The sequence below is a fragment of the Histomonas meleagridis genome (assembly GCF_020186115.1).
Source record: "Histomonas meleagridis strain 2922-C6/04-10x chromosome Unknown contig_11, whole genome shotgun sequence".
Taxonomy (NCBI): domain Eukaryota; phylum Parabasalia; order Tritrichomonadida; family Dientamoebidae; genus Histomonas; species Histomonas meleagridis.
In genome coordinates, this window is record NW_027150754.1 from 276,838 (window position 1) to 330,579 (window position 53,742).

Consider the following 53,742-nt stretch of genomic DNA (forward strand, 5'->3'; position numbering starts at 1 on the left):
TTCGACAGAGGATTAACGTCAAATTCTTACCGATATATCAACCTCCAACTTTTTGCGTTAAATCATTCAAAAAATGCTCATTTTCTCCGTTTCGTAAAGGGTTAAAAAAAGGGTTAAAAAAAAGGTTAAAGTTAACCCTCAAAATTTTAATGATACTTTTTACATTCAAAATCTCAGTTAATAACAACTTTCGACAGAGGATTAACGTCAAATTCTTACCGATATATCAACCTCCAACTTTTGCGTTAAATCATTCAAAAAATGCTCATTTTCTCCGTTTCGTAAAGGGTTAAAAAAAGGGTTAAAAAAAAGGTTAAAGTTAACCCTCAAAATTTTAATGATACTTTTTACATTCAAAATCTCAGTTAATAACAACTTTCGACAGAGGATTAACGTCAAATTCTTACCGATATATCAACCTCCAACTTTTGCGTTAAATCATTCAAAAAATGCTCATTTTCTCCGTTTCGTAAAGGGTTAAAAAAAGGGTTAAAAAAAAGGTTAAAGTTAACCCTCAAAATTTTAATGATACTTTTTACATTCAAAATCTCAGTTAATAACAACTTTAAGCTCCAAACACTAAAATCTACATAGGATTAACAACAAAACACTAAAATCCACATAGTATTAACAACAACTCAGCCGGATTCATGCCTCACACATTTTAAATATAAATGTCATCATGAATTTAAATATATTTTATTACTTTCAATCAAAACCAACCGATTTATGATAATTCAATCGATTTTAGCCGTTCATCCTTTAGTTTATGTAGCGCGAGTGGGAGCGAGTGCGTAGCACGAAGCTCACATAGCGCTGTGTGTGTGTGTGTATTTTTAGGAATTTGTAATGACTTCTATGCCATTTTCACATCATATTGGCCATTTTCCGTTTCAATATAACCATTATGTTTTTCATAAAAAGCTTCGCTATGTATTTGCAAATGCAAATGCACCAGAAATGATTTAACAGCGAGTAAAGAGGTTATGTATGTAGAATTTATTTAGATCAATTGACAAATTTATCAGAAAGTATTCAACAAATTTACATTGATGGATCAAATTGTACAATTTTGACAAGTAGAAATATGGGAAGATCTAAATTTGAAAGAAGAGCAGTTCAATCATCATTAATCGATGGATGTAGAAAAATCAATATTTTAGCAGCTGTTAGTTTAAATTATGGTTGGGTATACCATGAAACTGAAACAAATAATGTTGATGCAATTCGATTTGAAGAATGTTTTAAAAATTTAATTAATGATTTAAGAACAAAATATTAAAATCAAAAATTTGTTATGAATTCAAATAATTATTCAATTCATCGACAATATGAACTACTTAAATTATGCCAAGAAGCTCACTTTGTACTTTTATTTTCACCACCATATTCCCCATATCTTAATCCAATTGAAAGATGTTTCAGTCAAATCAAAGTATATGTAAAAAGATCCAGCAAAAAAAAATCAAATTCTTCTAGGTACAATTAATCTTTCTTTTGGGAAAAAAAGAGTTGTTCGGTTTCAGGTTTTTGAAGAAGCAATAAATGATGCAATTCAAATTCATATTTTTACAACGAAATCAGGGAACCATTCAAAATCAACTTTGGCGATTATTAACGAATTTGGTTGCTTTTTGGCGCGGAAAACAACCGTTCTTCGGCGACCGTTACATCCTTGATTTTATGTCCAAGGAAAAATCAGGAGACAAAGATCTATGGATCATAATCGACACAAATGAATCAGATAATGTTTCATCAGTTCTTAAATTCCTCAAGTCTCCAAAGCCAAAAAAGCAAGAAATACATGATAATTTTATTTGCTTATTATACGAATCACGAGAAGATACTGAAACAATTTACAAGAAAAACGGGATAAAATTTAAAGGGACCCCAATTTTTATTTCTAAAATGCCACACTCTATTATCAAACAAAACAAAATGGGTGAGCTCAAATCTTGTCTCCATTATTGTTATAATGAAGAAGAGCAATCACTTAATCTTTCTGACTTAAGTAACAAAGTATTTAATGGAGATATTAGATTTCCTTTGAACATGAACTACTTCCCTCATCTTGAATTTCTTTTGTTTTTTGTTGGTTCCATTTTTCGTAGAGAAAGCCTTAACGTCCGAAAATTGAATTTTGATAACAACCGCTTCAAACAAAGCTATCAAAACGGGTTTTCTAATCTCTTAAAATACCTCCCAAATTTAAAGGAACTTTCTCTAAGAGGCAATGATTTTACGGACAAAAAAGCATTTAGCAAACTAGGTGTTCATGTGATTCTTGATAATGATGATGAATCATATAATTCTGATTCTAATGAGTCATTAAGTGATGAATATCAAACAACAGAAAATGACTCTTATAGTCAAGAAGACACATATGACACATCAGAAACGTCAGAAGAAAGACCTAAAATGACATCAGATATGTGGGAGCCAAGATATTCTACTCCACCATCAACAGATCCAAGTTTAATATCAACTGTACGTTCAATGATTGAATCTTTTATTGAGGATAATACGCAACATAATGATTTAGCTATGTATTATTCATCAAGATCATTATTTTCTATTCTATTTGCGAATGCAAGTAGAGATTCACCGCTTGCAAAGTTTTTTAAATATAACAGAAACTTAACAATTCCATCAAATATGTCAATTAAAGTACCGTGCGGACCATCTGAGATAATAAAGTTTCAAAACGAATTATTTCCAAACGGGTTCAAAATGAATAACACTACAATTGAAATACAATTTGTGGAAAATTTGTTCTTCGCTGTAAATATAATTGGGAATACTGTTTTGGATGAAAAAGAATATAATTTCAATAGAACTTTAACAGTTGTAGGCGAAAATCAATGTTTGTATATTTCTAATGACATTGTGACATTTCGTTTTTAAGATAAATTTGCCTAATAAATACTTTATACAAATAACTGTTTTTTGTTATAATACATTCATCTTATCTGTAATGAAAATAATCATACATTATATGTACATCTTATTAAAGTTTCTTATGGAACAAATATATTAAATCTTTTTCAATACATAATACATATTTATCAATGATATCATTCCTTGAACTACATCAAATCTAACATTTGAATTTCTTATTAAAACATAAACAACAGTAGATAATGTAAAAATAATAGGAAATTTCGATTTTAATCAGTGATGATCAATAACACAATAAATTTAGTTGTTTTTAATAAAATATAATAATTTCATTAATTATTTATAAATACATTTATATATTTTGAAACAATGAAAATATTAAATAGATTTGAATTTATTTAACATCGTGCCCTGTAAAATCATAGAATTTGATATCAAGATTGAAAATGTACAATTAAATTTTTTTTATTCATACATTCCAACAAATTCATCACAAAATTCCGTATTCTCTTGCTTCATTAATCAGCATACGAATTTGTGAACTTTCCTCAGCGCATTCGAATAATATTTTTAATGTTTCTTTAATCATTTTTACTTCTTCAACAGAACCATTATCCGCATAAATCGATGCCAAATCAATCAATGCCTCAACAAAACACACAGATTGGAACACCTCAATGCAATCTCTAATTTTAGTTTTCATTAAAACAATACAAAAAAAGTGCAAAATCACTTCTTTTTCTCTAAAAATCGCATTTGGTAATATCTCGTTAATTAAATGGCTAATAATTCCAGTTGAATATATATAACCAATTAATTCTTCATTTATTTGAACAGCTTCAATTAATATCTCTATTAAGTTTATAATTGTTTTGTCCGTTGCTTCATTAAATAAGTTAATAAATGGTTCAATGTTTAATGATAATAAAATTTTCGCTTTTTCTTCAACTGAATAAAATTTAAGTAATTTCAAATAAAGAAATGTCGCAGAAGTAATAATAGATGGAGGTAAAATTGGTAATGATTCATATATTAATGAATCTAAATGAAGTTGGTGCAAAAGATTTAATCGAATTGGACTTGAACAAAATGATAGAAATATATTAACGGTCGTTTGAAAAAGCTGTAATTGTATTGTTTCATCTTCAATGCTTAAAATGTTGGAATAAATGGTTATAATTTTGGTTAACATGTCGGGAATAATTGGTAATGAAATATCATTATTTGTGAAATAAACAGATAAGAATTGGAGAATTAACACATGGAGAGTTGCGTCTTGTGAGCTTTCTAATATATTATTTATGAGGGTTAAAAAATCTGGATTATTGAAAAACTCTTTGAAATTATCTTGCTTTGTTATACATGTTGTAAATAACTTTAGAATATCGAAAACACCTTTGTTTGCCATGAAGAACTCTATGAGGATTTTAGGAAATTGCATTTCCAAAAAAAAACTAAGAATAACATTAGAAGATTGCACTAAGACATTTAATAAGATTATTGATGACTCTGAAATGGAGTCAATCCCTAGAGTTAATAAATATTTCATTTGTGGAAGTAAATTTGATTTAACGATTGATTCTTCAATTTCTTTTGGCATATCTTTGTTATATGATAAATGTGACGCAATCGATAACAATATATTATGTACATTGTCAGTATCTTTGGATTGAATTTCCATGTCAAGTGTTTTAAAATATTGATTCAAAGAATTGGAATCATAAAATAAATTTTCTTCATCATCAATATCAATCCAATTAGAATTTGTTATACTTCTATTTGTTAAGATTTGTTTAATTCTAAGATCTTTGTCGAATGCAAATTCTTCTTTGAGCTGTTTCTTCAAAATTCATATTGACAATCTCAGTTCGGATTACGAATCTCTTGTTAAAGGGGGAAAAAAATATTAAAAGTTATCTACAACAATTTTATTCAATAAACAAAACCCTAAAATACGAAGTTCTATAGTTATAAAAAGTTATATAAAAGTAAATAATATATTAATCATATAAATGTGTGTCATTGCCAGACTCTGCTTCACTGTCAGGTGTGTTACCTGCTTGTCTAGATAATTCATCTGTTAATTGTTTTAAAAAATTTTGATGGATTTCTTCTTCTTTTTTTTTTAGTTCATCTTCAATAATTTTTTTTACATCGGATAGTCTGAAAAATTTTTCTCCATTTATTACGATTGGTTCATGATTATGATTTATTTGGTCAAATTGCTGTTGAAAAAATTCTTTTGGAACGCAAGTTCTTAAACAAGGTTCAAAAAATGCGTTGCGGAATGGAGTTGAGATAGCATGATTCTTTTTATGCTCAAAATGTGGTCCATCAACCTGTTCGAGCATGATTCCTTGAAATGACAGAGGTTTGTTCGCTTCGAAAAGTTTTACATGAAGACCGTTAATTAAATGTCTCAAAAAGAAGAAGAAGTTGATTATATCTCATTATTATTGGAACAACAAAAACAAATGGAAGAAATGATGAGATCTATCACTACTGGTGTTGATAATATGCTTAAAAAAGTTGATGAAAGAATTAAAGAATTATCTGATAAAGTTGAACAACTTCAAGAAGAAAAGAAAAACACGGCTGAGTAAAAGGGTTTATGATTAGATAAGAAAATATTTTTAGAAAGATTTCCAGAATTTAAAAGAAAATTGATTTTTACCAAGTTTCACGGAATGGTGTGAAGCATACAGCTTTGATAACTTCTGGCTTCACAACATGTGCTTCCTTTGGTTGTGCTGGAAGGCGCTTAAGGGATGCCTTATCAAGTTTGATTCCTTTTTCTTTAGCTTCCTTTTTAAGCTTTTGTGTTTGTGCAACACGGTTCTTGAAGTCATCCCTGCACTTTGAGTGTTGGATGTGTTCAGTACGAACATAGATACGTTTTGGTGCAATGTGATTGTTAACACGGCGATAAATTAAAAGACCGACTGCGTGTGGTGAAACATTCCAAACTGTTCCAGTGCGGCCATTGTAAAGACGGTGTGGCATACCCTTCATAACTGCTGAGTTTACATGAACATCAACAATATCACCAATTCTGAAAGTACGAAGTTGTTGTGATGGAGCTGGCATTCCATGTTTCCTGAACTTACGTGCAAAAAGATAGCGTGTTCCCCAACGAAGACCTGCTGTGTGTCCCATTTGATAAAGGAACGGCCATAACCGCAAAAAATCAATCAAAGATTGTTAAATTTACTAAACAAGAAAATAACCGTTAATAACAAAGGATAAAAAAAACATTTATGGCTGATGTTTCTGATGATGCTATAAAAAGATCATACAATAAAATAATATTTGATAGAGATCAGACAAATTGGATGACAATAAGTTATGCTGATGGAAGTACAGACAAATTTATTTTAATTGATATTGGAAGCGGTGGATTACCAGAAATGATAAAGACTTTCACACCCACGTTTAAAGGATATGCTTTTGCTAGAATTCAAGATCAAGGAAAATCAACAAAATTTATTTTAATTCAATACGTTGGTGAACAATGTACCTCTTTTCAAAAAGCAAGGACAATTGTCCACGAGGAAGATGTTACAGCAGTTTTAAAAAAATTTGATGCTAAAATATATGTATCAAAACCAGAAGATTTATCAGAAGATAAAATTCTAGTTTTGTTCAAATAGTAGCACAACAATTTAAAGAAAATTTATAAAATATATGCATAAATAAAATTGTTTTTAGTTTAATATTTTTAACGTTCTATTCTGGGTAAACTTTTGAAATTTTATTCTATGAACAACAAAAGAAAATTATGGATCGATACTGATTGTGGTGTCGATGATTCAACTGCGATACTTATTGCTCTTGACTGTCCGGATGTTGAAGTTGTTGGGATTTCATGTGTTGGTGGAAATGTATCACTTGATAAAGTTATAAATAATGTAATTCGTACAATTTCAGTTTATGGTAAAGATGATATTCCTGTTTACCCAGGATGCCAAAAACCTTTAATAGTTGATGCAGTTCATATCCCAGAAATTCATGGTAATGATGGACTTGGTGATATTGATTTTTCAAAATTTAACACAGAAATCAAAGTTAAGCCACAAAGTGAGCACGCTGTTTTTGCTTTGATAAAAACATTTATGGAAAATGATGATATCTCTCTTCTTACACTTGGTCCTCTAACAAACATAGCATTAGCTATTCACATTGAACCTAAACTCATTACTAAGATTAAATCCGTAATCATAATGGGAGGTGCTGAAGATATGAAAGGAAACACCTCAAAAACCGCCGAATTCAACTTTTTCTGTGATCCCGAATCAGCACACATTGTTATGAATGCTCTTCCTCCAGAGAAAGTCACTCTTGTAACATGGACTCTTACATGTACTCATGCTTTTAATGATGACATTGTAAAGAATTATCTTCAACAAGATAAAACAACAATGGAAAGATGGTTGAAAGAAACTTGGAAAGTTGTTGTTGCATTTTGCTCAGGTTCTGCTTATTTAGCTGACCCAATTGCTTCTTTTGTAGCATGCTATGGCGAAAAAGCAATCAAAAGCTTTGTGAATATGAAAATTGAGGTTCCAACAAATGGTGAAAATAAGGGAGCTACAATTGCTGAAGAAAGCAATGGTGGTTTCTGCGTTGTGAAAGAAATCAATTTCCAATACTTCCTTGAAGTACTTCGTAAGTTGATGAATAAAAATTAATTACTTTTTTCTCAATTACATTCCAAAAATTATTTTAGATGACCAAGGAAACTAACATTAATAAACTGATTCAAGACGAAATTCTTCAAAACAATAAACTTGTAATGAGTAAAAATACATATTTATTGATTAATTCTCTTCAAGTTTGGACTTGATAAACTCAGCACATTTTGTAGCTTTAAGACGTAATAAACCAAGTGTTAATGGGTTTGGATCATTTTGTTGGAGACCAAATATCCAGCCACCACAATTCACCAATACAATGTATGAAGTTTCCCATTCGAAACCAATTCTTTTCCAGTGGGGTGGAAGCAAGGCTTGCCAAAATGTTGAAAGAGATTCGACAACCATTCTTGCTTTAAAATCATTTGAACAAATTATCCCACCATCCATAGTTGAGAGGAAGGCTAGTGAAGCATCGTTTTGTTTTACGAACTCAATTAGAAAATCCCTTGTAGCGACAACATCTAAAAGTTTTCCCATATGAAATATTTCAGGCTTTAGTAGGCTTATAAAAGAAGCCGTTTAAATATTCAAGAAATATAACCGTCAAATATAAACATGAAACACATAAATTAATGGAATGAATATATTATCATTATAAATTTGAATATCAAACAACAAATCTACAACACAATTAAAAGAGAAACAATTTTCATCAATTAAAAACTTTTTTTAATTATTCCAAAATTATCTCAAAGAAAACTTTTACAAAAAGTAATTAACTAGTAAATTCTTGTTGCTTATCTTGGTTTAATGTTCCATGTAACTTTCTAACATAAGTTCTTTTCTTTGGCTGTTTGACAGCTGATTTTGTAAGAGCTGTAGTTTGCTTAGGTGCTTCTGCTGCTTTCTTTTGAGCTTGTGCTATTAGAAATGCTTCCATATCATCATCATCTTCTTCAACAGCTTTCTTTACACCTCTTTTCTTTGGTTGTTGCTTCTTAGGTGGAGGTGGAGGAGGCGCAGCTACAACAGGTGGCGGGAGGGTCACTTCACCCTGATCCTCTTCTTCATCGTCATTCAGCACATCAAATGCCGATTTGACAACGATAACTTCTATCGGCTTTTCAATTGTGAGCGGTTGAACAGAATGGGACGAACGTGGCGAAGAAGTGAATGCACCAAAGATTTCCTTAGGGAATGGTGAAAGCATTGCATTAACAAATGGCTCAAGTAACTCTTTTTCGACTTTAGCAATCTTTTCTTGGTCTTCGAAATATTACGAGAATTTTTCACCTGACATTTCACCAGCAAATATGCCGCCATCAAAGATGAGCTTAGAGTTAGGTGACTTAATCCCAAGTAATTGTAGCAACCAGACAAGATGTTGGACAACTGATTGACACACTGCTGATACTTTAACTCGACGAAGTTTCGGTTTTAAGATTGGTCCATTAAATTTCGAGCCTAAGTTCAAACTTAATATGACACAAGTGACTGCTAATGAGCGTAATTCAAACATGTCTAATGGTGGCGCACCAACAACTTTAGCATCTTTAAGTGATTGTGGTGAATATTCTTTGATCAAACTATTTGGTACTTGGTTACTTGCGAAACATTGAGACACCAAAAAGCGTAACGCATATCCGCAGGTTTGAATTGGTTCTTCAAGTTTGAGTAATGGATCATCTTTTGGCAATTTGAAGTCAGGTGGGAAACTACAGTGTGTTATGTTATAAAATGTTGACTTAAGTCGGTTCATTCCGCATTTTTTCTTCTTAAGAGTTTGCAAAGTGTTATAATCTGGAAATCCTTCTTCAGATTTTACTTCTTGAGTGACCATTCCGTCGGATCGTGGCACATACTCTGTGACTGTGTCGCAATTTATCGACTGTAATTTGAAGGATATTCGACCTGCTTGTGGTTCGAACCATTGTTGTGATTGGCACTTTTTAACATGATAATCATTAAAATCAATCAAAAGAATGCAACAAATTGCAAGAAAACAAACGCATCATGATGCTTTTTAAAAGGAAATGATAAATCTTAGACTTATATATTAAATATTAATAATTCATATTTATTAATTTCATATCTAATTACATCTTATATTTAGAATTAACAGTTTTAGATAGTTGACATTAAGTACACCATTAAATAATTTGATATTATCAAGTAAACAAAAAAAATTCTCAAAACATTTTTTTTTCTAAAATTTTTTAACGGGCTACGCAAACGGTTGGAACGACCACAAACAAGAATTAATGGAGTCTGATAGTTCTTCTGATAATGATAATCCAATTGAGGACGAAGAAGAAAATGAAGACTGGCTTGGTTCTTCAGGTAGTGAAGATGAAGATGATTTAGCAAGACGCGAAAGACAGCTTAAGAAAAATCAAGATGAATTTTTACAAGAACTTAAAGGAGAACAAGAGCATACAACTCTTGTTGATTTGGATGCACCAGCTGTTGATTATGATCAAATCAGAGATCGTGCAACATCAATTATTTTAACACTTCAAGATCTTAAAAACACTGGTGATCCCACTCTTTCTCGTCAAGACTATGTAGATAAGCTTTATGAAGATCTTTGTCTTCTTTTCGGCTATAATGAATTTCTTATGAGGAAGATTGCTTCATTAGTTAAAATTGGTGAACTCATGGACTTCTGTGATGCCAACGAGCACAAGCGTCCCGTCACCATTAGGGTTAATACACTTCGAACCCGTCGAAAAGAATTAGAAAGATTACTTAATGAAAGAGGTGTACGTCTTGCGCCCATTGGTAAGTGGACCAGGATTGGTCTTGTTGTTTTAGATTCACAAGTCCCTGTTGGTGCCACTCCCGAGTATCTAGCCGGATATTATATGCTTCAATCACCATCATCATTTTTACCCGTTATGGCGCTTAATCCTCAGCCCAACACGCGTGTTCTTGATATGTGTGCAGCACCCGGAGGTAAGACCACACATATGGCCCAACTAATGAAGAACACCGGAGTCATTATTGCTAATGATATTCACCGCGCACGTACCGACGCCTTAATAGCTAACATACATAGGTTAGCAGTTACCAATACCATTGTTGTCAACTATGATGGAATTGCATTTCCTACATTGATGGGCGGCTTCGATAGTGTCTTATTAGATGCTCCATGTTCAGGCACAGGTGTTATCTCACGTGATCCCACAGTTAAGACTACCAAGACTGAAGCCGAATTAAAAGTATTAACGCAAAAACAAAAAGAGTTAATATTACACGCATACGACTCAGTCAAGAACAGTGGCGGAAGGTTGTGCTATTGTACATGTTCATTACTTGTCGAAGAGAATGAAGGTGTTGTTGATTATTTGATTAAGCATAGAGACGCATGTAGAGTAGTGCCACCAGACATCGATAAAGATTTCGATGAAGAACTTACGCCAGGTATCATTCGATACAATGGACATTCATATGATCCTTCGATTGCTAACACAAGAAGAGTTTACCCACATAGAATGAACATGGACGGATTTTATTTCGCAATAATCGAAGTGTTACCACATGTGCCACAAGAAATAACAGAAAATAATGCACAGATTCAACAACAACAACAGAAAAATAAACAAAATAAAAAGGATGATAAGAGAAAGGGAAGAAGAAGTGTTAAATTGGTGCCGAAAAAGGCCAAAAAGAAGAAGTTCTCTAAAAGATTTGGTGGAAAGTAAATTAATAATTATAAATAAAGTTAAATTTTATAAATTTTTTTTGTTGTTTTATGTTATATTAAAGAAAATAAACTGCGATGTTTGGTAATGAAAATGCTTTTTGGAGTGATTTTTATGTTATTTATAGTACGTATGTGATGACGTTTCATCCTGGTTTGCTTTGGATGAAATGCCTCAATAAATTATAAGAAAATAAGTTGGCATATTAATTAAATGATTAAATGCAATTCGTTCTGGCATAAAATAAAAAGTGGCATTCCGATGTTAAAGTCCGAACTGTTCAATAACATAAAGAATGACTTCATGTCAGGACTTCTTAGAGAAACTGTTTTCACTGTTGGTGGAATTGTTATTAACCAGGGAATTTTTATTAAACCAGAAGATGCAATAAGGACAATCGCAATTTCAACACTTAAATATGGAACAAATATTGTTGCTAGAAATACCTTTTCTTACGTTATGTTAAGGAGACATGAAGTTCCAACATATGAACAAAAATTAACAGCATGTTTCGTTTCAAGTGCATGTGGTGATTTAATAGCAAATTTAATTTTCTCAAGAAATAGAAGTATCATTTCATCCACAGTATCATCAATTTTTGTAGGTGTTGGATCATGTGCTGTATTTATGATCAGAAATTATCGTGAAACAGGACAATTCCTTCAACGAAAATTCCCAGATCAATATAACTATGTTATGGATGCAGTTCATGACAATCAATTCGTACAAACTCTTTTTCAAATATTAACAAATCAGCAAGATCACTAAACCATTTTAATCAAATCAAAACTATTTTTATTATTATTTTATGTTGTGGCATTTTTTGTATCATTATTTGTAAAAATGCATGAAGAAAATCTAAAAGTTACCTTTTGTATTATAATAATCAAATGATACAATTAATTTTATGAAATAATTTTTTTTTCATTTATTTTGGAAAAACATAAATTTAATGAATATCTTTTCTATCTAAAAAAATTTAAAGTCAAACTTTACGATTTACACGTAATCCTTAATTATTTGAGGTTACAATAAAAAATATAAAAATAAAAATAACTAAATTGAGATCACTTTTGGGGGTATTTTTTAATTATTAACAAAACGTATTCAATATTTAGAATTACTTTAAAAAATATAACATGAATGAGCATTCTTTTTGCGTTGTTTTCTTCGCTTTTCTCCGCAAACAAAAAAAATTCAAATGAACTTAATGAGGTAGAGGTATATAAAAATATAGTGTGTTAACATTTTTCCTACATGAATTTTCCATAACAAAGATAACGCAAATTATATTAAATAATAATAAACTTTTTAAAATAATGTTATTTATTAACCTTAAAAAATTTACGCATTAAAAATTCGATATAATTTTGGTTACAACTATTCTATCAGATTATCATTTAATATTGTTTTAGAATAATCAACTGTATTTATTTCTTCTTCATTTTCATCCTTTGGCCCACCAATATCATTTGGCTTCATATAAAGCGTTGCAACGAGCAAAACAGGTATATTTTGGAAAAAAGATGACACTCCTGATTAAAACCGAAATAAAGGATAATATTATCCCAATATGTGGGGATACAAGTTTTATGAGAAATATGGCTTGATTTGCAGCAACAACATATATGTAAAGCACTTAACCACTAAACTAAAAAATAAAATACGAAATAAACCAATATTATACGTGTAAAAACAAATATAAACGCTAAACGTTGAATAAAATACACCTGGATTCAAAGATACCATTGTTCGATTGGCTTTTGTTGGGTTAAGGAAATAATTACGACCAAGCCTGGCAAAATAGTAATATAAAATTAGAGAAGAAATTGTTTGAGCAATATAAATTATTTATTAAATTTCTTTTACATTTGTATTTTGCTGTATCACTTTCTTTTAGTCTTCTTTGATATTTATTCTAATTTTTTCCATTGATGTCTTCGTTCTTGTTGTGCCAATTACCTGAATTAAATGTCTTATTAATGCTTTGTTTAAATCCTCACAACTCTTTGGAATGAGTGCTTATCATTGTACTCATATATAAAATTCATATAATATTAAATACATAAATCAAATATATTATTCCCATAATAATTTGATTTTAATGAATCTTATCATCGTAAACAGAACGTTTTGAAATTAGAAAGTTTTCGATACTTTTAATCACATTATTCTTTTATATCTTGTTTTAGAATCCGAAATAAAGTCAGTTTCTAGTAAATCATCTAACAAAACCATCTAATTTAAAACCATCATGTTTAACATATAAATGGCATTGCAAAACTTTCAAACATTTCTGCTTTATATAAAAAATAATATATTTACATATAAAAATCATTTATTAGTTGCCATACCGTTTGTATTTATTACTGTTTGGTTGTTTCCTCTTTCAATAACTTTTACATTTGTAAGGACCAAAAATTTCATTTTCTTTTTCTCGCCAAATTGATTTTCGAAATTTTTACATTCTATTACACAATCAATGAAATCGATTTTGATTTGGTCGTTTCGTGTATAGAATGTTGCAAAGTTCGCTTTACCTAAGTCATTGTTCAAAAGTTTTGTATTTGTAACTTTGAGTTTTGTTCCGATCGTAAACGAGCTCAACGCAGAGCCCCGATAGTTACTAGTGCAGTTAACTATTGTGGAGGAGTCAATTGTCGCAGTGGCATATGAAGATGTGCAAATTGCGGCAAGTGATTTTGTAGATTGACAATTATCAACATAAATGTGCGACATGTGTTGCTCACCTCCCCAAAGCATAAGAGCACCATTGGTAACACCTACGTTTCGAGTAAAGTTGGTATTCGTGATATCAAGGATTTTGGGATCTTTAGAAATACAATCAATAAACATGCCTGCACAATTAACTGTGGCCTTGTTTTCAAGAAATAGGGTATTAGTGACTTTACCACCAACAAAATTTACCGAATATACACAAGCTCCGTACTTTGCAGTATTCTTAGTAAAAAGACAATCTGTTATATTAAACCTATAGCATTCGGAGTAGATAGCTCCACCTCGAAAATCATTACAATTTTGGAAACTTGAGGAAACTATATTTGCACATGGGGTTTCCCGGGTAAAAATTTTCCTTTCTTGTGGATTATAAGTGGAAAGATAAATTGGTGATGAAAGAAAATCTGTGAAGCTTGATTTTTTTACAAGAAATTGGTTTGGAAATCCAAGAAAGAAATTAGAAAAATGCTTCTTAAATCGTGAATTTGTAACTTTGATGTCCCACTGACCATTATAACTAAATACAGGTGAATTAGACACTGAGCTTATTAGGGATAAATATGATAAGCTCAGATTCATTTTTGGAAGATCGGTTAACGATAGATAATAACCAAAACCGTTTATTCATGAAACAGCCTTTTTTCTGGCATAATTCTAAATCTCCAAAGACAGTCATTTATCTAATCCACAAATGTAACGAAACAAAATACTTTTATTATGTGTTAAAGAAAAGTACTTTATTATTTCTGATATGACATATTCATATGATTATGTAATGAAATTTTTTACATTTTCACGATGAAATAACAATACAGCTTTGCGTTACTCATCAAAGTTGTTATTTTTGGTTAAATATTCAGAGTGAATAATTGAATCGAATTTCAGAATTCATCATAATCCCATAATAAAGTAAGGAGATTTTAAAATACTTCTATCAGCAAATCGGCTTCTCCAAAAAATACTAGAAAAGAAATTGAAGATTTTTGTAAAACCGAAATTTTGTGTAGGCAACTGTACGTTAAACATCAAAAAAAAATCATTTTCCACAAATGATTGTACGAAAGAACCCATCCAGCAATCCAAGGAGACAACAAATTCTTAGACAAAAGCAAATTCAAGCAAAAGAAAATATATTTTGTGATTCAAATAGAAATCATTCTATTTCAAAGAAATCCATAAAATCACCAAATAAACGCCAACCAATAATACATGGGAATAAAGGTGTATATTCCAATTGTTTATTAGATTATTATTATAAAAAGTATAATACAGATTATACCAAACATATAAAACAACAAATTGAAATTAGAAAAAGAAATCTAAAGTATTCAGAAAAGCCAACGTATGAGTTAGTATCAAGAGAAGCCAACATAATTTTGGAATCAATAAATTCAAAAAATGACAAAAATATCCAAAAACTTCAGCAACCCATCAATGCTAAAGGAAAGATTTTCCTACCCAAGACCAAATCCCCTCTTGTTCAGCCTGTTCGGTCATCATGTCCACCTCCCAAAAAGCCACAGAACCCATCAAAGCTAATTCTTTCTCCTTTAGAACCACAAAATCTCGAGCATCCACGACTTCAAACAATATCAGAGATGATTTTTCCAGACGGCGAGCGTGTTCCCATTCCACATTCATATAACTTATATTAGTTTAATAAATGTATTTTCGAAAACTCATAAATACCATATTTTCATTTTTTACTTTAAACAAGTATCTATGAAGTACAACGGTACTTAAAGTTGTTTTTAAGAATTCAAAGATGAAGCGAAATGAAGACAATGATAATTTTATATATTTTTATATAGAGATATATATTTTTTTAATATATTTGTATAATTATATAATTACAATATTATAATATTCTGAGATAACTTATTATATTCAATAATTATTTAAAATGTAAGATATTATTAATTACATATTTATACAAAAGTTTAGCTTTTCGCGTTACTCGAAACGATCAAAAACCGCCTATTGCCCAAATAAACATATTCAATTCATATGCCGATCAAATTACACAGAAGTATATCGTATAAGTAAAGCTCACAATCGATTGGCGAACCGAAAACTTCACATTATATGACATTCAAAGTCTCATTTTTGTCATTTAACAGTCATTTTCTCTGTTCCAACGTATTTGTTTACTCATTACTTATTAGCCAAATGGCGAAACTTTTCACATTCAATTCAAACATCGTAACTTTGATATTTATTAAGCCTTAAATATCCTGACCTCGTTCAAGATATTCTGTGCCTTATGTAATGCTGCGACCATTTGCTGACACGCGATTCTTTTACTTGTTATTGATGAATCCTCCGTCAGCAGCTCCTTCAAGTTCGGTGTGTTAAATATGTTTTCGATCATCTTCGGCCTGAGCATATCCGTCGACTTCTTTACCAAGAACCTTACGATTGTCTTCGGCACCAAGTCCTTAATTTGGTCTCTTATCAAGTCGAAGTATTTCGACGATATTTGCACCAAGTCCTTTATCTCCCTCGCCTGGTTATTGTTGTATTCCTTCGACGCACCGTACAATGAGCACACGCCGACCGGATCGGGCACCGCCGGCTTCTCTGGGAGCGGGCGCTTTCGCGGGTCATCTTCTGCCTTCGGCGCGTTGATTGCTTGGTTGCCTCTAAAGTCTGGGCGCTGTGTGTTGATGAAACTCTTCTCGTTATCGATCAGTTGGTTAATGTAATCTTTCGTTGGGTTAACGCATGAACGAATACACTCGTCGACAACAGAACGAATACTGTCGCCTAATATGTTGAAGCGAGATAACTCCATAAAGTTGACTTCGCTATGGATGTCGAATAAGATCGAAACAATTTCATCAACTAAGCGAAGAGATGGCTCGCGTAACTGCTCAATGCAGCGGAATAAGATCATGTCCAACGCTTTGTGCGGAGTGAACAATGGAACTGTGAGGCCGGCGTGGTTCTTCATCATGTAGAACAGCTGCGACTCGTTGTACTCTTTAAGGCCCGGCAATGCGTCGATGGTTTTGTTATATGAATCCATGAAGCGGCGAGAAATTAAGGCGCCGCCGCGTGCGCGTATAGCTTTGATGTCGTCAGCATTGTCATCAGCATGGCCCTCTAATAAGTCCTCGTAGTTATCTAAGTACTTCGAGATGACGTCTAAGACAAATGCATTCATCGTCCCGACAGAACTGGTAGGATTCTCACCATAGCCGGCTAATTCGGCTTCCTTCTCAATGAGCATCGTTTGGACTTTGTGGCGGAGCTGTGGCATACAGTTGCGGATGTGCTCCATTAATAAGCTGTTAAGACAATGCGCTAAATATTGGCTGCCACAGCGATCTGCAAGGTCTGAATAGTCACGAGAGTTCTCAAAGAAGTCATGCTCGGCTTTACGAGCAGCGGCTATTGATTTATTGGAATCGATATCGGCTTGGGATCGGTTAACAACACCAATGTAACCAAGCTTTAATGAGTAAATCTTGTTTTGGAGAATGTCACGGGCATTGGTTCCTTTGTCCATAAGATCAATTTTGGTAATGACACCAATTGTACGATCACCATATGGATCAACTTCACGTGCAATACGGAGTGATTCAGAGTTGGCAAGATCTTGATTGGCTGGTGTGACGGCAAGAATAAGTGAATTTTTTTCTTTGATGAAATTAAAGACCATATCATGGATTTGTTTGACAATTGCTGGATCTTGTCCTTGAGTGGCTACTTTAACAAGACCAGGAAGATCGACAAGTGTTAAATTAAGGACATTTGGTGATGAAAGAGTTAGACGAATTGGATGTGAACTGACATTACGAGTTTTACCTGTAACACGCTCGGTTTCCCTGACAATTTCGTCGTAAATTTCCTTAAAATTCGTGAATTTTTTGTTTGGAATATGAAGAAATTCAGCTACTTCTTGTGCATTTGGATCGTTAAGATGAACAAGTTGAAGAACTAATGGACGGCGTGTAACAATACCTGAACCACGTGGAAGGAAATCACGTCCAACAAAAGATTCTAGAACTGAGGATTTACCGGAACTTTGGCTACCAACGACAACAATCTGTGGTAGTCCAATGACTTCAGATCCAACTGTGTTGAATGCATCTTGTAATTTATTTATGATTGGAATGAGGGATTCCATTGATAATGCCACTTTTACCCAATCGATCTAACCGCAAAACGAAGTCAAATTTTGAATGCGTTCAAATTATTTTTTTGCCAAAATTAATTTTTTCCAAAACAAAATATAAATTGATTTCCAATGTTTTGTCTTAATAATAATTAAATTATTTAAATTTGTATTAAATTATTAAAAAAAAAAAAAACAAATAAATAAACTTAAGCTTTAATCATTTCCTGAAATATAAAATGATAAAAACAATTGCTAAAATCGCAAAGAATGCAATCAACATCACAATCTTTAGCTGATCCATTTTATCTTCTTTCTCAAGGTTCCTATACTGTATTATTATATCCTTATATCGTTTGATTTCGTTATCCTTATTTTTGATTTTAACTTCCATTTCTTCAATTTTGTTGCTCAAATTTATGATTTTCGTGTCTGCATCACTCTCATCTTCGACTTTCTTACTCGATTCGTTTTTCTTTCCAATTATTTCTCTAATTCTTGAGACGACCAAATCCTTCAAATGATTTGTGTCTTCTTCAAAATGATCAGGCACAAGTCCATGGGATGATCCATTGACTTCAAGAATATATTCCTTACCTTCTTTGTCAACAATTGCATCGATTGCAAATGTCTCCATGTCTGGATAAGACTCAAAAATTAAGTCCACCCATTTCTTCCATCGTGGAGTCATGTCAATATCTTCGATGATACATGGCCCAAAGTTAACTTTCCATTGCGTGCCAACACGTTTATATGCTCGATAATGATTTGGTGCAATAAACACAATACGTAATTCATATGAACTATCAATAAATGGCTCAGCAACACAGTAGTCTTTATGTATAGATACAATGGACGCAAGATCAGGAAAGTCATGATTGTCTCGAACAAGGATTTTCCCATATCCAGCATGTGGAAAACTGATTTTGAGTACAAAGGGAACATCTGGATGAATCATCATTTGTTGATGATCAGGATAATAATATTGTGTAATAAGTGGAAATGTTTCATGCCCAACTTTGGATTCGATTGAACGAAGAAGCCCATGCATAATAGGACGTTCAAGATCAGAAATAGTGCTTATAAATCCATTGATCATAGGTGTGCAGGAATGAACAAAACCATAAAGAAGATTACGATAATCTGGGACTTGGTCAAGTGAGGAGCTAACAGTATGGCATACATTTCGAATTAAAACAAGTGATGGTGTAATGTATCTACGTGTTTGCTGTTGTGGAATTTTTGAGTTTTCGCATTCATAAAGTGTTACATTTGCACCTTTACTGTCACCATAAGAAACAAGTTCAATTTTATTCCATCGAGATTGTTCAACAGTAAATTCGTCAGCATACTCACGACAAAGTTCATACCAATTAGTTGTATCTGCGTCTTCAATAACAAGTAGCACTGGTTTTTGGGATTGACTCATGAATAATAATGATTGGGCAGATATTTTTGAAAAACTAAATGAATTTTCATTTCACTTTTGAAATTAAATAGTTTATTAAAAGTGTTATACCGTTCCACAGGCCAACTAGCATTGCCACTTTTACCAAAATACTCAAAAATTTGCGTGTAAATAATACAATATTCAAAAAGAATGGCGGTTAAAACGGCTATGGCCTTCCTTACGTTCAATGTCTGAAGCTCCAAAACAGCAACAAGGCGAACAACGTCGCGGTGGAATGCGTGGTCGTCAACAACGTGAACGACCACAACGCAATAACCAAAACAGAGGTGGAAAAGATAAATGGCAACCAAAGACTAAATTAGGTCGTTTAGTTGCTTCTGGTCGTATCACATCTATCGAACAAATTTATCTTCATGCTATGCCAATCAAAGAACCAGAAATTATTGATGCACTCTTAGGTGATAACTTAAAAGATGAAGTTATGAAGATCATGCCAGTTCAAAAGCAAACACGTGCAGGTCAACGTACTCGCTTTAAGGCTGTTGTTGCAGTCGGTGATTATGATGGACACGTTGGTCTTGGTATCAAAACATCTGCAGAAGTTGCAAATGCCATCAAAGGTGCTTTAATCTATGCCAAGCTTTCCATTCTCCCAGTTCGTCGTGGTTATTGGGGTAACAAGATCGGTCAACCACACACTGTTCCTAATACAGTTACAGGAAAATGTGGCTCTGTTCGTGTTAGACTCATTCCAGCTCCACGTGGTTCTGGAATCGTTGCAGGTTCTGTTGCTAAGAAGCTCTTAGCTATGGCCGGTTTCGAAGATCTTTTCACATCATCAATTGGTAATACAAAGACATCAGCTAACTTCCTCGTTGCAACATACAAAGCAATTGAAGCCACTTACTCATTCTTAACTCCAGACCAATGGGAGCAGAAAGAACCAGAAGCACATCCATTCGTCCAATACAGTGATATTCTTGCAAAGGACAATGAATTCAAGGTTACTAAGGTTAACATTAACTTGGAGTAAACATTCCGATTTTTTTCATGATCTTTTTCATTTCATAATTATTATATTCTCTTTCTTTACCCCTTACAAAGGTCAATGCTTTTGTTTTCATATTCGAAAAACATTTTTAAAAATAATTCAATTTATAATTTGTAATTAATTTCTATAATTTCAAATAACAAAAACATTTTGAATTGAAAAAACGACTAAAATCGCAAAAATATGATTCTTAAACAGATTTATATTATCTGGAATTTAGCTTAAGCTATGTTAACATAAGAAACATTCTGCTGATGCAGCCGATTATAACTTCCTAAAATTGTGTGAATTATGATCGTATTTTATCTTGGACACTCTATCGGTAGGTGGTTTTGGCGGTTTGGCCCTTCCTTTTGAAATGGTCAGAACATCTGTCCTTGCTGACGCCCTTAAGGCAATCACAAATGCAGAACGTCAAGGAAAACGTCAAGTTCTCGTTCGTCCATGCAGCAAAGTTATCATCCAGTTCTTAAAAGTTATGATGAAACGTGGATACATTGGTGAATTCGAAGTTATTGATGATCACCGTTCTGGCAAAATCATCATCAACTTACTTGGACGTTTGAACAAGTGTGTTGCTATTTGCCCACGTTTCGATGTTCAACTTACCGAATTAGAAAACTGGCAATCAAAACTCCTTCCATCTCGTCAATTTGGTTATGTTGTTTTGACAACATCACATGGAATTCTTGATCATGAAGAAGCCCGTAAAAAGAACGCTGGTGGAAAGATCCTTGGCATGTTCTTCTAAACGAACAGAATTATAATTATTTTATCTTTAAGCCTTTTTGCATTGTGAAGGAAAGGACATTAATATTATTCATAAGAATGTTTGAATTAACTTTTGGGAATAGATATGTACATAATTTCTATTGTTATTATCTTCAGAATTTTTTGCCTTATTAGAATATATCAAATGCATGCTATTTGTTCATATTTTCTATTCAAAAATGGAATATATGATATTGAGAAACATGGCAATGACATTTTATTTTACTGCATTATTGAAAAACTTGTATTAAAGTAAATTAATGGAACAAAATAATTTATTTTGTCGAGAAGATTGTGAGAATTTTTTTAATGATTTTTCAAGAATAATGAAACAAAATTGGAAAAAGGCCTGTTTTTGAATATAAATACGATGATTTTTCATTCAATTAACTCTATCGACAAAAAGCATTTGCGCAAAAACACGAATAATTTTTCGAAAAAATTAAAGATATATTTTACATAAAGATAAAGACAATTATTTACATTAGTTCTGTTCCCACTTCTGTTTCTTCTTCCTCCTCATTATCAGCCCTTTCCGGATCTTCTCTTCCAAATGCTTCTTCCTCTTCATGATGATGAACCTCGCCTTCCTTCGCCTCAAGCCCTTCCTCTTCTTCTTCCATTACGTCTTGACCTTCTTCGACTTCAAATTCTTGAAGAGCTTTCAGCGGCGACAAATCATCCAAATACATCTCTGTGATTATTGCAGCTGCAGATTTAAGTTCGACTTTATCGTCAGGCTCGACCACCATTGGAATTACTGAGCTCAATGTAACTGTGGAGCTATTTTGTTTCGAAATTGTATATATTGATAATGGTGATTGTTTAAGAATTGATAATTCTTTTTGAGGATCTTGGGAAACATAACCAATTCTTCTTAACAAGCAAAGGTTCTGATATGGCTCGACCATGTTATGATCATATAACAATGCTTTATGATAACAAATTGATGCGTCATCAAATTGAGAAACGAGAAAATAAACGTTCCCCATGGCACACCACGTCAGTGAATTCGTTGGGTCGAGCTGCAGAGACTTGTTCAAGGCTTTTTGAGCTTCGGCAGCATTAGAAAGCTTATAGGATAGACGCCCTTGAAGATAGAGAAGAACTGGTGAATAGATGGTCATGGAAGAATCTTTTAATTTGTTCAAGGCTGACTTCATATCTTGACGAAATTCTGTTGCAAGAGCTAAAAATGCTCGCTGATGAAGAGTAGCTTGCGTAACTTCTTCTGAATCATCAATATGATGTGTCGCTGCTGTGATATCATTTGACAAAAATGAATTGTGTGAAAGTTGAACTAAAACATCAGATTTAGAGATCCATGGGGAAAGGCGTGGGTTGAGAGCCATCGTAAAATGTTTGGTTGAATTTTGGATGTCGTTGGAATTTCTACAACATATTCCGAGTCGGTAATGTGCGTCAGAATTAAACGGGAAATGAATTTTACTTACACATTCACTAAGAAGCTTTCTTGCTTCGTCATATGCTTTATAATGCATTAAAATTATTGAAAAAATATATTTTTGTTTTGGAGTGAATTCAAAAGATTGTTCATAGCAACTAAAAAATGCAAGAGCTGCAGTATAAAAGTCACCATTAGAAAGAGCTGAAAAAGCTAATTCGATAATATCGTCATACGAAAGTTGACTTAAATTTTCCAATTTCGAATTTCGTATTTGTGTGTACTCGGAGTTGCTTTCAAGAAATAGTTGTTTTTTGCAATTTTGAGAATATTGTGAAATTGAGTTGATAATATTCATGTTTGCTATTTTTTGTGCGAATCCTTGTAAGTTACTTGCAGTATACGAAAGCTTTTCATTAAATTCTTTTAGGGATTCTGTAATAGATGAATCATCTTCAAATGAAGCCAAAGATGATTCCATCAATTGTTTCGGCGAGATGGCAAAAAGTGATTAATAAGACTCACTTCAAAAAGTAAGAATCGAGCTGGTCCACTTTTTGATAGCTTCGTTTTGTATGGTTTATATAACCGTTTTCCAAGCAGAATAGACATTCATATATAAAAAATCAATTTTCAAAAAATAATTTATGAAACTTAAGTTAATATAATATTATTTTTATTATTTAGGTATAGATTCATTAATTTGGTCTGATTAAAATTAATTAATAATCCAAAAAATGTGTTTTATCCCAATTAAGTACCTATTCAATTCAATGTCTTCTCAAAAAATTTTCAACAGTTTGACAAACAACACTGCCTAAATGAACCTTCAAGCGCCAACTTCTGTTGGCTTGTCACGGAATAGCTCAGTGATTTATCAAAGCAATTTCAACGCAAACCATGGACCACCAAATATTTCACGTTTCCAATCAAACATGAATCAGGATTTTCGGCTCCCACCTATCGAACCACCACCAGACCTTCCTTTACCTCTAGCAATTTACCAGCCAAGTACTGAAGATGAACCAAATCAAAATGAACAAGAATCAGAAGATCAAAATCATCAACACACATGCATGAATTGTGGTAGAAACATAGCAACTCTTTGCTGTGTCCCTTGTGGACACCAAGTTATATGCCAACAATGTTCTAACGACATTTCTCTTTCAAATCAAAACCAGTTACAACCACAACGGTTTTCCGAATTTACATGTCCTTTATGTGACACTCCAGTTCAGTGTTTCTCACGGATTTATAAATCGGAAACATGTTGTATTTGTTATACATATAAACCAAACACAGTATTTTTTCCATGCGGTCACCAATGCATATGTGATCAGTGCCTGCCAAATATTTGGAATCAGAAAAAAACATGCCCAATATGCCAACAAAAAGCCTCATCTTGTAAACAGCAGTTTGACATATAACGTGCCCTCGCGGGGCACCCCAAACGATAACTTTTTGCTGTGGTCGGCCACGCGTCACTTTTCATTATTATTTTATTGTTATTTTTTTAGAGTGTATGTTTTGTGCTTTGATGATAAAACAATTTTTCGCAGTAAAGCTCTAACCCGCTTTGCGGTCATGGCGATAATTGTCTCATCTGAGCGTATTCTTTCAATCTAACACACAGAGAGATTATTTAAATTACCAAAAACGACCTTATTTTGTAAATATAAATATACTATAACCTATTTTTTCCTTTTTAAAAGATTTGGTTGAGCTGATATTTTTATGATGATTTCCATAATTATTTTTTTCAATTTTAATCATTAGCAAACGACCTTATTTTGCAAATGCAAATGTGCCGTAACCTTTTTTTTAAAGGTTTGGCTGAGATAATATTTTTATGATAACTTCCAAAATTATTTTTTCAATTTTAATCAATAGCAAACGACCTTATTTTGAAATGTAAATGTACTATAACCTCTTTTTTTACTTTTTAAATAATTTGTTTGAGCTGATATTTTTATGATAATTTCCAAAATTATTTTTTTCAATTTTAATCAGTAGCAAACGAACTTATTTTGCAAATGTAAATGTACTATAACCTCTTTTTTTACTTTTTAAATAATTTGTTTGAGCTGATATTTTTATGATAATTTCCAAAATTATTTTTTTCAATTTTAATCAGTAGCAAACGAACTTATTTTGCAAATGTAAATGTACTATAACCTCTTTTTTTACTTTTTAAATAATTTGTTTGAGCTGATATTTTTATGATAATTTCCAAAATTACTTCAAATTTTGCAACAACAAAAAAATTCAAATCCACGGCAAACATTACATTGTTTATTGTTCATCTATTCCGGCTAATTGGTCCACTGCTTTCTTATACGTCAACAGCTCTGTCGTCAGCACGTCGATATCCACCAGCAGATCATATTTCAAGTTTCTCAGCGCGGCCACTTCGCCATAAGTCGCTCCCCCGACGAACACCACCAAAACCTTTTTCATATCTCTTTCTCTATTTGCCATCACTGATGTTTGTATCTTGCAGTCCTCGAGCACGTTCTTACAGTCGCTCCATTCGTTCTTAGCGATTTTCTGCACAATCTTCACCGCGACTGGCGTGAATCCGTCATAAGGCTTTTCGGACTTTTTCGTTACTTCCTGGTTATACATTTGTAATCTTTTGATCAATGTTTCAGTTCCGAAGTTTTTCTTGTTCTTTCCAATGATTCCTGCGTCATCCAATGACCAAATAGCTGCAAGTGCTTCAAGTCCGAATCGATCGATTATCATTGTACAAACTTCGTCTGTGTCAACAGCTTTATTTGTACAAAGTGAATAAATTGCTAAAAGTCGAATAGATGTTCTCCAATCAGGTGAAAGCGCAATCGCTTTTCGTATGAAATCATTGCTGTTCTTTAATCCTAAGATACAATCAACTTCTGACCGTAAATTAGTTTGGAGATTTAAATCTTTGGAAAAGATATTGTTAATGCCTTCCATGAACTTAAGATGATCGCCAATTGATTGGTTGGTGACAACTGTTTTACTTTTAAGGCGTAACTTATCAAGTGATAAATCCTTTTCGTTTTTCATCTCTTCTAATTCTTCGGCAATTTGTCGCTGTAAGATATGATTATATTCGGTGGCTTCCGTATATGATAAGTTACGGAGTTGGACAGAAACTGTATCTTTCTCAGAAAAGAGTATCGGATGTTCTTCATTAGGCGTCATAGCAATACCATATTTGATGCCAATGTATTCAGCAACCATCGATTCATATGTAAATGATGATAAAAATGGAGTAAGATTGTCAACTGTTCGATCAATTATTATCATATGTGTCCACGCAGAATAAAAATTGGATGATAGTGATTTGGCAATACGTACGGATGATGGGCCAATAGCAAAAACATTGGTGAAAAAGTCATAGATTGGAAACGACGTAATTATTTTTGATAAGCGTTCAACTGATGTATCACTTTCACCCATAATTTGATCAATATAACTGTTAGGAAGTTCAATGGTTGCAAGATCGGGATCTAAAATCCAAGCTGGAAGTCGGAGTTCCTCTGGTTTAATTCTATGAAGAAATCCATACGCTTCAAGAAATTGTCGGGCAATATAATCAAAACGATCTGCAACTACCATTATGATTTCACCCGGTGGTTTGTCTGTGGCTGTTAATAGATCGACATAATTCTTTAAATGACATTGAGCACCTGTTGAAAAAATTAAAATTTTGTCATAACCAAAGGATATGCGATTTGTTTGATAAGTAAAAACTTTTTTGAAACAATTGGAGATAATATCTGGTTCAACTAGTCGTGAGATAACAATATCAAGTCCAGGGTCGACAAACAAAGCGGACTCGCAGTTGGAGCAGCGGTGGAAGAAGTTCTCGAGACGACGGGAGGCGCGCGCTAAGAGGTTTTTGAATGGTGTTGGTTTGATTGTCATTTGATGATGTGCGATCAAAAAACTCAGAAAATGACTCAGTAAACTATTCAAAATATTTGTGGAAAATTTCGGTTTTAAACGTCTTTTTGATTTCAGTGCTTTATAACAATTAATGCTTAAGCATTTGACAATTGTTATTTGTTTATTTTTTATGTTTAAACTAATCCAACTAAAATTTTAGAATTTTTTTTTATATCAGATTTTATCACATTCATGAATGCTTTCAATGTCTCAATACATAAAATCAAATGCACAATGTAAAAAATAAAAATAATCAATTGTATTATTCTTTATAAATATATAACTTAGTATAACTTGAACACTCTTTGTTTTGAATAATTTCCAAATATTACTATGAAATATCAAATAATTAGCATAAATACTTTTATCATTAACATCAATTCCTTTTTGTTTAAGAAGTAATTCTTTGATTTCTGTATGGTTTTTTTCTGATGCCATCATAAGTGCTGTTTTAAATATTTTATATTGTTTCCAAATATTATTTTATAATGTCAAATTAATAAAACAGACTTCATTTAAACGAAACGAATATTTTTAGTATTGATATCAATTCCTTCTTTCTCCAGAAGTAATTTAACTATTTCTATGTAATTATTTCTTGCTGCAATCATAAGTGCTGTAAAAAATATTTCAATTATATCCCAAATAATTTTTTAAAATGTCATGTTATTAAAACAAATTTCAAGCAAAACATATAAACACTTTTTGCATTTAAATCAATTCCTTTTTGTTCAAGAAGTATTTTAACAATTTCAGTATGTCCATTCCTCGACGAAAATATGAGAGATGTATATAATAATCCAAATAATTACCAAATAATCTTTAAAAATATTAAATTCTTACAATAAATATTATATAAAACATATAAACATCTTTAGCATTTATGTCAATGTTTTTTTGTTTAACAAGCAAATTAACTATTTCTGTATGACCATTTCTAGATGAAAATATGAGAGAAGTATAAAATAATTCAAATAGATTCCAAATTCTTTATTAAAATATTAAAACATTAAATCATATTTTAATTATAACAAATAAATATTTTTTGCATTAATGTCAATTCCTTTTTGTTCAAGAAGTATTTTAACTATTTCTGTGTTACCACTTCGAGATGCTAAGATAAGTGCTGTAACAAATATTTTAAATAATTTCCAAAAATTTTTATAAGATCAGAAACTTTTGAAACAAATATTAAAAAACACAATTTAATATCTTTGGCATTAATATCAATTCCTTCTTTTTCAACAAGTAATTTCACGATTTCAATCTGGTTATTTCTTGCTGCATTCATCAGTGCTGTATAAAATAATATAAATAATTTCCAAATATTTTTACTAAATTAAAAATATCCAAAATAAAATTTAAAAATAATTTATGATCATCTTTAGCATTAATGTTAATTCCTTTTTTCTCAAGAAGTAATTTAACTATTCCAACATGACCATAATAAGATGCTTTTAGAATTGCAGTATTAAATAATTTGAATTATTTCCAAATATTATATAAAAACCCAAAATTATTTATAAAAATATTAAACAAAACAAACAAAAGTTTTTAACATTTACATCAGTTTCTTCTTGCTTTAGAATTAATTCAACTATTTCTATGAGATTTTTTTCATATGCAATTATAAAAACGGTATTAAATAATTAGAAAGATTTCCAAATATTATTTTTTAGTATTATACTAAAGAAACAAATATCTTATATTACAAATGAACATCTTTAGCATTAACATCAATTTCTTGTAATTCAAGAATATAATTAATAAGTTCCTTATTTTCTGATTCTAAAGACTTAAATAAAATATCATTTGGAATTTGATTGTTTTCAAGAAAATGTTGTACAAGAAATAAGTTACCGATTCTTGCTGCTTCATTTATTATAAAATTATTAATTTCCTTTTTTTCTTCTTCTAAATATAAAATAAGTTCATAATTACCAGAAATGACACAAAAATATTTTAATTTATCAATAGTTTCAAACTCCATTATAGTGTTTATATGTTTTTTGTCTATTTTTACATTAAATAATGATGAATTTCCAAATGTTGACAAGTTTTGTATTTTTTCTGATTTCTTTTCATAAATATATTTGAAAATATCATTCCTGTGGAATATAATTGCTGTTTCATAAGCGTTATCAAATGATGATTGATTTTGTTCACATAAATAAATTATCTCTAAATTTCCACCTGCAACTGCATATTTACCTGTATTATATACATTTGCACTATTCATAAGTAAATATTTAAAGCATTTAATTGCAGAAAAAAATGCTGCATAATCAATTAATGTAACATTGTTTTGATTAATAAATGAACATCTTTCATAAAGTGATGGCTCAATTGTTTGATTAAAATCGAATTTTATTTGTGATGATATTTCTTGCAGTTTTTCTATTTCATCATTTCGAATTATTTTCGCAATTTCATTCGGATTAACGCCTTCATTGATTAATTGCATATGAAGTTGCCAATCATTCTTTGATAGTTCATCATAATTTTTGATAAAAGTATTATTTTGTGTACAAAATGGACCATTATACATTATTAATTTGCTTTTTTCTGTTGCTTTTCGGTGGGAAAAATATAGTGAATTAATATTTTTAATAACACTTTCATTAAGTAAATTCTTTTCAATCATTTTCTCAATTAGATAATATGATTCTTGTGATATATTTATGGTAACATATTTATTAAAAATCTCAATAATTTTGTGATTAATTTTCATTTCTTCTTCTTTACTTTGAATTGCTTCTAAAAAATTTAAGTAATACTTATACACATTCTTTTTTGAAGGAAATATAAAGAAAATTAAATTACTTATGATAACATTAAATGTATATTGAAAATTTATATTTAATATTTTCATTATTTGTTGAGTTATTAAATCAAAATTTTCTTCATTTAAACTAAGTATAATATGTTCAAGTTCAATAAGTAATTCCATACTGCTTTGACAATTAGAAGCTTTATTTTCAGTATTCGTGTTGAGGATGTGTTCGTGTGGGTTATTTAGCATCCAACGCTGCTTCAAATTAAATTTATTTTCTCATCACATTTCATAAATAAACGTTCAAATAAAAAAACAAAACAAATTTGATTTGATCCTACAAATCGATTCCATTGATTAAGAAAAACAAATTCGTATTTATTGTTTTAAATTTATTAAAATATTATAAATTATTTTTCTGTTTCTTTTAGTAATAAAATCATTAGTCTGAATCTGATTGATCAGTAGATGATGATGATGATGACGATGATGACTTAATTTCCTTCTTCTTTTGCCTTGGCGATTGTTTGTTAACTGTTTCTTTTGGTGGCTTATGGTGGTGAATTGAAAGTTTTTGTGTTTGTGGTTCTTCTTTTTTCTTTGCTGCCAAGCCAACGTGTTCCAATTTTGGCGTTGCTTCTGTTTTATTTTGATGTTTTTTGTGTTCAAATTCAGAATCAGACGATGAAGATGAAGATGCAATTTTTTGTGTTCTCCTACGAGGTGGTGGCATGTGTTCTTCTTCATCTGAAGAAGAGTAATCCTCGTCATAGTACTTTGCTGTATGAGTTCTTTGACCATATGATGTTGATAATGGTGGATATCTAGATCTTGGGCCATTATAAGTTGTGGCTGGCCTTGTTCTGGACATTCGTTGCCTTTGTATTTCGCTTATTGGAACAGTCTTTTTAAATTCGGACATTTTTGTTGTTTGGTACATGTGATCAAGTTGGTGAAGATACCAATCATTCCTGTCCAAAAGTGGCTTTTTGTCTTGAACAGCGGCAAGAAGTCTGTGATTTTCACGTGCAATTCGAATTGAATCATTTTTTGGAGAATGATGTTCATCTCTTTCAATATCTCTGCTTCTTGTAACATCCGAATTTCGCCTTTTTTCATTCTCATGGCTCTTGTAACGGCGATATGCTTGTGGAGAAGATGGTTTATTAGTATCAATAGAAGAACGAATTTTGCGAAGGGCGTCAATGTGTCTTTGGTATGCTCTGTCACGTGACGCCTTCATACAAATACGGTTGAATTCCGGGAAAGCTTTGTACTGCCTGTACATCTCTGGAATGAAATAACGTACTTTAAAGTCAGTTTTGTAAATCTATCAATATTTTGGTTTCAGTTTTTTTCTGGCGTTTTTTTAATTTCTGGTAAATTAATCACTTTTATGTTGGATATCACAATTTTGGTAAGAGGATGAGCTATACTGGAGATCTAATCTTTACCTTGCTTTATCTTTATTACTTTTTTTTGATATACACATTTATGTTATTAATTTAATCAAAACAAAATATCTTTCAACTTATTTTAAACTGCATTACTACTTCTTGAACAAAAAGGTGCATTAGGTTTTTATTAAATAATAATTTTTTTTCACTTGTCAAAATAATTCATGTCTTATCATCACAATGAAAATATAATTCTTTTTCTGCTTTAAAAACAAGCTATTTTTGACCTTCCAAGAAAGGTAATTTATATATAATTTTTTTATTATAATATCTGATAAAATTTTATATTTAATTAGTTATATTGTAGATGAAAATGAGATTCTTAAGTGATTACAAATGAACATACACTTAGGTTTATTTAAAAATGATTCTATGTAGCTTTAAGTATAATAGAAAGTGGCCCCTGTTCTTATTTGTATTTTTGTATACAATTTTCAAAGAAATATTTTCTCTTAGATGATATGAAACGTTAAATAGTGAAGTTAACAGTAAATATGATTCTATTGAAAACGATTAAAATGTGGTGAATATTAAAGCATTTCTAAATTTTATATAAATTATAAAACATTTCACCTGTTCACATCAATTATATTTTTGATGGCCTTATCTCTTTTGGATGCATTTAAATGGAGACATTCAGTTCGCTCATGTACAAATGATTTCTCCACTGAACAAGACAATGTTGTTCGTTCAATAGTTAAAGAAGCAAATGAACGGGAAACACCTTTTCATACAAATGGAATGATTGCTATTACAAATCGCAAAATAAATTATTATGGATATGTTATAAATAATATTGGTTGCATATTAGCTTTAGTTCCAAAGAATCTTTCTCCTGAACTCCAATATAAATCTATGGTTGCCATGCATGTTTTAAGGCACAAATTGCAGTTATGGGATTGTCTCGTAATAAGATAGGAACAGTTTGGTTAGGAGGAACCTTTGATCGTCAACAAGCAGGAATTGATTTCCTAAATATGGATATTGTATGTTGCATTCCATATGGAAATGAAAGCCCTAACTTAACACCAATAACTCGAAATCTTATGAGAGCAGTTCGATCAGATACACGAAAACCAATAGAACAATTATTTTATAATGTTCAAGAAAGTAAAAGTTATACTGAAGAAACGGCAGGAGATTTACTTCCAATGTTTATGTCAATAAGATCTGGACCAACTGCAATTAATCAGCAAGGATGGAGTTATGCTGTTGATGGAAAAGAGATGCATGCTTATTATGATAATAGTATGAATTACATTGAACCTGATACTGGAATTGCACTTGGAAATATTGCGCTGTTGCAAAAGGAAAATAATATCGAACCTAATTTCTTTGTTAAAGAAACTCCACCACCTTCTTATTTAGGAGGTGCTTATGTTTGTACATGCATCATTAAGAAATGAAGTAAACATAAGAAAATCAAACTAATAAAAATCATTAAAAAAATTTATTATATTTATATCATCATCAGTTTATTATCTCTTTTATATGTGTGAAAATTATAAATAAAAATTATAGATGATTATAATGAATTATTCTATATTTATTTAAACAAATATACATATTGATCATGCAACGACAATCAGACTGTTCATTTTCATTCATCCTGTAAATAATTTCCTTTTGGGAATATAATAATTTTAAAATCACATAATATTGTAAGTAGCATTTTGGTTCATTTAACTTTTCCAAAAAATAATTTATATTCTTGTTTCCTTAACCAGAATTTTCTGAATATTGTAGATAATTACTTCAAATTACATATTATTTAACAATGTTTCTGCAGAACATATTGCTAGTATCCATTTTCACGAACATCTTAAATCATACCTAGGAATTATTCCAGATATTGTTATCATCATATCCACCTTTTTCACCCCATTTTCATAATTTATATTTTCATAATTTGTTTTATACCAGCGTTTGTGATAAATAAAAAGTTTTTTGTTAACTGTTGTATTTTTTGAAATGATTTGAGAGATTTACTTTTTTAACAAAGGGATGGAGCTATTCGACAATGTTCCCCCACAGGTTAATCTACAAAAATTCCCAACAAACATTGAGCCAACTACCAGACTTCAACTTTGCAAATATGAAAATTCTTTTATATGCAAATCACATAAATTTATTGTTAGTTTAGAAGAATCAAATACATGGGAACGTTTTAAAAATCTTCCATTTCAATTGATGCCAGGTCAATCAATGACTAATGTAGGCACAGGAATTGCTTTTTTTGGAGGTCAAGCTGATAAAATACAAACAAATGAATTATGGTTTTATCAATATGATAGTTGGGTCCCAATTGTTAACACTATTATGCCAAGAAAGAATCATGCTGCTGCATATATTCCAACTCTTTCATCTTTATTAATTTCAGGTGGCATAAATCAAAAACGAATTATATCGGATTTTTCACTTGTCAACATGGAGCTTAGAGAGACCAAAGCTGTTAAGCTTGAACGAGAAATTCATCTTGCATGGCATTCATTGTTATTTTTACATGATACTACAGTTTGTTTAGTTGGAGGTTATGATGAAAAGAACACATTAAATAAATCAATATACATAATTGACATAGCCACTGGTAGCGTCAAACAAATAGACTCATTTTTACCTTTTTCACCAACTTATCCGTTTTCAATTTCTTATATTGATCGAATGCTTATTGTTACCAACCCACCACCAAAGAGTGATTCATGGTGTTATGATTTCACGTATAACATTTGGATGAGACTTGATCTTAGTGATGTGCTTCCTAATGCACTTTTTGTAGTTCCATCAGAAAATTGTCTAACTCTGTTCGATTCTGGCATGAAAAATTATGTTAAAGCCACTTATAATGACATTAATATTTTAAAAGATCGGATTGTTACACATAATTTAAACTCATCTTTATATAAATTTGAAGAAGAACATTTTGATGAAAATCATAAATCAGTATTAAATGCACAAAAAACCGCATTAGTATTGCTTCAATCCGTCGTACGAAATCATACACAAGTAAATGAATCAGCTCTTTTCCAGCTTGAAATTGAACATGATGAAAATGAGATACGACAACTTCAACAAAGCTTTAAGAAAACAATTAAACATGAAGAATCGAAATCAAAAGCACCAAAACTTCAAAAGACTGCATTTGAATTAATGGAAATGATACAGAATCTAAAAGAAAAGCAAAAAGAAGAATCCAATGAACATAATAACAACAACTTAGCATTACTTCAAACATTACGTTCATATACATTCGAAGGCTTTAATAAGACAAAAGAAATAAATGAAGAAACACTTAATTATTTCATTCATATGTCGGAAGAAATGTCCAAACAAATCACAGAACAGAACCAACGGATTAACCAATTACGTAAAATGATTGAAACGCAAAAGAACAAATATGGAAATTGTTTGTCATCACTTATTTACGCCAAGGAACAACTCGACTTATGGAACACGAATCTAAATGAATCCAAAAGTCAACTTTCAGCATCGATATCGCGTTATGTTGATTCACAAATCGAATATAACAACTCGTTATTAAATGAAATTCTTTATCCGAATGAAAATACAAATAAAAAGCGACTACTTAGACATGAAGCTTCTGTACTACAAAGACAACATATCAATCATAGACGTAGTAAACAAGCGAAGTTAAACCAATTAAACGATGAAATTAAAATGCTTATTAAACAAGGGACAAGTGGAGGACAAAAAGATGGCGAAATAATGTGCAGACAAGTAAAAACAAGAATTATAGAATTAGTTGAATGGGTAAATGAAAACGCTAGAGGCGTCGGGTCAAATAAGGAACTAAAATTAAATGAAGATAGTAACAAAGGAATTACTCCAACTTCAATTAGGAGAAAAGTGCCAGCGATGAGAACTCGAGTCGATTCAATGGGAAATTATCAGAATAACATTGAATCTGATATAAGTAGTTACTCAAAAAGTGTCATTCTGGCATTAGAGGAATTGAAAAGTTTATACAATTTAACGGTTTAATATGGTTGTGGGGGTGGGCCTGGGGGTGGCCTGCGCCTTCTATCGTTAAAGCCATCCCTCCTGAAGTTGCGGCGCGGCGGTTTGTCTCGGAGATATTGCCTTCCTTCTTCAAAGCCATAATCAATGTTAACAACTATTTTGTGACCACCAATAAAACTGTCATTCATCCATTTGGTTGCTGCAATAGCTGATTCTCTTTTGCAAAATTCTATAAAACAGAATCCAGCAAATTCATGTGTATCATGTTTAATGCCCATGATAATTCGTTTGATGGGCCCGCACTGAGAAAAAATGGTATAGAGTTGTGACTCAGTTGTAGGATTTTGTGATCTGCAATTAAGTTTTCCAACATAAACTGTTGTGGAAACAGCTTCTTTCGCAGCTATTACTTCTGGTGAGTATTGCGCTTTCCGATCAACATATTTAAAAGGTGGTTTTTCGCTGAAAACAATGATCTCAGCCATGAACAGATGTTTGTCACTTTTGGGATTTTCTTAGCGTTACACCCCAAGTTCGTTTATTTTATTTTGATCGGTTTTAATAGAATCGCATTCAAAAAGTGATGCTGATACAACTGATTTTTTGCAACCAGTTTATTGTGATAACAAACATTTAACTAAATTTCGAGATATTTTCTAACTTTAAATAAAATAACTTTCCATATTTAAAACAATTTATTCATTTTAATCCGTGTTGATTATATTATCAACAATTTTAAACAAATCGTTTAACGATTCCATCAAAGTTTCTTCTGTAACATCGTCCATATAACTTACTTCTATTATATCAATCAATTTCCTTCTAAATATAACTTTAAAATTTTTCTTACATACCACATCCAACACAACAGTACAATCATTATATTTCAATTTAGTTTTTTCTATTGTTTCAACCCAATTAATTTTTAACTCTGTACAAGAATCGACTAATTTCTTTACAACTTCCATTACAACTTTCACCAATCTTAAATCGAATTTCATTAAATGAACAACAAAACTTGCTACAATTCTTAATGTATCTAAGTCACCATAATTATAATTTAAGAAAGCTTTTAAATTAGATGCAAGTGGTGTTTGTGAATCATTATCAGCTGAAGCAAATTTAATCGAATCAGGGCCTAAACAACACCAAACTTCATGATATTTAACATTGCCAGGGAAAGGAGAAACTAATTCATTTCTACCTTCCGAATACAAAAAGTTTCTAAATCCAGCATTTACCATACATTCCTTATTTCTAAAGAAGTTTTCGACATAAGTTTTAAACAAATGAATTTGTGACATATGAATTACAATAGATATGTGACTAACTTTTTTTATGTTACAAATTTCAGGGAAAAGTTTTATTGGAATTCTAAGTTCTGTGCTATTATTAATTGATGGAATTATAAGTTGAAATGTTTGCGATGGTCTTAAGATAATATTAACTGTATATAAATTTTTATATATTAGAAAGAATGAACTATCTTCTTTTAATGATACAATTAACCATTCATAAGTATTAGGATTTGATGAAAATGAATTAAATAAAACATTTAATGGTATTAAGCTCATGTTTAAAAAGCTTGAAAATGAAAATATTGGATTGTTTGTATTTTCTTCATTAATTTGATATTGTAATTGAATGTATGGAACTAAATTAAATTTAATTTCAGGAAAATGTTTCATATTACAAATATAAATTTCATTAATTTTCTGTATTTGTTCAAGTGATATAAATATTTTTGAACATTCGTTATGAATTAATTTAATACTAAAATGTAACGAATCAATTGTATCAAGTTTTTGTATTGTATTTATTGAGAGATTACTTGAAGCTTGTGTTTTAATTTGTTGATACATATTAAGAACTGAAATTATTTGTGAAATATATTCAACAAAACGTATCGATATTGACTTCCCATATATGGAATATGATACATCGCTATATTTTGAATTACTTAATTTTATATGCCAACAAAGTGTTTTACTAATTGTTAATGTAATATTATAAAATATATTTGAGGAATTAAAAAAAATTTTATTTGATTTAACTAAAAATATTGGAATTTTATTCTCGAAATTTTTAAAAATTTGTAGTTTAATTAATGAAATTATGATAACTTTTGATAACACTTTAATTTGTTGAATGTCATTGAGAATTAAAAACTTATTACAAAGTTTTTTAGTCTCATTTGAATATATTAAAACATATTTAGTAGTTGTTAATATGTCGAATTTTATATAATAATCATTTGCATATGAAAATCGAATGATTTTATCATTTGTTGACATTATATTTGAAATTAATTTATTCTCAAAAAATATAGAAGAATATACAATAAAAAGCATTGATTTATATGCTTCATGTTTATCTTCATTAGATCCTTCAATTTGTCTGATTATTTCATCTGAATTTGTTTTAAGTTTTGAATATTGTTTCATTTGAATTTTAAATTCTCTATTAATTGTAAATGAAAAAAATTCAAAACCAAAACAAGAAATAGAAATAATTCGATTTTGCCTTAAAATAGAAAATGAATTTACAGAAAATAATTTAAAAGTTTCATGAAATGACATTAAAAAATGATTTAAACGTGTTTCATATATTGATATTTCAAGAAATTGAAGAAATTGATTTATTTGATTGGAATCATTTATAATTTCAAATGAAATTAAACATTTCTCTCCTGTGTCTTGTAAAATCATCTCTTGAAGAGATGAAAAAAATATTTTGTTCCCAAATTTGTTGATTTTAAATTTGTATGAAGTTAGCCGGTGCGATAAGAAAATTGTATTGTTTACAAGAGACGTTTGGAAGCTTCCCAAAAATTTGGTATTATTACGCAAATTCTGGTAAATTGCAAGAAATTCCCCATGCAACACCAACTTACGAAAAGCATAAAAATATCCAGCTGTTGTCATTTTCATTTTTGATATATATCTAATATATTTGATTGGAATTGTTTGATCTAATGATGAGGGCCATGGAACTTTTACAGAAGAAATCATGGGTGGCTTTGACTTGGTGATCTTAAAAGTAACTATTATATCATAGCAAAAAAAAACTTGAATATAATTTTGAATTTGAGTTAATGTTTTAATAAAACTTTTGTTTAACCCTAAAAGAAATTTAATTATTTGATGTTTTCTAGTTATTTTTAATGCATTTTTATATTTATATTGATTTAGGGATAAGTTTTTGAAACGTGGTATGGGAGGTAAGGCTGCATTTGATGATTTTAAATCTAATATATTTTTACTTCTGTTTTTATCATTAAAAATTGGTTGTATTAATGAATTTACATATATGTTAGCTAATCTTGAATTATTAAATCGATACAAAACAAGAAAATGTGTAAATGTCACCTTAACTTCGTATAATATTTTCATTAATGAATATCGTTTAGTTTGCATTTTTTCTTCTTTGCTTAATAAAATTAAAAATGATTTTTCACTCTGTCTTAGCGTGTCATGTAGAACTCTGAACAATGGCACACAAGCTCTCATGCTGTGAGAAATCACCTCTGTTTTTTGGGTAGATGTGTGGCCAAAATGCAAACGCGTTTTTTGTATCTTTTAATCAATAGTTTACAATAACTGAATAATTGTATCAGCAACCGCCCTACAAAAAACAATTTGAATAATATTTTATGGTTTTATATATGCCACTTCACAAATGGTGATCATATATTTGTAAAAAATAATTATAAATTAAATATATCATCACCCAAATACCAACACAACATTCCGAGTCAACAATCGACATCTAAATATCTGTTGCCATATATAATAATTTGAATAATATTATTCGTGCACAAATCATTTGGCAACACGATTATATATCAAATTTTTCTGAGAAAAAATTGACAAAAGTCGAACGTTAAATTGAATTATTGAATGCTTCGAACAATATCAATTTTGAGTGTTATCTATGGCTATGAGTGTTGAAACGATATATCGAGAAAATCATATTGAAATAAAAAAATTATTAGTGACAATGCTATCACATATGAGCGATTAGGCTGAAATTAGAAATAAAATTGTGAAAAGAAATTATGATGTTAAACGTTTCATCGTTGATTCTTTGCACACATATTAGAATTAGTTATCAATTGCATTCAAAATTTCAACAAAATTTATATTAAGTACATATTACCAATCAACAACATTAATAATGAATGATATAAAATTTCTATATTGATGCTCAACATATTTACGATGTTAGCATTTAAATCAGAAAAAAATGAAGATCATAGATCAAATTTAATTTTATTTACCAAATTCATCATATTCTTGAATTAGCAAACACAATGTTACATAATGAAAATACCAAATTACATAATATTCTATAAAAATATCAAATTCAAAATCCAATTATTGACGACAAGTAATTTTTCAAATTTTTATTTTTACAATTTTTGCTATTAAATTGTCCAAAAAAAATTACTTAAATTTAATTCGCTTTTTCATTTTTATTTATTTGCCGTTTTATATGCATTTAAATATTCGTCTTTCTTTATCATATTTCTGTCATAAGCATTCATTAAAACTCTCCAATCATCTTTAATTTCATCGCCAGGGTTTTGTAGTATTGACAAAACCGATTCGAACGATCCGATCATTATTTTCTTTTTTGCCAATTCGACGATACCCAATCCCAATGAAATTAACGTTCTCGTACCGAATGCCAAATACCGATCAAAAATTCGCAGCTTTACAACAGGCGGGAATTCCACGTTCATGAACGCGCATAAAAACCACGGCATTGTATAGAAAGTGTGATCAATATGTAACTCCCCGACAATTTTTTCATGAATTTTAGGGTACTTTTTTGCCAGGATTAAGTCCCAAGCTTTATTCACCTTATGTAACCCACTAAAATCATTAATAAATAATTCACGTTGTCGATGATTATTCCCATTCATAATCGCCACGAAACATTTAAATGTTGTTTCTTCATCCATATAATTCATTAACATCGCTGCTATAAATCCCATTCCTTGATAATACCCTAATTCGCGGTCAAAGTTACTATAAGCTCTAAGTACTCTATACAATGAAACCTTCAAGTTTTGTTGCCTAAATATTAATACTTTCGGCATTGTTCGTGGTATATCGACAAGGATAACATGATTACTCGGCGGTTCTCCAATGGAAAAATATTCGTCGACACTTAATAAATCATTTCTTATCTCGCTCTGTAAGATTAAGTTCCATGCTAATGACCGCATACAATCGGGAATGCCTTTGTTGATACGTCGATCCAAAACTTTCCTTTTTCGAAGTGAATACGTTTCCCATTTCCGTGTCATTTCAATCCATTTGATCTCGCGCTCTTTTTCTTTCTTGGATTCCAATTTTTGGCGTTTCTTTTCTTCATTAGTATCGGCAGTTTCAATGACCCATCCATAGCGATCGATTTTCGCAGGCGCATCACTGCTTTGGTCCTCGCAGAGATATTTGGAGTCCGCGGAATCAACAAATGGTAAATCATTGGATGTGTGGGCGCGTTGCTTAAGATGTGGACCGGGGTGTTCATTAGTCATCTCTTGCGTTACATCATTAGATGTGGACGCGCGTTGAAGTTTATTAACAGATCGTTTGGAACGAATTGATTTGCCGTTTTTGGCTTTTGCCTTTCGAGCGGCAATTTTGGGTTTGCCCTTGGCTTTAGTGGCTCCTTTCTTGTGTTTACGTGGAGACGACTGCTTGGATGGCTTCTTGAGCTTTGTTTCTGTAGGTGGTTTGGGAGTCTGCTCATTTGCATCTGGCTGCAAAAGAGAGGACTCGATAGAAGAAAGACGATTTCGATGAACGATTTCTGGAGATTCATCAGATGAAATATCTGAAGTGGTGGAACTGGAGCTTTCGGATTTATCTGAAGTGCTTTTCGATTTTTTGGAGCTGTCTGATTTATTATTGACTTCTAAATCATGCGAACTTTCTGAGCGTTTGGAACTGTCTATGTTCGTAGAACTTTTTGATTGTCTGGAATCTTCTGATTTATTATTGAATTCTAAATCATGTGAACTTTCTGAGCGTTTGGAACTATCTGTGTTAGTGGAACTTTTTGATTGTCTGGAATCTTCTGATTTATTATTGACTTCTAAATCATGTGAACTTTCTGAGGGCTTTGAACTATCTGTGTTAGTGGAACTTTTTGATTTACTTACTTCTATGTTATCCGAACTCTCTGAATGATTAGAATTATCTGAGCTTGTAGAACTTCTTGATTTTTTGGAACTATCTGTTACATTACTGACTTCTGAGTTATGTGAGCTTCCTGAATGATTAGAATTATCTGAGCTTGTAGAACTTCTTGATTTTTTGGAACTTTCTGATTTATTGCCGGCTTCTAAATTATGTGAGCTTCTAGATACACTTGAGTTTTCTGAACTATTATAGGAGCTACTTGAACTCGTAGACTTTTTTGATTGACTTGTGCTACTGCTTTTTGAAAAAATGGGTTCTGATCTATTCGAGCTTTCTGTGCTGCTACTATTGCTACTTGAAGAGGTAGGTTTATCATAATCACTGGTGCTATCTGAATTCTGTGATGAAGTGCTCTCTGTATCAGATTTTTCCATTTAAATCTTGGGCGTTATTATCTTACCAAAATTGTAAGCCAATCGTTTTCGTCAGAACTTTCAAACAAACCAATTCAAACGATGGCAAAAATAGGAACAATAAGAAAAAAGAATTTATGAATAGAATTAGTGTTAATAATAACCATTTCCAATGTCTAAACACGACAAGTAAAAAAATTATAAGTTCATTAGGAATGGGAATTTGAAGGAAGAAATACATTTAGGAAAAAATTTTCAGACCTCCAACCCGCCGCTTTTTGAACGTTCTTCAGCAAGTTTTTCCGTCATTTTTGATCGACTCATTGAAAATACTGTTATTTCAATACTTTATTCAAAAACGAACAAGTCGTTAAAATTTTTTTTTCTTACCATCATTACGGGCACCCCAATCGTCACTTTTCCCAATATGTATACATTCACAACAAAGCTGATATAAAAATGCATATTAACTCTCCAAAGGATTTACAACTATGAAATTACTTTGTTTAAAAAAAATTGATTGAGTCAAAGAAATTCATACATCAAAAATAATTAAATGTATATTAATCCACTGTTTAGATATTGCTTGGGAAAAGCATAACACGGACCTTTTTGCCGAGCATAATTGGTGGAAGGTTGCGATCAAACTTTGCACGAACAATGCCACTGTTTCCATGTTCTTGTGTGATAACACCCCAGTTGATGTGAGCATCGATCTTTTTACCATTTTTATCAACTTTAGCTTTGACATATGAAGCAACTTTCTTTCCAACATAGAATTTGGCTTCTTCCTTTGAATTTACCCCACTAATCTGAAGAAGAGCTTGATTTGGATTGATTTGGCGCTTGCTGCGACGGAATGATGTGAATACTGCACTAACCCAAAGTTTTGGTTGTTGCTCTGCTGACATGAGAAAGGAGGACCATAACCGCAAAAGGGGTGCCCTTAATCACGATACAATCAAGTAAACCATTGAATATAATTACTTTTTGGTCATGAAGTCGACTCTAAAGTGATTTTACTTCTTGTGTATTTTTATTTGAATTTTCGAAAATATATTTTACACAATATTTTTGTGCAAAAGATAATGTAAAAAATATAAAAATAATAAGATAATAATGTTTTTAATAGTTTATTATAAGTAAATTAAGTTAATATCTCCAAAAGTTCTCTAATTTTTTCTTGTTATCAAATCTTTATTGTTGGCATTCAGAAAGTTTCAACTTTAAAAATTATCAATATTATATTGATCGCAGTTTCATATGAACGATTTTGTTGTTATGAAAAAAAAATTGAAAAATCAAGTCAACCACCAACGAATACCGATGAAGAAATAGGAAAAATGATATATGAGAATATAATTATATTAAATGGTGGTACAATTGTTGATGGAATGCATGAATTGATAAAGAAATAAAGAGTAAAACGAAAAATAAAGAGGTTAAAGTGATATCTCCAGCTGGAAAAAAGACATCATGTCGAGTGCAGTATGCTGTGTATGTTGATAATAATATAAATAAAGTATGTGAATGAAAATGATTGCTAAAGACATGGAATTCCCGTTGTATTACAAAATGTTGTGAAGAAAATATTAAATGCAATAAATTTTATCTAAGAATTTGAGAGTAATAAAAATATAAAATTATTTGAAAATCTCGTTTTTATTAAAGAAATATTATATCACAAAAGAAAGTTTTGTTTCGCTCAAAGAAGTGACAAACTTACACCACCTTCAACATCAGGTGAGATTTCACTTTCTTCTTTCTTTTGACACAATTTCTTAAGACATGAACATCGTTCTTTCTTTCGCTGTAACTTGTGATTTTCTGCAATACTTTCGAAATCAATTCCTTTAAATCCATTTTCGATAACATTTTCCATAACATCGTACGGAACAGATGACCAAACTGTTTTAAATGAATCTTCGAGCAAATCTTTTAATTTATTTTCATTTAAGTTAAATTTCGGGTTTTTACTTTCTTTTTCAATATATTTATGAAGTTCCTTAATCGTAATTTCAACAATTTCATTCTCATCTCGATCTTTCTCATATTTCTCTTTCGACCATTTAAGAATACTTTCAAATATAGCTGAAAGTCGTTTCTTAATAGAATAAATATTATTAAACCATTCTTGAACAAATGTTGTTATAATTCCTATAGCACCACTTCCAACAATAACAGTAAAAATTGTTATTGTGATTTCAATTGCATTATTTAATTCACAACTTTCTGCTACTTTAGAACTTTTCTCTTGAATCATATTAAACCCTGTAGAATCATAACATCGATTATCATCTGTTGAATTACCTTGACATGTTGGCGGTACATTTGATAAACATTTAATTTCTAAATTACCAAATGCTTTATCTCCGATAACAATACTTTCATTATTATATGTTTCTTTATCAAAATGAATTTCCGTAAATCCTTTACATAATAAAAATGCATTTCGACCAATATATAATATATTTTTAGGTAATTCTAATACTTGTGTAAATCCCGTACAATATGCAAATGCTGAATCTCCAATATAAAATAATGAATCTGGTAATGTTAATTTATTTTCGAGTCCTTGGCAATTAAAGAATGCAAAATTACCTATCGAAATTAATGTATCTGGTAAATTTAATGTGCCTTTTAATGATGAACATGAAAAGAATGCATTATTCCCAATTTCTTTAAGAATTTTGGTATGAATTTCAAGTTGTCCATTAAACCCACTACATTCTGAAAATGCATAATCTCCAATATATTCAACATTATTTCCAATAATTAATGATCCTGTAAATGTTGAACATAATGCAAATGCATAACGATTAATAATTGTTACTTTATCTGGAATAATTAATGGGCCTGCAAAATTACAATTAGAAAATGCATATGCACCTATTTCAATAAGTGAATTAGGTAAAACTAATGATCCACTTAATGAACTACATCCTAAAAATGCATATGATGATATAATTTCTAATTTCGTACAATTAGTAAAATCTAAAATACCATTTAACCCATTACAATTAGCAAATGCATTAGATCCAATAGAAATAAGATTAGTAGGTATAAATAATGAACCAGTAATTCCGGTACATCCTGAAAATGATTCTTGTCCAATATTAATAAGTCGTTCTGGTAATCGTGATGCTAATTCAAATGTATTAATCTTCCAAAATGCTTCATCGTCAATACTTAAATTATTCCCTTGATAATCAAGATCAAGAAATTCTAATGACTTAAAATTAGGACATTGTTCAATAAAATGTGGACTAATTCTTGTAACACTTGATGCAATTCGAATATACTTTAATGTACTTGATCCCGTAATTGCATAAGAAGGTATAACTGACATTGTAAATGTAAATCTTTGATAACAAGAATCTTGAAATGCATAAGATTCCATTGATAAAATATTGGAACAATCAAAATCTAATAATGAACATTTATAGAAAGCATAAGATTTAATTTCAATAATTCTTGAATTTTCATCAATGTTAATCGATTTAAGAGAAGGACAATTGGAAAACGAGTATTGCTTGAAAGTGATATTTGAATTTTTGAAATTAACAACACGAAGTGATGGAAAATCAGAAAATGCGTTTTCAAAGATATAATGATCATTATCTAAAGTAATTTCTTTAAGTTTTGGACAATTACTTATTGAAATTTCATTTTCATAGCCAGCTCCACTAATAGTAATCGTTTCTAAGCTACTGCAATTACAAATAAAATCTTTGTAATAATATTGTGATCTTCCAATGATAACTGTTCGAAGAGAATCACAATTCATAAAAACCTTATCAGAAATAGTTCTTTTTTCATTATCTTCAATTTCAACTGTCTGCAGAGATGAACACCCATAAAATGCATATTCTAAAATAATTTTATTACCAAATAGAATAAGATTTGTTAAACTTGTACACATAGCAAAACTTCGATAACCAATTTCTATTGCATTCATAACTCCAGCTGTTATTACTAAGCTCCGACATTGTTCAAATGCTGCAGTGCCAATCTTGATTTCAGGATCGACACCAAATAAAACATTTTTAATGTTTGTATATGAAAAACTTGATGGACCAATATACATTGAATTATAAAACTTAAGATCGCATTCCAAGCCTGAATATTCAAAAGCACAAGTACTAATGTCCGTAATTGCTTTACCTAATGTTATCTTTGAAATATTTAATTGGTAAAAGGAATAACTTCCGATTGTAACAAGATCTTGAGGAAAAGAAATTTCACCAATTAAAGAAGTTTCCAAAAATGCAGAATCTTTAATCGTTTGTAAAACTGAATTAGCTTCAAATTCAAGAGAAGTGATTTGTGTGCCTTTAAATGCACTAGTTCCAATCGTTTCAAGTGATGATGGAATTTTTAAAACTCCTGTAAGTGTTGAATATTCAAAACCATAAGAATCAATGGTTTTAATGTTAGAGCCCTCTGAAAATATTAACGAAGAAATACCTTGATTCAAAAAATATTCAGAACCAATATAGGTAATAGAACTAGGAATAGTTAGAGAACCATTTAAAAAAGCAGTAAGTTTTTCATGAAGTATTAATTGTACAACAGGATAATCTTTATTTTCATGTTGAATCGTAGAAGGAATATGTAAATTTTCAAAATCTTTAAGTATGTTTGTTAAAGTGGCTGTATTTGTTGTAAGGTTAATGTAATATTCATAGGCGCCATCTACAGTGATAAAATATTCAGGAACATTCTCTTCTTCATGAGAAAAAAAGAAGATAAGGAAACAGAACATTTTCTCAGAATAGTCACTTTTCCGTCGCTATTTGAAAGCAGATCACAACAATCAATTCAATTTGTGATTATATCGTTTTTTCAAAGCAAATGGCTATTAATTCAATTTTGTGTGATTGAACGTGAATGAAAGAATCGGTGACGGTTATCAAACACCAAACATATCACTTCTTAGCTAAATTTTAGATATTCCAAGATAAGGGCTCTCACATATTAAATTTCCTGAATTCCAGCAACAATCGTAGCTCCTCCTGTTATAAAAATATGTTCCATATAATTTTTCGCTTTTCTTCATCAATACTCATTAATAATTAATAATTCATATAAAAGATTAATAATTCCATCGTTACCCTTAAATAATTGTTCATAGCAACAAAGTCGTTCATGTGAAACAATGATCACCTGATCAGCATAAATACAACATTGAGAATCATATTGATTAATTGCAAATAATATTCTTGCACCAAAACAACTTTTTCGTAATACAATGAAAACGAACAACAATTTTTGATCGTTTTTAACTTCACTATTGACTCAACAAATTTCACAATAATTAAAAAAACAAAAATCCAATTGATCAAGTTTGAGTCTTGATTTACTCGGAGCGAACCTCCCACACGCGGATTTCACCGTTGTTATAGCCAGCATAAAGAACTGATCCATCTTCAGCCCATGCGAGTGACATGCAGTCTGGTGTACGGCCATTTCCAGAATTGCCCAATTCTGGGAAATTGGGTTGAACAAGGTCTATTTGAACCTTGTTTTGGATATCCCATACAGCGATACCTTCATAAGTTGCAGCACATATCCAAGCACGTGATGGGCATGCAGCAAGTGCATTAACAACCTGTGGTGCTGTGAATGAAAGAATCTTTTGGCCTGTTGAAACTGACCACATGCAAACCTTATGATCTGATCCACCAGTGATGAGCCATTGACCATCTGGTGTGAAGGAAACAGTTAAGACACGACCATTGTGTGCATCAAGGTTGAAAAGTTCTTCGCGTTTTTCTTGGATCTTGTAAACTTTAACTTTGCCGTTCCAGAAACCAACTGCGAAAATGAGTGGTGCATCTTCAGAAGCCATTGGAGCGCATGAAATGGATGTACCCCATGCATTGCCTTGGATGACATCTTTGCATTCACCAAGAATGTTCCAGATACGAACGGTGTTATCACGACCAGTGGAAATGATACGGCGGTTGCATGGAGAGAAGGCAACATCAAGAACATCCTTTGTGTGAGCATTGAAGATCTTCTTGCATGTACGTGTTTGAAGATCCCAAAGACGGAGGGTCTTGTCCCATGAGGATGTGATTAAGTGAGTTGAATCGCTGGAGAATGCAGCAGAAGATATGAAATGGTTATGACCAACAAGACGTATGTATTCTTGACCCCAAGCTTCTTGTGTCCTTGGAAGTTTCCAGATAAGTGCTGTGCGATCACGGGAAGCAGAAACTAATTGTTTGTGTTCGTTATCAACTTGGAGAGATGTAACAGAAAGATTGTGTCCTTTAAGAACAGCGCGTTCAATAAAATGAATTGCAACTGCTTGTGTTGGTTCTTCTTGTTGTTCTTGAACTTGAACATCACCTTCAACTGGCTGAGCCATTATCAAAGTGGATTGGACTCGGCCATAACCGTTTTCACCATTGAAATTTTTTGGGCCACAGTGAAGTGAAATTTGTTAGTGTTCACAAAATTATTCAAACTTCAAGTTGTGATTTTTAATAAATCAAAGCAAATGATATCTTTTTTAGTTAGCTAGATGTAAAAACATTCACATTTTTATGATATAACTTTTATAAAAACTCTGGAAAAGAAGATGAGGAAAATCGGTGCTATCGTTCTGCCAATTCTTTGGCGGTTTGTTCTGATTCTAACAGTTTTCGAATGTGTATGTTTCTTTTCTAATTCAAGATGGTCAAGGTGATTATGATCAACAAAGATACCGTGGTGATGGGGGAGGTCCTCGCCAATTCGATGATCGCCATGGAGGATATGATGACCGTGGAAGATATGGTCCACCTGATGACCGAATGAGATACGGAGGCCCAGATGATTCACGCCGTGGTGGATATGATGACCGTGGAAGATATGGACCACCACAAGATCGTGGAAGAGGATATGATGATCGAGGAAGAGGTGGATATGATGACCGTGGAAGATATGGACCACCACAAGACCGTGGAAGAGGATATGATGATCGAGGAAGAGGTGGATATGATGACCGTGGAAGAGGATATGATGATCGAGGAAGAGGTGGATATGATGATCGTGGAAGAGGATATGATGATCGTCGTGGTGGCTACGATGACCGTCGTCGTGGTCCAGATGATCGCCGCGGTGGCTATGATGATCGCCGTGGTGGCTACGATGACCGTCGCGGTGGAGGAATGCACAATGATCGTGGGAGACCTCAACGTAATGAAAATTACACAGCTCCGAATATTGATGAAAGTCTTGTTGAAAAGGTTCGCAAAAAAGTTGAAGAAGATTTCCAAGCTAATAAGTTATACGAATTTCCACAGCCCCAAAGACCAAATGGTCAAACTTGGGACTAATCTAATAATGGGAGTTAAACATATCAAAAATGCAAAGAAAATTTAAAAGACATTGATTTGGTTGATTAAGGAAAGATGATTTTTTGCTTCATTATAATTGAAATCAAAAAACCGCTGACAACGGTTAATTACCACTTTTTGACCATGATTTAATCGTAACAACTCAGAAAAAAATGATATCACTTGATGAGAAACATAGTGAATAGAATGGGATTTTTGCTAACAAGGCATATGGGTTTTACTGATGCAAATAGATAGACTTAGTTATAAAATCTAATTAGCATAAAAACTAAATCTTCAAATTATTGAAAATTCATTTTAATAACTTTCCGTAAAATAAAATGTAATAGAACAAAGAGTATATTCATTTGATATTGAATTAACATGCGCTCAAAATAAAAGAAGATTTTTTTAATCGTTTTATGAAATAAAAAGATAAGATTAAATACATTAAAAATAAAGAAAGGGCGTCTTTGAGTAAATGAGATCTTCGTGATTTTGTAGTAAAGTTATCATATAACTCAATTTTGGAACTATTTTTAGGTAATAAAGATTAAACGGCCGAAAATCCTGGATGTCATGTCTTACAATCTGACCACTCCCATTACTCCACATCTTAACAAAAGTATTTGTGCTTGTTCTGTAGGAAAAGATTATATATGGACTGTTTTATCAAGTGGTGAACTTTTTATTTTTGATCATCATAACTTCCAACAAATTGTTTCTCATAAATTTAAACTTGATTATATACCGGGCCAAACTCGCGTTAGGCTAGTTTTGTCACCAGATAATCAGCAATGTCTTATTATCAAAACGCCTGGTTGTTTATTTTATTTTTCTTTGTCAACTCCAGAAAAACCACCAATTGAACTCTCCTTAGTATCATGTGGTCTTCCTTCATGTGGCGCTTGGGTCAAGAACAATGATACATATTCATATATTATTTGTGGCACCAATAATGGTGAACTTGTGCAAACTTCACCGAACAAACCTATGTACACCAGTCATTTATACAAATTCCATAATGGTGTTCCAATCACAGATGTTTTTATAATATATGGAGATATCAATTATGTCATTTTAGTTTTTGGTGAAAAAATCAAATTCTTTTATGGCACTGAAGAGATCCAAGTTATCTGTAACAAAGGTCCTATTAATCGTGAGTTAGTATTAGGACCTGTTTCAACTGCGTCTATAAATCGTTGTTACATATACAAAAACCATTTCTCAGCGCTTGTACAGTATGGCATTCTCGAAATAAGTCAAATCCATGTTCAATCGCAAAAATTAATTTATCAAGAAAATGCGATTCCACTTGATTCGAGCTCCATAACATCCTTTGTAACCAATGAATTTGGTACTTTTATAGCTCACAGTGATTATATTTTATTTATTTCCAATACTAAGCAACAAACGCAAGTACAACTTCCAATTGAAAATATAATTTATATGTCATTTGAAGGAAACATTTTAATACTTGGAACTAATGATCGATTTTATAGTATGCCGATTAGTCTTATCATACAGTTTTTATATCCATTTGCACAACGCTCTAATGATTATGAGTTAATTTTATTATTTTCGAATCAAGATGAAAATAGTAAATTAGAAACACTTAAAAATTTAATTGGAAAAATAGATGAAGAAACTATAGGAAAATATTTAGAAAATGTTAATTTCAAAAATGTAATTTCGAATTTCTTAGATCAACCTAAAGTTCTTATTTCATATTTTGAGAATTTATTACAAAATAACAAAAACTTAATAATGAAAAATGAAATTGTTCAATTAAATTATATATTTTATAGTCAAATAATTCCTGAAAAAGAAAAACATTTTATGAACTTTGTTACTAATTATTATAAACAATTTAATAAAAAACTTTTTTTGGAAACATTTGAAAAGATTAAATACTTCAAAGGTATAAAACATTATTTGAATCTAATCGAAGATTATGAAACATTAATTAATTATTGTATATCATTCCAAAAATATGATGAAATAATTAAAATAATATTTCTAATACGAAATTCGAAATTATTTATTAAATCAATTTATTTATTAATGAATAAACTTGATGAAACTAAACAAAAAGAATTATTTAATGAGATTTGTAATAAAAAACCTTTTTCACCAAAAGAAATATTTCCTTTATTAATACAATTTTCGAAATATTCCAAAAATTATATCGATTTATATCCACAATATAATACGGAAACATTTCCATTACGAATTTTATCATTATGTAAAAATATTAATAACGAAATAATAATAAATGAAATTCAATTCTATCAAAATGATAATAATTTGTTATTAATATCATTACGATTCTTTAATCAATTCGATCTTAAATATTATTCTTCGATAGTTTTAATGATGTTAGGTAAAATCGAAAAGTCAATTGAAGTTGCGAATTCATTAAGTTTCGATTCCGCTAAAGATATTATAAATAATTTCGCTGATAATTCACAAACACAAAAAATTTGTTGGAAAAAATTAATTTCAATTTCATCGAATAAGAAAAAAGTTTTTGAGTTAATAAAAGATAAAAACATTTTTTCATTCGAAGAAATGATTGAGTATTCGAATGATAATGAGTATTTACTTAATTATAAAGATTTAATACTTCAATATGGAAAAAATATTCAACAAAAAATTAATATGAATATAAATAATGTGAAAATTTTACCGAAAATTGACGTAAAAAATAAAATAATTAAAATTAATGATTGTTGTGATTTGTGTAATAAAATGTTAATCGGAAATATGTTCGTTGCGTTTCCTTGTGGTCATATGTTCCATTCGAATTGTTTAATGGATAAAATTGATGCTTTGAAGATGGACAAGGTTATAAGAAATGATATAGAATGGAAACACTCGTGTCCATTGTGCGGATTTGTGGCAATTCCAAAAACAATTGCATATTTCGCATCGGATTAAATTATTAGAGGAAAAGGAAAATGCAGCTTGTTTTGAATAAAAGAATATTACGTAACGATTTTACACATATTGAGTTAATTATTTTTATCTTTTTATAAATGTGTTGTATGAAAAAAAAAAAAAAAAAAAAAAAAAAGATTATTATATTTGCTGACAATTTAAAAATGATTGAATCTTTTGTATTTTAAGGATGTAAATTATTAGAGGAAAAGGAAAATGCAGTTGGAAGGGATGTATTTCATATATCTTCATTATTAATAACATAACGATTTCTAATTTTGTCACTTCAATTGAGTACCAACTGTTATCATACAATTATTTACATTACAATTTTGGCACCGCATAATACCGGATAAATTGATGATAAAAAATATTTAAAAAAACATTTTTATTCTTCAAAATAAAATGAAATTTTAAGTAATCGTTAAAGCCAGAGGCTGTTAATTACAATTTTGATAAGGAAGAATGAATACAAAAAATAAATATTTATTAAATTACTAAAGTTCTTATAAACATCAGTCTGAAGGATTAATGTTTTCTTCTAGATCATTTTCAGGATTATTTCTGCGTTTGTGTTTATTATATATAACGATTCCCATATTAATGCAAATACTGCATGCTACAGCAGACAATGGCAAAACAGAAAAAGGCAAAAACATTGGCATGACCAAAGATAAGAAAGCTATTCGATAATTTGCATTTTTAGAACATTCTGTGTAAACATAATTTTCTAGAATGTTCATAAAATTAGACGAGTTTATACCAAACCTGCGCCTAAATTTTAGCATTTCGAAAGAATCAATATTATATATTGCATATCTTTTAAAATCATCAGTTACTTCGCAAGAAAGCGAATTAACGAGCAACATTATCGTAAATGTAAGGTATCCAATACAAAACAGAGCAAAAAATATAAGTAAGTAAAAATCTTTGGCTGATATAATCTTTTTATAAGAAAATACAGCCAAAATAATTAAAGCGTTGAGAATCATACATATAAAAGTAAATATAATTGTAAGCACATTAGAAACAGTATCTGAACTTGTGATAAAAAAATAATAATCATCTCGTTTTATATCACTGATTTCAACACAAATCTGACCTATATATCCAATAAATGTAATGGATGAAAGTATACTTATTGCTGTTTTGATATACTTAATGTTTAATTCCACCACAAATGTTTTTGAATTGCATCATTTAAACTTTTTGTTGATCACATAGAATAAATTGAATACAGTTTCATTGGCAGTTTTCCAATAAGTTCGGGCTTGCACTCACCAAATAAACATTTGCTGAGCCATTACAACTTAATATAACAATTATCCAACCATTATTTTTTACATATTTAACAAAATAATTTCTTTAGATTCATTGTCTGCTTTAAATTCTTCTTATTTCTTTATTACGATTATTTCAATAATTATCGATATTTCAAACAAAATATTCTACCAATCGAAGAAGATAAATGTTGTTTATTTTTTTTTTTTAATGTAATTTAACTATTTCTACAACTTTTTTCAAATGATTACTTTTTAGTTATAAACTTTAAATAAAACAAATAAATATCATCAACATTAACATCAATTCCTTTTTGTTCAAGAAGTAATTTAACAATTTCGATTCAACCATTTTTAGATTCCCAAATAAGTGCTGCTTCAAATAGCTTAAATAATTTCCAAATATTATTTTGAATTCTTAGAAAGTTAAAATAAATGTTATATAAAACAAATAAATATCATCAGCATTGATATCAATTCCTTTTTGTTCAAGAAGTAATTTAACTATTTCTGTGTGGCCTGTTAAATGCAAAAATTTTTAAATGTTTTCAGTAACATTTACATCAACTAAATTTTGCTCAATCATTTTCTCAATTAGATAATATCGTTTGAATATTGCTTATATAATGAGTAAAAACGTTAATGATATTAGAATTATTTTTATTTTGTTCTTCTTCTTTTCTTTGAATACCTTTAAATATATATTTAAATATAAGTCAGAATATTTTAGGTCTTTTTGCGAAAAAAATGAA

General features: G+C 30.7%; 23 protein-coding genes across 23 annotated transcripts; 8 read left to right on the forward strand and 15 right to left on the reverse strand.

Moving 5' to 3' along the window:
* Positions 1-5,568: 5,568 nt before the first annotated feature.
* On the reverse strand, positions 5,569-6,054 carry GO595_000679 (ribosomal protein L21e; the record flags this gene model as incomplete). The annotated part of the gene is made up of 1 exon (XM_067920183.1): positions 5,569-6,054. One exon carries the CDS (start codon positions 6,052-6,054, stop codon positions 5,569-5,571), a length of 486 nt encoding a protein of 161 aa, XP_067779148.1.
* Positions 6,055-6,656: 602 nt separating this feature from the next.
* Positions 6,657-7,586, forward strand: GO595_000680 (inosine-uridine preferring nucleoside hydrolase-like; the record flags this gene model as incomplete). Its single annotated transcript, XM_067920194.1, has 1 exon — positions 6,657-7,586. The coding sequence occupies one exon, from the start codon at positions 6,657-6,659 to the stop codon at positions 7,584-7,586; it is 930 nt and encodes a 309-aa protein (XP_067779149.1).
* Positions 7,587-7,715: 129 nt separating this feature from the next.
* GO595_000681 (uncharacterized protein) lies at positions 7,716-7,979 on the reverse strand (the record flags this gene model as incomplete). Its single annotated transcript, XM_067920205.1, has 1 exon — positions 7,716-7,979. The coding sequence occupies one exon, from the start codon at positions 7,977-7,979 to the stop codon at positions 7,716-7,718; it is 264 nt and encodes an 87-aa protein (XP_067779150.1).
* Positions 7,980-8,307: 328 nt separating this feature from the next.
* On the reverse strand, positions 8,308-8,742 carry GO595_000682 (uncharacterized protein; the record flags this gene model as incomplete). The annotated part of the gene is made up of 1 exon (XM_067920216.1): positions 8,308-8,742. The coding sequence occupies one exon, from the start codon at positions 8,740-8,742 to the stop codon at positions 8,308-8,310; it is 435 nt and encodes a 144-aa protein (XP_067779151.1).
* Positions 8,743-8,808: 66 nt separating this feature from the next.
* GO595_000683 (uncharacterized protein) lies at positions 8,809-9,372 on the reverse strand (the record flags this gene model as incomplete). Its single annotated transcript, XM_067920227.1, has 1 exon — positions 8,809-9,372. One exon carries the CDS (start codon positions 9,370-9,372, stop codon positions 8,809-8,811), a length of 564 nt encoding a protein of 187 aa, XP_067779152.1.
* A 421-nt stretch (positions 9,373-9,793) lies between these two features.
* Positions 9,794-11,236, forward strand: GO595_000684 (NOL1/NOP2/sun family putative RNA met; the record flags this gene model as incomplete). The annotated part of the gene is made up of 1 exon (XM_067920238.1): positions 9,794-11,236. The coding sequence occupies one exon, from the start codon at positions 9,794-9,796 to the stop codon at positions 11,234-11,236; it is 1,443 nt and encodes a 480-aa protein (XP_067779153.1).
* Positions 11,237-11,497: 261 nt separating this feature from the next.
* Positions 11,498-12,004, forward strand: GO595_000685 (uncharacterized protein; the record flags this gene model as incomplete). Its single annotated transcript, XM_067920249.1, has 1 exon — positions 11,498-12,004. The coding sequence occupies one exon, from the start codon at positions 11,498-11,500 to the stop codon at positions 12,002-12,004; it is 507 nt and encodes a 168-aa protein (XP_067779154.1).
* A 1,566-nt stretch (positions 12,005-13,570) lies between these two features.
* Positions 13,571-14,092, reverse strand: GO595_000686 (uncharacterized protein; the record flags this gene model as incomplete). The annotated part of the gene is made up of 1 exon (XM_067920260.1): positions 13,571-14,092. The coding sequence occupies one exon, from the start codon at positions 14,090-14,092 to the stop codon at positions 13,571-13,573; it is 522 nt and encodes a 173-aa protein (XP_067779155.1).
* Positions 14,093-16,193: 2,101 nt separating this feature from the next.
* GO595_000687 (Dynamin central region family protein) lies at positions 16,194-18,107 on the reverse strand (the record flags this gene model as incomplete). The annotated part of the gene is made up of 1 exon (XM_067920271.1): positions 16,194-18,107. The coding sequence occupies one exon, from the start codon at positions 18,105-18,107 to the stop codon at positions 16,194-16,196; it is 1,914 nt and encodes a 637-aa protein (XP_067779156.1).
* Positions 18,108-18,315: 208 nt separating this feature from the next.
* Positions 18,316-19,524, reverse strand: GO595_000688 (Synapsin, ATP binding domain containing protein; the record flags this gene model as incomplete). The annotated part of the gene is made up of 1 exon (XM_067920282.1): positions 18,316-19,524. One exon carries the CDS (start codon positions 19,522-19,524, stop codon positions 18,316-18,318), a length of 1,209 nt encoding a protein of 402 aa, XP_067779157.1.
* Positions 19,525-19,732: 208 nt separating this feature from the next.
* On the forward strand, positions 19,733-20,539 carry GO595_000689 (40S ribosomal protein S2-1; the record flags this gene model as incomplete). Its single annotated transcript, XM_067920294.1, has 1 exon — positions 19,733-20,539. One exon carries the CDS (start codon positions 19,733-19,735, stop codon positions 20,537-20,539), a length of 807 nt encoding a protein of 268 aa, XP_067779158.1.
* A 376-nt stretch (positions 20,540-20,915) lies between these two features.
* On the forward strand, positions 20,916-21,308 carry GO595_000690 (40S ribosomal protein S15a; the record flags this gene model as incomplete). Its single annotated transcript, XM_067920305.1, has 1 exon — positions 20,916-21,308. One exon carries the CDS (start codon positions 20,916-20,918, stop codon positions 21,306-21,308), a length of 393 nt encoding a protein of 130 aa, XP_067779159.1.
* A 499-nt stretch (positions 21,309-21,807) lies between these two features.
* On the reverse strand, positions 21,808-22,680 carry GO595_000691 (tetratricopeptide repeat protein; the record flags this gene model as incomplete). Its single annotated transcript, XM_067920316.1, has 1 exon — positions 21,808-22,680. One exon carries the CDS (start codon positions 22,678-22,680, stop codon positions 21,808-21,810), a length of 873 nt encoding a protein of 290 aa, XP_067779160.1.
* Positions 22,681-23,554: 874 nt separating this feature from the next.
* On the forward strand, positions 23,555-24,160 carry GO595_000692 (E3 ubiquitin-protein ligase mib1-like; the record flags this gene model as incomplete). Its single annotated transcript, XM_067920327.1, has 1 exon — positions 23,555-24,160. One exon carries the CDS (start codon positions 23,555-23,557, stop codon positions 24,158-24,160), a length of 606 nt encoding a protein of 201 aa, XP_067779161.1.
* An 865-nt stretch (positions 24,161-25,025) lies between these two features.
* Positions 25,026-26,645, reverse strand: GO595_000693 (vacuolar protein sorting-associated protein 33A; the record flags this gene model as incomplete). Its single annotated transcript, XM_067920338.1, has 1 exon — positions 25,026-26,645. One exon carries the CDS (start codon positions 26,643-26,645, stop codon positions 25,026-25,028), a length of 1,620 nt encoding a protein of 539 aa, XP_067779162.1.
* Positions 26,646-29,881: 3,236 nt separating this feature from the next.
* On the reverse strand, positions 29,882-30,727 carry GO595_000694 (Splicing factor; the record flags this gene model as incomplete). Its single annotated transcript, XM_067920349.1, has 1 exon — positions 29,882-30,727. The coding sequence occupies one exon, from the start codon at positions 30,725-30,727 to the stop codon at positions 29,882-29,884; it is 846 nt and encodes a 281-aa protein (XP_067779163.1).
* Positions 30,728-31,789: 1,062 nt separating this feature from the next.
* On the forward strand, positions 31,790-32,302 carry GO595_000695 (nitroreductase; the record flags this gene model as incomplete). The annotated part of the gene is made up of 1 exon (XM_067920360.1): positions 31,790-32,302. The coding sequence occupies one exon, from the start codon at positions 31,790-31,792 to the stop codon at positions 32,300-32,302; it is 513 nt and encodes a 170-aa protein (XP_067779164.1).
* A 2,589-nt stretch (positions 32,303-34,891) lies between these two features.
* Positions 34,892-35,359, reverse strand: GO595_000696 (RNA recognition motif domain containing protein; the record flags this gene model as incomplete). The annotated part of the gene is made up of 1 exon (XM_067920371.1): positions 34,892-35,359. The coding sequence occupies one exon, from the start codon at positions 35,357-35,359 to the stop codon at positions 34,892-34,894; it is 468 nt and encodes a 155-aa protein (XP_067779165.1).
* Positions 35,360-39,348: 3,989 nt separating this feature from the next.
* Positions 39,349-41,463, reverse strand: GO595_000697 (TBC domain containing protein; the record flags this gene model as incomplete). Its single annotated transcript, XM_067920382.1, has 1 exon — positions 39,349-41,463. One exon carries the CDS (start codon positions 41,461-41,463, stop codon positions 39,349-39,351), a length of 2,115 nt encoding a protein of 704 aa, XP_067779166.1.
* Positions 41,464-42,017: 554 nt separating this feature from the next.
* On the reverse strand, positions 42,018-42,353 carry GO595_000698 (ribosomal protein L35Ae; the record flags this gene model as incomplete). Its single annotated transcript, XM_067920393.1, has 1 exon — positions 42,018-42,353. One exon carries the CDS (start codon positions 42,351-42,353, stop codon positions 42,018-42,020), a length of 336 nt encoding a protein of 111 aa, XP_067779167.1.
* A 794-nt stretch (positions 42,354-43,147) lies between these two features.
* Positions 43,148-46,207, reverse strand: GO595_000699 (leucine-rich repeat domain-containing protein; the record flags this gene model as incomplete). Its single annotated transcript, XM_067920406.1, has 1 exon — positions 43,148-46,207. One exon carries the CDS (start codon positions 46,205-46,207, stop codon positions 43,148-43,150), a length of 3,060 nt encoding a protein of 1,019 aa, XP_067779168.1.
* Positions 46,208-46,801: 594 nt separating this feature from the next.
* On the reverse strand, positions 46,802-47,818 carry GO595_000700 (WD40 repeat-like protein; the record flags this gene model as incomplete). Its single annotated transcript, XM_067920417.1, has 1 exon — positions 46,802-47,818. One exon carries the CDS (start codon positions 47,816-47,818, stop codon positions 46,802-46,804), a length of 1,017 nt encoding a protein of 338 aa, XP_067779169.1.
* A 213-nt stretch (positions 47,819-48,031) lies between these two features.
* On the forward strand, positions 48,032-48,770 carry GO595_000701 (uncharacterized protein; the record flags this gene model as incomplete). The annotated part of the gene is made up of 2 exons (XM_067920428.1): positions 48,032-48,044; positions 48,136-48,770. The coding sequence occupies 2 exons, from the start codon at positions 48,032-48,034 to the stop codon at positions 48,768-48,770; spliced, it is 648 nt and encodes a 215-aa protein (XP_067779170.1).
* Positions 48,771-53,742: the final 4,972 nt, after the last annotated feature.